Below are 72,089 nucleotides of genomic sequence, written 5' to 3' on the forward strand. Positions count from 1 at the left end.
TTGGGACTCTGTATACTAGTTAATTTATTTTCTTTCTGTATTTTTTTCTATACAATGTCTTTGGCTATTGCTGCATCATCAGTTTTATATTACAAGGTCATAATTTTATTATTTTGTTCAAATCCTGAATAATGGATTCATGAGAACCTTCTTTTGCCTGGGTGTAATATTTTCTGATATGTGTCCCTCATCTGACAATCTCTTTGACTTAGGATGTGTGGGAGGGTGATGATGTAGCTTTTGAAAGTGAATTACTCATATTAACTCCCTCTTATTTTATCTCAGATAGGCAGGAAGCTACTTTGACTCCTTTCATAATTTTTCATATGTTTCTTGTATTGACATTTTCTATCATTCCAGGCTTATCTGACTTAATTATGATGAATCCACTCTGAACTTTTCTGGGAATAGTTCATTTGGCTATCTTCTTTTCTCTTTGATGATTTCAGTGAAAGTCATCTAAACCTAAACTCTTACTGTAAAAATCGAAAATTTTGTCTAAGTTTGAAAAACTAGATTCAGATATCAAATGTTTGCAGCAAATATAAGATGATTGAGGCCACACATAACTTTTATTATTTGAGTTAGAAGCTGTAAACCATGTATGTCTTTTTTTTTTGTATTGGTGTGTAAGGTGCAAAATGATTAATGATAAACTCTTGATTTGTTTGATTCATTTTACAAATGACATTGTACCAAGATCACTGTAGTGACACTACTAATAATCAACATTTGCACTAAATGTTATCTAAAAAGAAAATTAATAAAACAATAAAAATTTAAGATCTACAGATTCAAAATTAAATTTATCAAAAATTGTCAAATGAAGATTACAGAGCATATATCTTTATTAAATATCCTCTACATTTATAACTACATGTTTAAATTTATGCATAATATAATATTCTATTTCAAATTCTTTTACTTAGAGAAATTACATTTTTAGATGCTGAAAAAAATAATTTGAATGCAGTAAATTTCTTCTTTGCTGATTTACTTAATGATTATCATCTTGGGCATTTTCTATAACTCAGACAATAACTTGACCATGAAGCACTGGAAATGAAAAATGACAAAATACAATAGCTTTTTTCTTCTAGTGAAGAAACAAAAATTAAAAAGTTAAGTTAGTTTTTGTGTATGTATGTGTGGTTAAGAACAAAAGATAACATCAAAAAACTTTTAGTTTTAAGTGTCAAGAAAATATAAATGCAAACCATGTATTTGGTAAACTACAGAAGCAAATGACTATTTTATAATGTTAAATGCTGTCCTTTGAGAGATGAACAAGCATATAAGAATTAGGAAAATTCCCCTATGAATTTTGACTATAATGTAACAATTTTTCTCCATGAAATTATTTCACTGTGTTTTCTATTGTCTCACCCATTACCCATAGTGTACCCCAGACTAGCTTGGATAACACCTAGAATGGCTTCAAACTTAAAGCCTTTCTTCTTCAGTATTCTAAGTTAGGGGATTTTGGTAATGAGTAATATCTCTTTTTGTATACATTTTTTATTGAAAGATTTGAGGAAAGGACCGTTAATGGTATTTTATGAGTAAACTTCCACAAAAAGGATTTATAATGTTCTAAATATTATGATTAATAGTATTTAAAAAGCATGTTATAAAAAGATAATATACTTTTTCTCTCAAAAAGTAAATTTGGGGTCATGGTAGATAAGAATTAGAGAGGGGGAAAAGAGAATGTAATAAAGTATGACATTAACAAGATCACTCAATATCTGTGGTGCTATGAAAAGAAGGTTGGGTGATAATGGAAGAGGTCAGTACCCTACTTAACAGGCCTTTCTAAGTGTCTTTTCAAGTACTGAAAAATGAAAATGTGATTTTTGCCATAGGATATGGGTGATAAAAAGTGGGCAAAGCTATTATATTTGAAGGAAGAAGAAAAAATATTTGAATACAATATAAACAAGTAATAGTGATTATCAAATTCATCAATTTAATATTTGTGAAAATTTGTGTAAGTGCTCACTGGTGGATTTCATTAGAGAAACTTCAAAAATGAGAACTATGAGATGCACAGTTTTAGTTTGGAATAATAGAAGAATACAACTAGATCCATGCTTCTCATACTGTAAAAGTTCAAGTCCAAATGGATCAAAGACCTCAACATAAAACCAAGTGAACTTATGCTGGCCAGTGGAGGGCACATCTTTAATCCCAGCACTTAGAAGGCAGAGGCAATCACATCTCTGGATTTTTGAAGTCAGCCTGGTCTACAAATCTAGTTCCAGTACATCTACTTCCAGAGGGAAACAATGACTTAAAAAAAATAAAAGGAAAACCAGAAAGCCAAATATACTTAACCTGATATAAGTAGTTTTAAAAACATTGGCACAGGATATGACTTTCTGTACAGAACACCAATAGCACAGTCACTAATATCAACAATTACTAAAGGGAGTCTCATGAAAAAGAAAAGCTTCTAGACACCATCAGTTGGAAAAACCAGCATCCTAGAAAATAGGAAAAGATTTTTACAAACTTCACATTCAATATTACTTACATCCAAAATACATAAGAACACAAGAATATACATATCAAAAAAGCAAACATATAATCCAATTAACAAATGGGTACAGTTCTAAGCAGATAATTCTCAATATAAGAAACTGAAATTCCTGGAAAACATTTAAAGTAATTTTTAACATCCTTAGCCATCAGTGAAATGAAAATCAAAATGACTGAGCTTCTATCTTATACATATCAAAATGGCTAATGTCAGTAACTTAAGTAACAGCTCATTGTGGTCTGGTTGTGGAGCAAAGGAAACACTCCTCAATTGCTAGTAAGATTACAAACTTTTTCAGTTATTATGGAAATAAATATAGTAGTTCCTCAAAAAATTGATCTATGTCAAAACATACTTGAGCATATATACAAAAGACATGACATCCCACCACAAGGACACTTTCTCAACTATGTTCATAGTGGCTTTATTCATAAAAGTCAGAAACTGGAAACAACTGAGATGTTTCTCAACTTAAGAAAGGATAATGCAAATGTGGTACATTTACACAATGAACTTTTACTCAGTTCTAAATATCTTGAGAGAAGCAACCCAGAACCAGAAAGACAAATGTGTCCTGTACTCACTTATTCATGGGTATTAACTGTTAAGTAAATGATTATCAAGCTACAGATTGCAGACTTGGAGGGATTAAAGAGGAGACTAGAGAGGGACGTATGAATCTGTTGAGGGAGAGAAATAGATTGGATTTTATGGATGGACAGAGGGATGGCAGTGAAAATACCAGGGCTGAAGGAATCAGGTTATGGGTGAGGATTGGTTGGAGGGAAAGAGTGAAGAGAGTATTGTCTGAAAATGCGGGGAATTTCATGATGATAGGGAAAATTCCTGAAATATATGAATATCATCCTAATGAAGACTCCAAATAATGGGGGATACAGATTCTGAACTGACCATTTCTTAAACCAAGTCAAGGGTACCAGCAGTAACTCTGTTTTACATTTGTTTGAGTTCTTGGCTTGGGGGGGTAGTGTTGTTCCATAGAGATCCATAACAAAATGGATAATGCTAGGATAGAAGTTTGTTCTCTGAAAACTGACAATGTGACATATTCATATGTGATTAATATTGCATTTCCATAATGTCAATGATACTTGACAGGCTAAATTACATAGCATTAAATTGAAGTTTACCTTGATATTTACAAGTGATGACATTAATAGCAAATAAAAGAAAATAAATTTTATATTGCTTTCTCATATATCATAAACATTAATAGAGACTCTCTACAAATATAATACTGGGAAATACAGAAATTTAGATGTTTCAAAGGCTAAACCAATATAGTATTCTTAAGGCTCTGTAATATTTATGTGACACACACTTATATAAACAAAAAATGTATCGATAAAAACACCCATCACACATGAACACATTATGGTGGACTTCATTACCTGGTTGTTTTTCATCCTAGAAAAATAAATCAACATCTTTAATAGGAGAAAAGAACTATGCACAAGAAACTCAGCATACTGAAGAGTAAATGTTATACCTATTTTCCTTTCTTTAAAGAACATGGTTAGCAACATAAAAAGCTAACTCATTAGTGTATCCTATTGGCGAATCAATTCCACACCAGTTATGTTTTAAGGGGTTATTTATTTTGGGGGGTAAAACTTATATACACCATAAACCATCAGGAAGGGAGCCTAGTCGCTGGAGCAGGAGCCGGGAGCAGGAGCTGGGACCAAGCACTGGAACCAAGAGGCCCAAGCCGAGATCTGTGGCTCTTTTTAAAAGAGAAATATACCACACCCCAGTGGGCTGGTATTTCAGCGGCTATTGGCTGATGGAGCAGAAGGCCCTCCCACAGCACCATGGGCTCGTGCTTCAGCAACTATTGGCTGAAGCAGCGGAAGATACTCCCGCAGCACCTCCCCCTTTTGTTTAAGTAAGAGAGTTCTAAGCCCAATACAAAATTATATACAGTAAGTACAAACCTACACAATTATATACAATAAGTACAAACATCCTATTCTAACTAGCTAAAGTCTTGTATAATAAATAACTTGGCCAAGTCATGAGAGGAAAGTAGCTTCATTTATCTAGTCTCAACCCCATAGAAGATCCGAGAAGGGAAATAATGTTACCTGAGTAATTAGGAAGTGCAATCAAAGAACTTCCAAAACATGCAACAAATCACAGAGACAACTGGCTACCTGGGCAATCACCAAAGACCTGTTTGCAGCGTTGAAGCAACCAACTTTGACTTAGGCCTAGAATAACTGACAGATTATTTTTAACAGGCAAGAGATTTTTCAAAACCATCTTATCCTGTCTTGGCAAGATTTAACAGTTCTGTTTATCCATTTCTGGATTTTAACAGGGAAGAGATTTTTCAAAACCGTCTTACCCTGGCTTGGCAAGATTTGACAGTTCTGTTTATCCATTTCCGGATACCGTGTATTTGTCAGTAGTTGAGGTATGAGCAGTTCCTTACCCAGAGGCCAGTTTTGTCAAGAAGACAAGCTCCAAGTGGAGTGTCTTTGGTGCTCAACAATCTCTCAAGAATAGGTCGGTGTTGCCAGGAGTGATTGTGTCTCACTACACAGAACTCTAAGATTAAATTACATGCCATTTTCTACAGCTCTTCGAAGAGGTTGAAGACTATTTATATATAATCTTTATGTATCTAAAGAACCTGATTAGTCTAACCATAAATATGACAGACATAGATGACTATTGATCTACAATTCTTAACATGTATCTAACTTAAAGACTAAGAGAATAAACAACTGTACAATAAATGAGGACAATGACCTCCAAATGTAAACAATAAATATCAATACATAAACAATATATGAGTATCTTAATCAGAGGTAGAAATTTACACTGCAATATGGTATACATATATCAATACAATATATATCAATACATAAAAAATGTTTTAAACAGGTAGAAGCATACATACATACAATATTCAATATATGCCGATGTAATTATCTATAAACAATAACTCACAAATACCATTATTATCTATCCAATTATCCCCCCTTTTTTCCCAAAAGATCCCTGAGCTTATAAAATTCCTTTCCCAACTCTCAACCGTATACTAATTATAATCAATCCCTAAATATTGTTCCTAAACCTGAGGACAAGCTTTGCTGAGAGAGGGGACATCGTCCCCTAGAATTACTTCCAGCTGTCATGGGGGTAAGGTTCTTTCTGGAGGATCCTGTGAAAGTAAAATGATGGTTAAATTTCAAGGTCAATGTCTTTTAAAATTGCAAACAGTCTCTGAGTATTTTGTGGAGGTCTGGCCAGAATATTGTTCAAGATGTGCACCATTTCAGCTAATCAAGTTGGAATCATCTGTGCAGCTGATACCCGAAACAGGACTTGTAGTAGCACTATCAGTATCATGACGTCATATCAACCGAGTGTAGTTGTTTTTATAGGGGTCCCATCTTCTTCCTGAAAACTTCAAATGTCAGTGCAGAAAGAACTCATAGTTCATTGTGGAAAACTTCAACATTAATTATATAGACATATACAAACATATATTCAATGAAAGGTATGATAGACATATTCAATGAAAAGTATGATAGATATGAAGAAAATCAAAGATGTTTTCTAAACTCATATTTCTTTCTGTCCCATATCATGGCTCTTGACATAAGACAGAAACTCTGGGTTTTTCTCCTAACAACAGGCTTGGAATTAGAGAGGGACCAAGCCAAGAGTCCAACTCCAAAACCAGCTCTATAAATTCAGAAATATGATTTAGTATATTCCAGAGCTTCATACTCACAGAACCTATTCAGTTTTCTTGATAATCCATATTGGGTAGTTATTTTTCCATCTGTCAGTATTCAAACATGCAGGGTACTTTGAATTTTTCAAAGACGAGTGTTTTCCTGTGGAGACAAGAACAGAAACCTGCCCCCATTTTATGCTTTTCTTACCACCTGTATGGTCATCATCATTGTAGATGCTGTCATTTCTCCGTTCCAAGAGGTTTCTTCTCTTCAGATCTAACCTTTATTAATTTTGATGGTATCCACAATTTTTCTGCTCCTGTGGAAACAAGACCAAAACCCCTTCCCCAATGCAGCACATCTCCTGGCTTCCACTGTGAGGTCAGCACATCCTTGAAATAAATTGGTTGATTTAATTCAGCAGACTTTTCCAATATCCAATGTCTTTCTGCAGCTGTTGTCACCTTCTCATTAGCATTGAGAAAATTCAAGGTTAATAGATCATTATGTAACCTATTCCTGGGGATATTTTCCACCCCTTTCTGTTTGTTCAACATATCTTTTATAGTTCGATTTGATCTTTCTATAACTGCTTGACCTGTAGGATTGTATGGTATACCTGTAACATGCTTAATATTATAATAAGCAAAAAATTGTTTCATTTTCCTAGAAACATAAGCTGGACCATTATCCATCTTTATCTGTATAGGTATACCCATGATGGCCATAACTTCTAATAAATGAGTGATTACTGAATCAGCTTTTTCTGAGCTTAAAACAGTTGCCCATTGGAAACCTGAGTACGTGTCAATGGTGTGATGTACATATTTTAATTTGCCAAATTCTGGAAAGTGAAACACATCCATCTGCCAAATTTCATTCCTTTTAATACCCTTTGGATTAGTCCCTGCAGGCAATGGTGTTTGGTTATAAAAAGAGCAAGAAGGGCATTTCTTTACAATCTCCTTAGCTTGTTGCCATGTAATAGAAAACTCTTTTTTCAAGCCTTTGCTATTGATATGATGTTTTTTATGAAATTCAGATGCCTGCAGCACACTACCAATCAATAATTGATCAATATCTGCATTACCTTGTGCTAGAGGACCTGGCAGACTCATATGGGATCGAATATGCATTATATACGTAGGGCAGAGCCTGTTTCTGATCATGTCTTGTACCTGGATAAACAATGAAGTCAGTTCTGTATCATCAGGTATAAATTAAGCAGTTTCGATATGCAAAATAACTCTTTCAGCATATTGTGAGTCAGTAATTATATTAAGAGGTTCTTTAAAATCTCTAAGCACCATAAGGATGGCATATATTTCTGCCTTCTGGACAGAATCATAAGGTCTTTGTTCCACTTTACTCAATTCTTCTGATTTGTAACCTGCTTTCCCTGAATTATTAGCATCAGTATAAAATGTATGGGCTCCAATTATTGGAGCATCACAGACAATTCGAGGGAGGATCCAAGAAGTTCTCTTTATAAAGTTAAGTCTCTTGCTTTTTGGGTAATTGTTATTGATTTCTCCCAAAAAAAATTAGCACAAGCTCTTTGCCATGGTTCATTGTCTTCCCACAACTTTTTTATCTCATCAGCAGTGAAAGGCACTATAATTTCTGCTGGGTCTATACCTGCTAATTGACAAAGTCTCAATTTTCCTTTTATAATCAATTCAGAGACTTTTTCCACATAAGTTTTTAATTTTTTACTAGGTTTGTGTGGTAAAAAGATCCATTCTAAAATAGTATCTTCCCTCTGCATTAAAATTCCTGTAGGAGAAATTCTGGAAGGCAATATGACTAGAATGCAACTAAGATTTGGATCCACCCTATCTACATGTGCCTCCTGTAATTTTTCCTCAACCATCGTCAGTTCCCTTTCTGCTTCAGCTGTTAACTCTCTGGGACTATTCAAATCTTTGTTACCATCTAAGGTTTTGTTTAAATGAATTATTAGATCAGGTGTTATCCCAACAGCTGGTCGTAGACTGGAAATGTCTCCTAATAATCTTTGAAAGTCATTAAGAGTTTGTAACTGGTCTCTCCTGATTTGTGTCTTTTGAGTCTTAATTCTTTGTAAACCTATTTTATAACCAAATAATTAACAGAATCGCCTCTCTGAATTTTTTCAGGAGCAATTTGCAATCCCCATTTAGGTAATACTATTTTTACTTCTTCAAACAGCCTTTCTAAGGTGTCTTTATTTTGATCAGATATCAGGATATCATCCATATAGTGGTATATTATGGACTTAGGAAATTGTTTGCATATAATTTTCAATGGTTGGCTTACAAAATATTGGCACAGGGTGGGAGAGTTTAACATTCCCTGTGGGAGGACGGTCCACTGGTACCTCCTTGCAGGCTGAGAGTTATTATAGGCAGGCACTGTGAAGGCAAACTTTTCTCTATCTTTTTCTTGTAATGGGATAGTGAAGAAACAATCTTTCAGATCAATAACTATAAGAGGCCATCCCTTTGGTAACAGGGAGGGCAGAGGAATTCCAGATTGCAGAGGGCCCATAGGTTGAATAACCTTGTTGATAGCTCTAAGATCTGTCACCATTCTCCATTTACCAGATTTTTTCTTAACAACAAATACAGAAGAGTTCCAAGGGCTGGTAGATTCTTCTATATGTCCAGCATCTAATTGCTCTTGTACCAGCTGTTCTTAAGCCTGCAACTTTTCCTCAGCTAAAGGCCACTGTTTAGTCCATATTGGTTTCTCAGTCAACCATTTTAAAGGCATGGCTGTTGGTATCTCTAAAGGGCCATCAATTGTGTTGTGTTCATGTATAGCTCTAATGGCTGGTTTCCACCATCTGTAATATCTTGTAGTATTGTCCTCAGAAATATAGGCTCTGGAAGCAGCAGGAATGTTAATTTGGGTATTCCATTGCTGCAATAGGTCACGGCCCCATAAATTCACTGCAATATTTGCTATATATGGCCTTAGTTTTCCTATTTGTCCATCTGGATCTGTACAATTGACCCATCTCATGCTTTGTCTTACTCGAGATAGGGTTCCAATTCCTAAGAACTGAATATCTACCTCCTGGAGAGTCCAATGTGGATGCCAAGATTCTGGAGTAATGATACTTACATCCGCACCTGTGTCCAGTAAGCCAGTAATAAATTTGCCATTTACACACACTCTTATCTGTGGTCTTTGTTCATTTATAGACGTCTGCCAGAATATTCGTTTACTTTGTCCTCTTAGATTTCTTGATTCATTCACCACATTTAACTCATCCTTCAGGCCATTATTGCTTTTAACAGTAGGCATGGGGCATTCTAATTTCCCTGAAGATGTATGTTCTCTGCAGTGATCGGAAATGACTGGACCACATTTGCCATGGGGGCCTTCGAGAGGCCCCCTATTGAGTTTCCCGATGGCAACGGGTTGCCCTGTTTATCTCCTGTTGACCTACACTCATTCGTCCAATGCCTGCCCTTTCCACATCTCCTACATAAACCTGAAGGCTGAGTTCTCCTATTCCTGTTATTCCTAGAAGAGGCATTATTCCTGGAATTCCATTGTCTGCAGTCCCTTTTCATGTGTCCCATTTTGCCACAATGAAAGCATTTTGTAATCTGATGTCTCCTTTTACCTTTGGAAATTGCTTCTTGCACCCATGTTTCATTGCCATAATCAAATGTATCAACATTCATTGTATGTAAAACCCATTCATCCAAAGGCACTGATCTGAGCTTTAAAGGCCCCAGGATCTTTTTGCATTCTACATTGGCATTCTCATAAGCCAAAGACTCAATTACTATATTTCTTGCTTCTGGATCAGGTATCCCTATTTGTACAGCCTTAGTTAGTCATTGTAAAAAGTCACTAAAGGGTTCTCTCTGACCCTGTTTGACCCTGACATACGATTCTACTCTCTGACCTGAGTCTTGAACCCTGTCCCAGGCTCTTAGAGCTGCTGTAGCATATATGGATAAAATGTTTTCATCATAAAGAGCTTGTTCCTGAGGATCAGAGTAAAGTCCTTCCCCTAGAATTTGATCTAGAGAAACCTCAATTCCTTTCGCTGATTCTTGTTGTTGTAAAAGTCTGGCCTCTTGTTTGAATAGGCATTTGAAATGCCATAAAGGTCCGTTCTCTAGGACAGCTGATGTGAGCTGGTTCCAATCTTGAGGGGTGGCCCTGCTGCTCAGAGCCCAGGATTTTAACATCTCCCTAACAAAGGATGAATGTAATCCATAATTCACAATTGCTTGTTTAAATTCTTTCAGATCATTCATACGTATAGGCTCCCATGTATGTTCTTTAATGACCTTAGGGTTTTTGGAGCCGGTTATCTTTTCTGATGTTATTACTGGAAAGGCAGGTATAACTATGTAGACTGAGAGTTTTTTGAGGTGAATGTTGCCTTTCTACCTTTTGCTCCTGTTCATCAGAGTCTATGATTTCCTCAATCTTAGTAAATCTGCTCACCATTGCCTTCTGTAAGTCCTGAATCTCCTGTACAGTATTATGCTCCAAAGCCTTCATTAACGATTCTAAGGCATGGAGCTTGTCTGTCAGAGACACCATTTCCTCCTTGGACACAATCCACATGGCATGTACTGTGCCTTCTTGTATGGAAATCCTGTCAATTAATCTATCATACCCTTTTGATAAAGTCTGATTTTCACATTCAATGGTTATAATCCTCTCAGCTAATGTTTCAGCACTTGCAGTCATGGACTGGAGGTTACGAGTCATTTTGGTTGTCCCCTCCTCCAGAGCAGTGTAACTCCCTTCTAAAGAAGCAATATCAGACTGTACCTTCTTGATATTTTGGTCAGTCGACCGAGTCATATCAGACAAAGATCTAGTCTCCTCCTTGAAATCTCCAAACTCTTTTTTGAGGAGGTTGGTATCAGTCTGAATTGTTCTTAAGGTTTTAATCTCTGCCCTCAGCATTGTAGATTCAGTCTGTAAGGACTGTATCTTTCTTATAAAATAGCCAAACACCAGAAAAGCAACAGATCCCAGGGATAACAAAGTAAGAGGAATATCAGAGACATCCTTCAGAATATCCTCCATAACGCAATTAAAAAAACCATTGAACTTTTGGATAGTAATATTTTCTGATATTTTCAATCAAAAGAAATTGTACTTGCATGTATGTATGTATGTATTTTCAACCGAAAAGAAAAATCTTACCTGTAATGACCGTTGCCTGCCAGTAGGAGGTGGGGCACACCTGAATCCACGTGGCAGTGGCATTGATTCAGGAAGTAAACTCTAGAATATATACACTCAAATCCAGAGGTTAATTTCACAGACCACAAAAGGTCAGAGAGCCTCTAGTGGCCAATAAACAAGGCAGCCTGGCCTATCCTGGCCGGGCTCTCCTGCCCTGCTGCTCTGTTCAACCTGATGCAGAGGGTCATGCCACAGCCACTGCGCTGTTGCTAAAGAGGCCTAGTGCTTTGGGCCCCGTGTCCCTGTGTTGGGATTAAGGGTCAAGCTGTTTGCAGCACTCCCAATCAGTTATGACAGATGGCAGGGGTTTCAAACAGCTTGCTGGAACTTCAAAGGGAGCTTGCGCTGTGAGCTCTTTGACTCACGTAGCAAGGAAAAATTTAAAAATCCGCTCAGAACAGGGCAAAGTAGGCAGGTAGAGACTATCCGGACCTGTGTATCCTGGGAGGCGTGGAGGTTATGGCTGAGGGAGGGCTCGTGCCAAGCCGATCTGGCTAAGCCGATCTGGCGGCAGGTAGCCAAGCCAGAGGCCGAGCTGGGGGTAGAGGGGTGGGGTGGTTCTTAAACCAAATGCTAGGCACCAAATAATGGCGAATCAATCCCACACCAGTTATGTTTTAAGGGGTTATTTATTTTGGGGGGTAAAACTTACATATGCCATAAACCATCAGGAAGGGAGCCTAGTTGCTGGAGCAGGAGCAGAAGCAGGAGCCCGGACCAAGCGCTGGAACCAAGAGGCCCAAGCCGAGATCTGTGGCTCTTTTTAAAAGAGAAATATACCACGTCCCAGTGGGCTGGTATTTCAGCGGCTATTGGCTGACGGAGCAGAAGGCCCTCCCACAGCACCGTGGGCTCGTGCTTCAGGAACTATTGGCTGAAGCAGCGGAAGATACTCCCGCAGCAGTATCCAGTATTGGAAACAGTTCCTTTTAAGCAGAATTATATTCATACTTTTCTTCCCTCTGTGTGTATTTATTCTATTATATTTTTGTTGTTAAACATTGTAATTCTTGTTGTGAATCATGATTTTTATAAACTCAGTTTAAGATTTCTTGTCTTATTTTCTCAAGTTCAAGCACCTTGATTTTCTGTAAATTTGAGTCCTTAATTACAAAACAAGCTGCTCATCTCATAGTAGTGAAAGGGACTTTTGGAATGAGTCTTCATGTACAGAAACTTGAGAAGACCTTTTAGAAACATGAAGAAGAAACATTTCACTTTATTTTATTCATGAATTATTTCCACTACTAAGTGGAAAATGAATAATCACTTTTCCAAAAAAAATCAAAGTTCTTTTTAATACATTTTACTGATGTCTTGTCCTCAGTCTAAGAATCGTACTTGAATAAGTTTATTTAATTTGATAAATAATACCAGGTACAATTTTATTTAAAACAAATTTGTGGTAAGTGCATGTATAGAAAGGGTACTTACATTTTATTTTTCAGTAAGAATTTAGTGCAATGGTATGGAAGCTTGCCAGAATGAATCGATCCTGTGAATTTGGAGAAGTTAATATGACAACATTTAATTCACAAAACCAGAACACAATGTAGGCTTTAAGAGGCTGATTTCTGAAACAGATCTGAATAGGCCTAATGTTCCCAAGATGCAATTTAGATCATAAAATGGCATTTTGAAACAAACTTGCCTTTATTCTCTGTGATCTTAGCCTTGGGATATGAATCTGTCTTCAAGGAGCCATTCAAAATAAGGGTAGTGTTCAATCACAAAATAGAAAATAAAATTCTCATAAAATAAAATGGCAAAATGGTGAATATAAAAACATTTGCTCATAAATATTTACTAAGGTTGTCCTTCTTCATTAGTGTAAAATGTAAATATCCATCTCATGCATTATTTCCAGAGAAAACATTGAAAATTCTATATCTCTGTAAGAGGAATAATCAAGAAAGACTGATGATAGATAGAGTGATAGATGGCTTATTTAAGGCAGAAGAAAAAGCATACACTACAGTGTGCTTGCGTCTTTTCCACAAATTCTTGATGTATGTTTAGTTTTACCCTGAGCATCATAGTCTCTGACATCCTGAAAGTTTTCATAGTTAAGGACACATATGTGGTGATAATGAAGAAAAAAAAAACTGGTAATAAAGATTAAAATCCAAATATGTCAAATAGGACATTTACAAGAACACAGAGATACAGTTTATTGTTAATTGTGGTTTCTTATCCAAGTATATCTCCTGCACATTAGATAAATTAAAAACAGAAGTTATAGAACTGTTTTTAATCAGATTTTGCTAACTGGCAATTACTCAGATTGCATAACTTCCATCAATCTCAAAATTAGTAAGCATATTTTTGAAATAATAGTTTTAGATAGTATTTAAGTAGAAATTTCAGTTTTAGATAACATTCTGTATGTAGTATGATTGTTAAAATTTTATAGATATTTTGAAAATTTTCTATATCCCCAGGAAAATATTATTTATTATTCCTCAAATAGTAAATGAATGGGAAAAGGCAGTAATGTTTGTTTTCTGTTTGTGTGCTGCTGAAAAGAAATAGATGGCATCTCCCTTATAATGCTCATGTTTTTGTTAATAAATGATTATTGGGCTTAAACAGAATAGGCAACTGACTGGAAATAAATATGCACAATGCCACATCTTTATGACTGTAAGATAATTTTATATTAAAATTCCAGATTTTCCATAATTATTTTCCTGGAAGTATCTTAAATTTAAATTAAATTTCAGATTTTTGTAGAAAATTAAAAAGTCTTCTAACATAATAAATGATAGTTTTAAAATTAAAAGTATAGGGAAACATAATAAAAAATTTAAAAATTAATTATATGCACATGATTTTAACATAATTATTATAAAAGAAAGAATTATGAAGTCAAATAACTAAAGTAAATGGCTTATTAAAAATAAGTAATAATACTAGTTATTAAAAAACTAGTATTGAATAAATACTTATATGCTGTTAAAATAATAAAATGATCAATTAATGTGACATAGATGCAAAAATAACAGATATATGATTAGAGTGAGAAAAGAAGTTCACTGTTTTATTGCAGGAATATAAACATTTAAATGCACATCAATTCTATTTTTTCTTGACAATAAGTAGTTTGATTGTTTTACATGTGGAAGAACTATGTTTGAATTTCCTAATCACAGAATGTTTAGAGTATATTTAGTCATATGAAATTTTGAACATAACACATAATGTAAATTTGTTGTATTTTGAAATACATGTATAAAACTCTTGACTGCATGTTCATTGGTTGTTCTCTATAAAAGAATATTCAAATTCTTCAAGTAAATAGGTTTAAAAACACTTGATACAAGAAAATAAAACTGAATATGATTAAAAAAAAGAATACAGGAGTTTCATCACAAACTCAGCAACTAGTGCCTTTCACAGATGTTAGCAGTAAGAACCATTATCAAAGACAATCCCATTAGATTTTCTGTATAAATTTCTGCTTTAACTATCAGTGGGAATCAATTATTTCCTTAGTTGTCTTTTCTATGGCTGTACTCCATCTATCACTCCTTGGTCCTTTTCAGTGTAGCTTTGATCTCTCAGTGAGACCTTTCTGTAACAACATCTGATTTGATCCTTATTGTGTTGTGATGTTATTTTTAACAGTACTATTATGAATTGGAAAACTAATCCTTCTTATCTCCTTAGTACTACAGCATTGCAAGGATGTATCAACCTTCATGTTTGTTTTAACAGTCGCTTTGATTTTCAATATTTCATGCCTTATAGTTACTTGTGCTGTGTATTCTCCTTATCTTTAATGCACAGAGACAAAGGCATATGTAGATAATATCCACAAACTTTTTTCTTTTAAATTAAGCCTCACATGTGTCTTATCATTTCAGATTGTTTTTATGCGCTGGAGCCTAATTTGTATTTCTACATTTAAAAGCTCATAGAGAAGTACTTTCACAAACAAAAATCTGAAGAATATGATAAACAACATTTATGAAACAGAATTTATCAATGACGGCATTTAGTCATGTCACAATGTGCCTAGTAATACAGAACATCGAAAGGCAGACTTAGGGCCATGTATTTTTTTTTATTTGAAATCCCTACTTCAGAATGAAATAACTTTCTAGTTTTATCTTATTGATTTTTTCAGATGGTCAGAGACCTATTGTAAAAGAGCTAAGAAATGCTGTATAGGCCTAGGATTTTTGAAAGAAATGGAAAGAGTTAGTTTTTTGGGAAACTATTAACAAATTATTACACGTAACTTAACTTTTTTATGATGTCAAATCATTAATCTGATGCCAAGAATTTGTCCTGAACAAGGAATTATTTGCCCTATCATCAAAAATAAAAATGTACACATATCTCTGTAATTCCCTAATTTTCTGGAATTCAAATGTAGGAAAAGGAATACAGGTAAACATACACACCTATATAAAATTGTATGTTTATACAGTTTTAAATTGCATAAGCTAGAATGACACATTACTCAGTGATAGTCACGTAGTCAAAACCCACTCATCATTACATCCTTGTTAGTCTTCTATAATCTTCTACTTTATTGCTGTCCTAGATTCTCTTTTTAATTTTAAGAAAGTATCTTTTCTCATTTTATACACCAATCCCAGTTTCCACTCCCTATCTTCCTCCTGTTTTCTCCACCTCACCCCCAACCCCTATCCGCACATCAAAGAGGATAAGGCTTCCCATAGAGTGTCAACAAAGTCTAGCACATTGTTATGAATAAGGACCAAGGCCCCCCCCCTACTTTATCTAGACTGAGCAAGGCATCCCTCTGGAGTAGGTGGGTTTTCTGTCTATGTGTTACTTTCATTGGTTAAGAAAGAATCTGTCTTGGCTTTTTGATAGGGCAGAATTCAGATGTGTAGAGTAGACTGAACAGAATGCTGGGAGAAAGAAAACAGAGTCAGGCAGCCACCATGATTCCCCTTCCCAGTATGGACGTTGGCTAGACTCATAATGGTAAGCCACGACCTCGTGGTGGCATACAGATTATTAGATATGGGTTAGTCAAGATGTAAGAGTTAGCCAATAAGAGGCTAGAACTAATGGGCCAGGCAGTGTTTAAACGAATACAGTTTCAGTGTATTTATTTTGGATGTAAACTAGCAAGGGAGCCAGGCAGCAGAACGCAGCCCGTTGCTCCTTTTACATCCCTCCAAAGAGAATGAGTAGCAAAAAGCCAGTACAAGTAGGAGAGATAAATTCTGGTTCCACTGCCAGTATGCCCAGTCATACAATTGATACCCATATTCAGAAGGCCTACTTTGTTCCTTTGGTAGTTTCTTCCCTGTCAGACTGAAGTTTCTGTGCTCCCATTAGCTCAGATAAGCTATTTCAGTGGTTATCCCCAGCATGGTCATAATATATTTGCTCATATTCTTAATGCTCCCAACCGTCAGTTGGACTTCCGGTGCTCAGGCCAGTGTTTCACTCTTGATCTCTGCCTCATCAAATACTAGTTCTATAGTGAAACTTAAGTCTAACTACAGGGCAAAATCAGTTCGGGAACCCTTTCCACTGTTTCTTAGGGTCTTAACTGGGGTCGTCTTGTGTATTCCTGAGAATTTCTCTAATACCAGGTTTCTTTCTAGTGCCATAATGGTTCCCTCAATGAAAATAACTCCTTCCGTTTTCTCTGTCTCTGTACTTTGCCTATTCCTACTGTCCTGTTCCCTCACACTCTACTTTCCCTCCCTTTCCCTTCCTCCTCTGCTTCTGCCCTCTCTCCTTCCTACCTCAGTCCCCATGCTCCCACTGTTCTTAGGAGATTTTGTCTATTCCCCCTTCTGAGAAGGTTTTATATGTTTTTTTTTAGGACTCTCCTTGTTACTTAGCTTCTATAGGGTCATATAATATAGGTTCATTATCCTTTGCTTTACAGTTAGTATTCACTTATGAGTGTGTACATACCATGCTCATTTTTGTAGATCTGGGTTACCACACTAAAGGGTTTTTTTTTCTAGTTTCAAACATTTGCACGCAAATTTCAAGAAATCTTTGTTTTTTAACACTGAGTAGTTCTCCATTATGTAAATGCAACACATTTTTTGCTCATACAGGTTTTTTTTTATTTTTCTTATTTATTTTTTTTTATTACTTAGAAAAATACCAATCCCAGTACACAAATTCTTTATTCATTCTTCAGTTGAGGTACATCTGGGGTTTTTCTAAGTGCTGGCTATTATAAGTAATGTTTCTATGAAGAAAGTTGATCAAATGTCCTTGTAGTATATGTGAGCATTCTTTGGGTATATACACAAGAGAGTTATTGCTGGGTCTTGAGGTAGGCTGATTCCCAATTTTCTGAGAAATTGTCATACTGATTTCCAGAGTAGCCATTCAAGCTTTCATTTTTACCAACAAGAGAGGAATGTTACCCTTACTCTGCATCCTCCTCAGCATAAGCTATAATTGTTTTTAATAATTATAAAAGATTATAATAATATAATAATTATATAATTATAATTATTATATTATTATAATTTATATAATATTTATATAATATTATTTATATATAATAATATAATATAATATAATAATATTATATATATATTATAATATATATAATATATATAATTATATATAATATAATATAATAATATTATAATAATATAATAATATAATATAATAATTTATATAATAATTATAAAAAGATAAGTTTTTGATCTTAACTATTCTGACCGGTGTCAGTATCATTTTGATTTACATTTCCCTGATGGCTAAGGATGTTAAACATTTCCTTAAATGTCTTTCTATCAAATGAGATTCTTGGGATAAGAATTATCTGTTTAGATCTGTACCCCATTTTATAATTAGATTATTTGGTATTTTGATGTGTACTTTTTTTGAGTTCTTTATATATTTTGTAGACCAGAATTCTGTTTGATGTGAGGTTGGTAAGATCTTTTCACTTTCAGTAGATTGCCTTTATGTCTTATTAACTGTGTTCTTTGCTTTAGAGAAACTTCTTAGTTTCAGGAGGTTTCATTTATTTATTGTTGTTCTCAGTATCTCTGCTTCTGGTATTGTATTTAGGAAGTATCCTCCTGTGCCCATGCATTGAAGGCTCCTTTCCTATTTCCCTTCTATCAGGTTCAGTGTGGTCAGATTTATATTGGGTCTTTAATCCATCTGGACTTGAGTTCTTTGCATGGGAATAGGTTTGGATCATTTTGCCTTTCTCAACACATTGACATCCAGTTGTACCAGTGCCATTTGTTGAAGCTTTCTTTTTAACTTTTTTTTTTTTTTTTTTGGTCAAAAATCAGGTGTTTATAGCTGTGTGAACTGGATCTTTGATTCAGTTCCATTTGACAACCTGTCTGTTTTTATGCCAATGCAAGGCTGTTTTCATTACCATAGCTCTATAATAGATCTTGATGTCAGGGATGGTGATGCCTTGGAAAGTTTCTTTATTGTAAAGAATTATTTGGTAATTCTTGATGCTTTGTTTTTACATATGAAGTTGAGTAATGTTCTTTCAATGTCTGTGAAGAATTGTGTTGGGATTTCAATAGGGATTTCATTGATTAAGTAGATAGCTTTTGATAGGATTGCCATTTTTACTATGTTGAGCCTTCCTATCCGAGAGTATGGGAGATCTTTTCATTTTCTAGAATCTCCTTCCATATCTTTCTTCAGAGAATTAAAGGTCTTGACAAGAAGGTCTTTCACTTCTTTGAATAGTATTATCCAAAGATATTTTATGTCATTTGGGGCTGTTGTGAAGAGAGATGATTCTCTGATTTCTTTGCAGATTCTTTATCATTTGTCCATAGGAAGGCTACTGATTTTTTTGAGTTGATCTTGTATCCTGCCATATCCTGCCACAATACTGAAGGTATTTATAGGCTGTAGTACTTCTCCAGTAGAGTTTCTGGGGTCACATATGTATAATATTATATCATTTGTAAATATATAAGTTTGACATCTTCCTGTGCAATTTGAATTCTCTTGATCTCCTTTAGTTGTTTAATTGCTCTAGCAAGAACTTCAAAAACTTTGTTGAATAGATATAGAAAGACTGGACCACCTTGTCTTGTTCCTGATTTTAGTAGGATCACTTTGAGTTTCTCTCCATTTAATTTGATGTTGACTGTTGGCTTGCTGTATATTGCTTTTATTATATTTAGATATGTTTCTTGTATCATTGATCCCTCAAGACCTTTATCATGAAGGGGTGTTGGATTTTATAGAATTCTTTCTCAGTATCCAATGAGATGATAGTATTTTTTTCTTTCAGTTAATTTATATGGTGGATTACCTTGAATGATTTTTGTATGTTGAAATATCCCTACATCAATACAAGGAAGCTAATTTCATCATGGTGGATGACTTTTTGATGTGTTCTTGGATTCAGTTTGTCGGTATTTTATTGAGTGTTTTTGCCTCAATGTTCATGACTGAGATTTGTCTCTATTTCTCTTTCTGGGTTGAATCATTTTGTGTTTCCAGAATCAGGGAAGCTGTAGAGTCATAGAAAGTTTTTAGAGATATAATTTTGTTTCTATTATGTGGAACAACTTGAGGAGTATGGGTGTGAGCCCTTCTTTGGAGTTCTGAGTTCTGATAGAATTCTTCACTGAAATCATGTGGCCTTGGGCTTTTATTTGAGGTGGAAGCTTTTGATTACTGCTACTATTTCTTCACAGATAATTGTACTATTTTTAATAGTTTACCTGTTCCAGATTTAATTTCAAATATATACCTATACAGAAAATTGTCTATTTCTTTAACATATTCCAATTTTATGAAGTGTAGGTAAATTTCTGGATTTCCTCTGTGTATGATTTTATGTCTTCTTTTTCATATCTGATTTTGTCAATTTGGATGATCTCTCTGACTTTGATAAGTTGGATTTGAGTCAGTGTATTTTGTTGATTTTCTCAAAGAATCAGCACTTTGTTTCATTGCCAAGGACAATGACACTGAGTTTTGATTGTACGGCATGGACTGGCCTTGTGGGAGCTTAGTCTGTTTGGATGATCACCTTCCTAGACCTGGATGGTGGGAGGAGGAGAGGACCTTGGACTTCCCACAGGGCAGGAAACCCTGACTGCTCTTAGGACTGGAGAGGGAGGGGGGAGGGGGAGAGGGAGTGGGGGAAGTGGGAGGGTATTGGGAGGAAGAGAGGAAGTGTAAATTTAATAAATAAATAAATAAATAAAGTAGGTTTTATTTACTTAATAGCTTCATATAATCATGTAGAATAGGAATTGGAAAATAACAATTTAAATATCTTAAATTGGTGTTTATAAACATACACATGTTCTTAAAGTTGCTATGAATGTGGCTGAAAAGCTTAGTAAATAATTTATGTTCTATAGTTTAAGAACTATGTGTCTTTCTTTTAAAATAATTTATTTTGAATTTTCTGAATTGTAATTTATATTTAAATGCTTATTTTGAGAAATTTTGCAAAAATATTGATCTAAATTCTCAAATTCTTCATGCACACATAGGTGTTTCTGGAGACTGTATAGAGCTTCAGAAATGATGGTGACAAAGCCATGCTTTCTTTAAAAATATCAAATATTGTGTTCTAGAATTATCTATTTTTCTTATTTGGGATGAAGGTGACAGCTGAATTTTCCTAATGACCCTTCTGAGAACACATATCCAGATTCCTGCCCAGGTCTTCAAAGATATGTCTTGTGGGTTTGCCCAAGTCTTCTCATAACACATGCTTCTCTGTTTGCCTTCTAGAGTTCAAATCTGAGTGTCAGCATGCTGAGTCACAGATCCTGGATAACAAAGAAGAATGGTCTCCAAAGTGTTCAGCTGTAATACAGACACATGCAGATGAGTGTACAACACCTGCTGATACTTTTGTGCTCAAATAGAGATGTCAGATCAACTGAGTCAAATAGCACTTTCATGAGCCCTTCAAAAAGTACCTCGTAAGCTCTGAATAAAGTGAGACCACAGTTTTCTGGAAAGAGTGCAAGAACAAAAATTTCACATCAAGAGCCTCACCCATTCAGGTCTTCATCCTTGTACTGTCACTCTTTCATTTGTTGAGATAACATAAGAGCAAAGCAACCTGACAGTGGAAGAGAAACCAAATTTATAGAGTTCAGGAAGAAGAAGCCCCACAAGGTGACTAACCTTACAGGAATGTTAGAACTCCAATTTTTGGCCTCTGTTAGATTAACAAGTGCTCTAATTCACTACGCCGTCTCACCAGGTCATACCTGGCGTATGAGATAAGCTATCTGATAATACATAGACTTTCTGATATCTGTGCTCTGGAAAGTCAGACAATGTCACATATCTGCTTAACTTGGCCTCCCCCACCCCATGATTACAATCAGGCATCACATATGATTATGTATATGGATCCTGGAGATTAAAAATCAGATCCTATACCTTCATAGCAAGAAGTTTACCAAGTAAGCTATTTTTACAGTTTCCTAAAATTATACTAATGTGAATAAATCAATGGACTATCATTATGAGTTTCTAAAGTATGACTTGCATGACAATGATAGAATAAGAGATTTATAAAGATGTATAAAATTTAAAGGTCTCCAATAAGTTTTCATGTTTCTGAATTAATAATTTAGATCATGTACTATTAAATAATGTTTCAGAATAGGATGATTGGGGATGGCTTGGGGGAATGAGATGGGGGAGAGGAAGGATGGATATGGGAGCAGGGAAGTACATATCTCAACTAGGGGAGCCATTTTAGGGTTTGCAAAAGACTTGATTCTGGAAGGGTTCTCAGACCCAAGGATAGGTCCCCAGATTGTTCCCTGGGCAGCAGAGGAGAGGGTGCCTGAACTGGCCTTGGTCCATAACCATACTGATGAATATTTTGCATATCACCATAGAACCTTCATCTGGTGATGGATGGAGGTAGAAACAGAGACACATATTGGAAAACTGGACTTAACTCCCTAGGTCCAAATGAGAAGCAGAAGGAGAGAAAACGTGAGCAAGATAGGCAGGACCAGAGGGAACCTTCATCCGATGATGGATGGCGATAGAGACAGAGACCCACATTGGAGCACTGGACTGAGCCTCCAAGGTCCAAATGAGGAGCAGAAGGAGGGAGAACATGAAAAAGGAAATCAGGACCGCGAGGGATGCATTCACCCACTGATAAGAGGGGACTGATCAAATGAGAGCTCACCAAGACCAGCTGGACTGGGACTGAACGAGCATGTAATCAAACCGGATTCTCTGAATGTGGCTGATATGGGGGCTGACTGAGAAGCCATTTACAATAGCACTGGGTCTTGTTTCATCTGCATGTACTGGCTTTTGGGATCCTAGTCTGTTTGGATGCTCACCTTCCTAGACCTAGAGGGAGTTGGGAGAAACTTGAACTTCCCACAGGGCAGGAAACCCTGATTGTTCTTAGGACTGGAGAGGGAGGAGGAGAGGGACTGGGGGGCAGAGGGAGTGGGGGGAATGGGAGAGTATGGGGAGGAGGGGAGGAAGTGGAAATTTTCATAAACAAATAAATAAATAAAAAAGAAAAAAAATAAATTAAAAAAAGAACAGAAAACAGAACTTTCTGTTTTCTGGTAAGAAAAAATTGGATCTGATCATATTATTACTGAAAAAAAATCTTGTATAGTTTGTAAGAAAGGATACTGACATTTATTCAATTAAAGAAAATCTAAAGTATTTATTGGATTTCCATAGCAAGGCAAGTTCTTCTGTGGCAAGAAACAATATAATAAAAAATAGAACTCTGAATCTAAGTGAAAATTACATGTGTGGCGTATATAACACATAAAATATTTGCAATTTCTTCTGCAGCAAAATTATTTTTAATTGATTATTGAAACTTAATTTAATGTGTAAAAAAATAAGACTTCCCAGGGCTGGAGAAATGGCTCAGAGGTTAAGAGCATTGCCTGCTCTTCCCATGGTCCCGAATTCAATTCCCAACAACCACATGGTGGCTCACAACCATCTGTATTGAGGTCTGGTGCCCTCTTATTGCCAGCAGGCATACACACAGACTGAGTATTGTATATATAATAAATAAATAAATATAAAAAATAAGACTTCCCAACTATCATATAAATAATGTTATATTTTCCAAATGAATTTTTTTTTCCTGGCGTTAATTGCCAGGAAGAATTTATTCAGTGGGTCTTTTTTTTTAATATTTATTTATTTATTATGGATACAATATTCTCTCAGTGTGTATGCCTGCAGGCCAGAAGAGGTCACCAGACCCCATTGCAGATTGTTGTGAGCCACCATGTGGTTTCTGGGAATTGAACTCAGGACCTTTGGAAGAGCAGGCAATGCTCTTAACCTCTGAGCCATCTCTCCAGCTCTCCAAATGAAAATTTACGGGAATTCTCTAATATCTATAATTTTTAGTTTGTGGTCATTAATGTTAGCCATTGCTACTGGAGTATAACTAAGTTACTGGTGGAGTATATGCCTAATGTGCAAGAAGCCCTAGTATAATGCCCACAACCTTTAAATAAAACCTACTTTCATGTTTTAACTTTATTTATATTCATGTTATTTCCTTTAGTTATAAGAATTCATTAGACATATATTGACATTCTCATACTCCTACCCTCGAGCTCTTATTTGATAAAAAACATGGAATGTGGCTGGGGAGATGACTCACAGCTAAGGAGACAAGAAAAAAGACAAAATAAAACATACTAAGCTGAAACAAAAACTACCATATTGATGTCAGAAATGAAAACCAAACAGAAAAAGAGGTCTCTATTCAGGCACAAGAGTTAGATACCCACTTGTTTTTATGTCAGGAGTTCCATAAAAATACTTAGGTAGTAGCTATATTATATATGTAGAGGACATGGTACAAACACATGTAGACCCTGTGCTTGCTGTTTCATTCTCTGTGATGTCTTATGTACCTTGCTTACATGGATCAGAGGGCCTTGTTCTCCTAGTTTCCTTTGTCACTTCTTGCTATTATTATTTCTCTGTCTCCTCTTTAACTAGAATCTGTGAGTGCTCAGATAGAGACCTCCTCTTTTGACACTCTATGCGTAGTATCAGGCTTTGGATATCTGTATCTGCTCCAATCTGACGGTGGAGAAGACTCTCTGAAATTTATTGTATAAGGCATGATTCTTTGAGTATGGAAAATTATAATTAGAAGTCATCTAATTGATACTTCTCTTTTTCAGTAGTATTTAGTTTAACCTTAGATATCTGGACCTTATAGTCTCTGGGATAATTAGTCTTTGATCACTTGTTAACCAAACAGTGTTAGGCATGGATTTCTTCTCATGATGGTGTGGACCTTAAGTTCAAGCAGACATTGTTTGGCTACTCCCCTAAGTTCTGTGCCACCATTGTTGTAGTAGATTTTACAAGCTGGACAGACTATAGGTCAAAGGTATTGTGGCTTGGTTGGTGTTTGTGTTTATCTTTTGTGGATTGCAAATAACATTCTCTCATTAAAGAGGTTAGACCATCTGGGGAAAGGCTCCATGTAGGCAACAGCGCTTGACTTCTCTGTGTTCAATGGGTTCTGTAGTTGTGGGTTTGCATTTCCTAAACCATATCCTGGATTATTTTGATGGGACCCGCTTGGACAAAAATCCAAGTGAGTGTCATCAATTCCTGCCACTGAAAGCTTCAGTGGATGAAAATAGAGGGCTAGTTCAGAATCTATATCCCTCATTACTGGGAGTCCACATTAGGATTACCTTCATACATTAAAGGAGGTTTCCACTGCATTAGACTTCCAAACCACACCCAAATGATTCCCATTTCCAGCTATCTCTTCCCACATTCTCTTCCTCCAATCCATCCCATCCCTATCTGCTCATAGTATATCCATAAAATCTCTTTCTCTCTCCTAAGGAGATAAATATGTTTCTCTTAGACTTTTCCTTCTTTATCTAGCCTTTCTGGGCCTATTAATTGTATCTTGGTCATCTATTTCTTAATAGTTTATATCTAATTATAAGTAAGATCATACCATGCTTATATTTTTGGGTCTGGGTTATGTCATTCAGGATGAATTTTTCTAGTTCCAGTCATATGCCTCTAAAGTTTATAATATCATGCTTTAAACAGCTGAGTAAAACTCCTCATATCACATTTCTAATCCATCTGTTAAGGGAAATTTTGATTGCTTGCAGTTTATGGATTTTATGAATATAGCCACAATGAGCATAATTTGGCCTATGCCTGAGAGTGGTATAGCTGGATCTTAAGGAAGATTCATTATCAACTTTCTAGGGAATCATCATATCATTTTCCATAGTTACTGTACAATTGTACAGTCCTATCATCAAGGGAAGACTGTTCCTGTTTTTGTACATCATTGCCAGTTGAGCTGTCACCTGTGTTATCAATCTTAGATATTTTTACAGGTGAAAGGACTAGTCTCAAGGAAGTTTTGATTTATATTTTCCTGATGGCTAAGTATGTTGAACAATTCTTTAAGTGTTTCTCAGACATCTGAATTTCATCTATTGAAAATACTATTTAGGCTTGTACTCTATTTAATAAATAGACGATATGTTGTTTTTCTTCTTTTTTGATATCTATTTTCCTGAGTTCTTAGAATATTTTGTATATTAATCCTCTTTGTTTTTATGGTTTGTGATTTTGATCAGTTTAGTACTTGCCTAGAAAGCACAAGACCCTGGGTTTGTTCTTCATTTCTGAGGAAAAAAAGACAAAATAACAAAAAATGGGAAGAAAGTGAAATAAATATAAATGGTAAATGGATATGGAGTTGACATTTTTCCCTAATTTTGTAGGTTGTCACTTTGACCAAATGATAGTGTCTTTTGCATTACAGAAGCTTTCCAAATCCATGAGTTCCCATTTATTAACTGTTGGTCTTAATACTTATGTTACTGAGGCTGCAGTCAGACAATTATCTCCTATGTCAGTATGTTCAACTGTATTTCCTACTTCATGTTCTATCAAGTACAATGTGTCTGGTTTCATGTAGACATATTTGACCACTTGGACTTGAGTTGTGTGCATGACTATAAATGTGGATAAATTGCATTACCTCTACATGAGCACATCACTGTGACTAGCACCATTTGTTGAATTTGCTTTTGTTGACTATACATTGTTTTTTTCCAGTGTTTATTTCTGTCTGCTTTATAAAAACTAGGTGTCCCTATGTTTATGGATTCATGTCTGAATGTTCAGTTCAATTTCATTCATCAATGTGTTTGTATGTGTGCCAATACCATGATGTATTTTTGTTTGTTTTTTTACATATTTCTCAGCTCATAATGTTTATCAGCTTTAGTGATTTATATGTCAATTTATGTATATTATCTATAAATAGCAATACTGTAATACATCCTTACATTAGGGATGGTGAGACCTCAATCAGTTTTTTAACAGTTCAGGTTTGTTTCAGCTACCCTGTGATTTTTGTTTCACCATAAGAACTTAAAAATTGTCCTGTCAAAGTCTTTAATGAATTGTATTGAAATTTTTGTGGGGATTGAATTGAATCTTTAGAATGCTTTTTACATTTTTAATCTTACAAATCCATGAATATCTTCCTATTTTCTTCAATTTATTTCTTCAAAAATTTGATTTTTTTAAAAAATAAATATCTCTCAATTGCTCGGTTAGAACAGCCCCAAGATATTTTATATTATTTGAGACTGCTGTGAAAGTCTTTCTTTTCCTGATTTCTTTCTCAGTCCATTTGCCATTTGTATATAGGAGGCCTAATGGCTGTTTTCAGTTAATTCATCTACTTTGTTAACAGTATTTATGAGCTATAGGAGTTCACTGGTGAAATTTAAAGGGTCACTTATGTATATTATCATATCATTTGCAAATAGTGACAGTTTTACTTCTTCTTTTCCAATATTTATTTCTTTTATCTCTTCAGGTGTCTCATTGCTCCAGCTCAGACTTCAACAACTGTTTTTGTTCCATTAAACTGATCTCACTGGAGCAATTCAGTCTCCTGGTTCAGAAATATAATTGATATTATTTTAAATAAAAATATTATTTGAATAAATAAAAATATTGATGTACAATATATTTTAGTCTTTACCATATGGGACCTACCACTATTTTTCTCCCAATTTTCTGATCTTTGTAAATATTATTATTATTCATGTCCACTAGAACATAAACATCATGACAGAGGCCATATAATCCAAGAAAAGAGCCAGACTATTTCTCAGAAGCAATCAACTATCAATATATTCTCAAGTAATGTGGGTGTTCTGGAGTCTCTTCTCTATCCATGCTTATTAGATGCTCTCTAGCTAAACATAATGTACATGTGAGCCATGTCAAATCTGAAAGACAGTGTTATTAATGTCCTAGTTGGAGACTTTCATAGGGATTAAAATGTCCCAATAATGTTATTTTCCACAGGAAATATGGGGGCAGAATGAAAGCAGTCTATACCTGCCTGACAGCAATTATTAAATCAATTATTTAAATTTCTTTTGGTCAACTTTCAAATATTTTGAGACTCTCCTCTTTTGAATCACACAGACAATCTTATAATAAAAATTGTCTCTTCAAGTAGCAAGGAATAATTTTTGATTCCTGGAAAAAGAAAAAAAATATAAACCTGGTGGTAATAATGGTATTTGATGTATAAGACAAGATAGTTAACTTCCTTTTGACTTCAATAGAAATAATCTTGGATCCTGATATTCTGGGCTGTTCTGGATAATGTTAGGGAATGTCTGGAGGAATGACTTATCCAGGAGTATGTTAGAGGTGAAATATGAGACTTTCATTTAGAAGACAGCTGAAAAAAAATCTGTCTGTAAGACTGTGAGATACAAGTATCATGATCATGTTTAGTTTTCCAATTTTGTACTGTGTGAACTTTACTGTTTTGTTTTCTAAGCACTGTATTGTAGCAAAAGTACTCTAATTGAAGACTACATTGCTTTAATTGTGCTTAAAATAGATCTTGACATTCCATAATTTTTTTGCATCTCAACCCACTTAAGAAAAATGTTTTATTAAAAGAAATCCTTTTATCATTTCCAAATTGAAATCTAATTCTGTTCCTTGCATTATATCAATAAAATATTCATGTTTAGCATATTAAAAATATTGAGTTCTTGGGGGGTGAGGAAGACATTAGTTTTCTTTCAGTGGAATTTGAAATGCTGTCTTTAACAATTGATTATAAATTGAAATATATGTACATTATTTTAATGAAGCATCAAGTTCTATTCCTATGTATTTACTGTGGACTGATATACTCAGAACATTTTCCAAAATGCCACAACTTTCTTCTCACCCCTTGGCCCATGACCTTGACAAATAAAAAAGAAAGCCATCTATTATGATGTTTATTCACAATTTATTTCCTTCATCATCATTGTTTAATTGATGCCCCAGCAATGCTTAAACATGCATGGGCAGGTCATTTATGAAGATTCTCCAGTTGTTTCTATTCTGGGAAGTTCTAGATGTTTTTGTTATAGTCATACACAGGGTTACAAAGTCTTCCTTTATGCTGGCTGTACAACCTTTTTTGGTTTTCCTTTTTGACTTATCCCATGCACTACTCCAAGGAGTGTTATCTTCTGGTATCTGCTCTCATTCATTCTCATGAAATTGCTGAAGTATCTCAAGTACTGTTGCTATATTCTGTAGTTTATTTCCTAATGTAGATGGAGATATTTTTTATGTCATTGTTGCGCAGCATATCTCTTCATGTTACACCAAGAATCCTCCTGAGACATACCATTTCAAATACATTTATCCACTGTTCTAAGGATTGTTTTATTGTCCAGGTTTCAGAGTTGAAAAAAAGGTAGCTCTAAACAAGTGTCTGATATACTTTTTTATTTTGTTGTCATTATGACTTTTGCTGACCAACCCTTTCTTAATGCCTGGAATACAGCCCTCACTATCCCCATATTCCTCTGAAATAGTTCTTTCCTTTGAAATTAGGTTTCTTCCCAGATAGACAAAGTCAACTGTTTGCTTGAGGGACTGATTCTTTATTATAATGTTAAAATCCTTGTGTACCCTTCTCGTGTGTTGCATCTCAGTCTTCTCAAAGTTTACTTTAATAATAATGTTTTTACTTATTTTGACCATTCTGTTTATTATGGTATGCAGCTCCTTTGGACTTTCAGTAAGTAGTGATACATCATCAGCAAAATGTAAGTTTTTTATTGGCAAACCACCTTCTCTGCACTCCTGTCTCATCCTCCAGAACTGTTACTATTATTAATTCCAAAAATGTATTAAAAATAGTGGTAAGAGGATGCATCCATTCAATACTCCAATGATTGTCTTAAAGTGATCACTTAGTTCTCCACGGATTTTGCCTTATGCAGTGGTATCTTTAAATTCATTTTCTATTATTCTTATGGTTTTCTCTGGGTATCTATAGAACTTCATTTTTTTCCCAAAGTCCTTTCCTCCAAATGATACTGATTGCTTTTCTGAAGTCAATGTAACAGACACGTAAGCCTTTTGCAAATTCTTCATATTTTTCTGCCAGTTGCTTCAAAGTGAAGATCTGATCAAGTGTGCTCCTGTTACCTCTGAATCTACATAGGGTCTCTTCTAGGATTTCCTCTTTTTTTTTGCCATTGATGCTTTGTGGGATAATGGAGGAGAAAATCTTGATGCTATGACACAGCAAACTAAGGCCCCTATTATTTGAGCAGTCCAGCTTGTCATTTTTGTGTATGGGTTTTATGACTAAGTTCTTCTATTCCATGGGGACCACTTCATGCTTCCATATCCCTTTGAAGAGACTGAGCAGCACCTCAATCCCTGAGCCTATTGTAGCCATCTCAGCTTGTCCACCATGATGTTATCCACTCCTTGGGCTTTCCTGTGTGTTGCTCTATTGAAACTTCCTCTATCTCATTCCTGTCAATATGTATTATTTCTTCATCATCTCTGGTGTTCAATTTGCTATCAAAGAGTTTCTAATAGTTGTCTATGTCAATAGCATTAGGAATATTACATAGGGTGTCAAAGATTTGTCTCCATCTTTACTTTACTTTTCCTGCTTCTATTAATAAATAACATTGCCTGCTTTAGTCACCTAAATCTGAGGAGCATATCTAGCAGTTATCCCTCTGATAGTTTCATAGACAAGATATGTTTTATTATGGAGTATAGCCTTTTAGAACTCTTTGCGTATAGCTTGTATATACTACTTTTTATTCTTCTTCACTCTTCTTTTGTCCTCCCTGGACAGATAGTTGTGGTTTTTTGCTGCCTGCAGATTACCTCTTTGTTTGTTCTTTACCTTTCTTTTTAATTCTATTAGGTTGTTTGTCTCTGCAGTAAGTGATTATACTGATGTTACCCTTTTTACATAAGCAAGCTTCTCATTTGCATCATCCTGTATACTTCTTTTGGTTTTCTCCCATTCACTTTCTGTCTTTGTAAAGCATTATTTAATGATTTTCCTTATCTTTTTTTAGTCGTTCTTGTATACTGTCTCAATATAGCTGGGTTTATCAGTTATTTACAATCAATCTTCCATTTCATCATACCTGGTGTGTCTCTCCTAACTTTCATTTGAATGCTGTTTATAACAAGTTGGTGACCTGAACCTAAATAAGCACTAGGAAATGAATGGGTGTTTTGGATGCATGATAAGAGCTTCCTGCTGACCAGAATATAGTCAATTTTACTGTATGTGTATTTGTTAGGGTATTTTCACATCCAGCATCTTGGTGCTATAACCTGCTTGAATTTTAATTGGATGGGTGCAAATCTTTTGAGTAGCAAATGTCAAGCAGCTATTCCTCTCTATTATGCCTTTGTCTGAATCCATACATTCCAATGACAATACTCCATTCGTTCTCCAGATATCAGTCTTTCATTGAAGTCACACATAAAGATTAGTATGTCATTCTTATGTGCACTGCATAAGATCTATATAGAAACTGTTTATGACATTCACTTATTTTTCCGCTCTCAGTGTGTATACATGAGTGATAGGAATTGGATGTGGCATTGTCTGAAATCCAGCTGATATAATTTGGGCATTGATAGATCTGAACCAGAGCATGCATTTTTTTGGCCAAACTGGATAGCACTAAAGCTACACCTATTGTATGTTTACTCTTTCCGTTTGAGTTTATATTCCTACATCTCTTTACTGCAGGCTTTTGTGTTCCTGTCCAATGTGTTTCTGCCAATTCAATGACATCCCACCTAAAGAGACTGAGTTCATATGAGCAAGTCAGTTCTCCCAAATGTGTTTAGTGTTATCACATTCCAGGTTCCTTTTGGTGTGACTGTTTTCTGAGTGAGGAAGTGCCTTTTCTGTCCATTTCTATAAGGTTCCCCTTTCCCTGTTTTGACTTTAAGAGGAAAACATCATCTGTCCTCCATTTGTGCCATGGAAGTACTGAAACACTGTCAGATTCTGAAACTTTAATCCAAGTGTTGAACTTGGCCATGTTGAGTTTTTTTGTCTGAGTTGATGAGGATGACTCATCATATCTCCCCTTCATGTGGTAGCCTTTTGTTGATCAATTGCACTTCTTTCACCCATGTACTGAGTTCCCCGTGTTTCCAGAGGACTTAACGGGTCATTTTCAATCTCAACATAAAGAATGTAGCTACGTATTTTCTTAGGTTTCCTAAATTCCATATGATGTTAGAATAAAACAAAATATATTACATAGACTAGTAACACTGATATGTTAATCATTATAAACTGAAAGATAAGCATTACATTCTTTTACCTGCTTGAATAACCTATCATTCTATTGTATTAGAAATCAATAAAGAATTTTGTTTTCAAGATGGCACATGCTGAAAAAGTACAATTTGTTATGATTGTTTCCTCTCTCTTCTTAAAACTATGCAAAATTATGGTGTAGCTTGAACTCACACCCATGTCTTCAAATTAGCAATCAAGGTGAATACAGGGTTTCCTAGGATTAAAATCATTTAATTCATTTAAAATTTCCTAAATTATATCTGCTACAGAAAAATCATGGAGAAACGTAATAACAACTTTACAAAATTTCTGAGGCTGTCAAATACAATTATACATTAATTCAAAAGACTTACAGGTAAAATCTCACTTCCTGCTTGTTATCATTGGACATGAAGATTTGGACCCTTATGAGGTATCCAACTGCTAGTTGTGCTGTCATGTTACCCTCCAAAACTCTCTGATGGTAATGGGAAAAAGAACACTCTTTAAGGATACATGGATTTTCTTATTTTCCAAGAAATTTGTATATTTATAATATCTTCTTAATAGAGGTGTTTCCAATGTATCATACTTTTGAGAAAAACCACAATTTTTCCTTTTTGTAAATTTAGGTGAACAATTTGAGTTTTTATCAACTTTCCAACCAGTTATTGCCAACACTTTTTATTTTTTGTCTTTTGTATTACAGTTATCAATCCCCCTCCTTCTCTTCTCTTACGGTATCACCATTTGTGTGTGTGTGTGTGTGTGTGTGTGTGTGTGTGTGTATGTAGTATATGTGTGTCACTACTTTTACTAGGATGCTTCCTTATATGTCATCAAAAATCAAACATTCCACAGAAATGGTACATTTTTCACTATAACAATTAGTCTTCCCAGATGAAGCAAAAGAAATTTTGGTTCTGTGTCCTTTTATTTTTTTCTTGTTCCTGTGTCATAGTACTGCAATAGAATGTGAATTAATTCCTTGAATTTGGCCTTCCTGTTGTAAATTTTCAGTGTTTGAGTGAGTCTCAATAGATGAAGCAGTTGTTTGAAAAAAATCTGTGAACTGTGTTCAGGGTCTCTGTCTCCCTAGGTAAGAGCATACCAAAGATGAGTAGAGATGAAAAAAAGACTCTCTGATTCAATTTTCCTGAGCATGTGTAGTTTGACACAAATATCCTGCAGTTCACTGAGATACGGCAATGCAGTAATTCTTTGTTCTTAATGACCTAATAGTGTTCCATAATGAATGTTCTTTTATTCAAAGTAAGACCAAAAAATATTTTGAAAGAATATTTAAACAAACAAATTTTCATTAGTTAAACTATTTCTGTGATTAACTATCTATACATCTTGGAAACCATCTTCCACAAACTCAAGAATATTTCCCATTTGTTTCACCCGAATCTGCGCCTCCCTCTCCCGGTACAGTTTGTGCACCTTCCGTACCTCCCATGAGCCTGGGCGAAGGCCTGGGGATTGAACAAAAGACTTACACAAAGAGACCTGGGTCATTCGTCAAGAGATAGTCGAATGCCAATTTTATTGAGCTTTTTGCAAGGTTAATATACTTTTGCTCCAGGAAAGGATATTCCCTCCCAGCCAGACGGGGAAGCCAGGTGCGAAGAACCTGGCACTGTGTGAGAAGTTCCTCCCAGGCAGGGGGTGGTGGGCGGAGGACAGCAACAGATAGTTGAGAGGGGATTAGACGCCATGGGAACTCTTCTGGGCAGGTGGGAAATTACCATTCCAAAGGTTTAACAAAGCCTATAGCTAGATCACTGGGCTAAAAGCGGAGCTAGCACAGTGCTAGCACAAGCTAGCAGGAAGCTTGGCTGGCTAACGTAAACAGTCCTTGCAATTTGCGCCTCAAGGAGCTGAGGGTGAAAGACCCCCGAAGAGAGTCTTCCTTCTGGAGAGACCCTTCCCAAGGATCAACGAGAACACCGTTGCGGATGCAAACAGCAAGAGGTTTATTTTCAGATACACAGGCGCCTGGGGCAGCAGAGTCTCTCAGAGGACTTGCGCGCCCTCAGGCTGTGGTAAGGGGTTTTTATAAGGGCAGAGAGCAAAAAGCGCGGTTACAGAAGCAGATGCCTTGGTTACAGGGATTTCATTGGACAGCTTAATTTAGCCAGGTTAAATTGGGGAGAAATTCCCCCTTGATACATGGACCCCCCGGTTAGGGCTGAGTTGGCCCTTTCATAACTGGCACTTCCCGTTCTTGCCTTGCCTTCATGGCTGACCACAGATATCCTGTTCTGCTACAGACAGTCTGTAATCCTGTTTTGCAATGTATGACTCTGTCTGAATTCCCCAAAAGTACAAGCCTTGCATAAAATGGCGTTATTTTTAGCTGCGGCAGCAATTTGAGCAATTTGGGTTGGGGTCCTTCATTCCCCCATATCTCTTGTTAATTGGGGAATGGAATCTTTCATTCCTTTGGAGGGGTTGCAATCAGAAGTCTGAATATATTGGTTCAGTTGGCTGAAATTGCAGGGTCAATATGAATGCCTGCATTACTGCCAGTCTGTCTTTTACAAACTGTACCAGCCGGTTTAAAATGCAAGGGCCAAACAAGAAAATTAAAAGAATGACAATCATGGGGCCCATAATTGTGGAGATCAGGGTGGTGAACCAGGGAGACCTGTTGTACCATCCCTCGAACCATCCCTGTTGGGATTCAACTATTTGCTGTCTATTTTTGAGTCTTTCTCTTAGCTTGGCCATACTGTCTCTTACTAATCCAGTATGGTCTGCATAAAAGCAACATTCCTCTTTAAGGGCCGCACATAACCCTCCTTCTTTTAAGAATAGGATATCCAGTCCCCTTCTGTTTTGTAAGACAACCTCCGAGAGGGACGTTAAGGATTTTTCAAGGGCACTTATGGACTCTTCCAAGGCCTGGATGTCCGTATTCATGGCTAGTTGTAGTTGTCTGAATTGTCTGGTCTCAGTTAAAGCTATTGCCCCCGTCCCTATTCCAGCAGCCATTCCCCCTACAGTAATTCCTCCTAGTAAAAGGGCCACAGTTATGGACACCGGTTCCCTACGATATCTGGGCCTCCTTTCGTAGTGGCTGTAAAAGTCTTCAGATGTATGATAAATTACCTTAGGCCATAATTCTATCAAAACACAGTAATCATTAAATTTGTCAAGTAATGCGGCTGAAATACATGGTGTTAGCCCGGTGCTACATGCCCAATATGTCCCAGTAGGGGCTACCAAATAATAAAATCCTGTGGAAGTTAATTTATCTATTTTTCTGCATAACCTTTGATGGCTGGGGGGAACAGCCCCTATACAATATCCTTCCCCTGAAACTTCTGATAAGGTCAGTCTATGCCGGGGTATAGAGGTACATTGGGAGGGGGCCTTGGTGTGGTTGGTATAGTTGCCCATGATAGCTATCCCTTCATAATATGGGGGCCCTGAGACCAAACAGAGCCAGCAATCTTGTGTCTTGTCAGGATTAGTGTAATTGAGGGCTAAGTAGGTTCCCTCCATTAGATTTAATAGGCGGTGTCCCGTCCCTTCCTGAATTAAGGCAGCTGTGGGGATGGGAGTTGAGCCATGAGTCCTAGGTGGACTGGGCATAACAGGTGGTGCATTGTGATCAATTGACAGTTCCTTATTTTCCTGTACAGATGGGAGCCATTGATTTGTCAAAACTTGATTAGGGCCGATAGGTATTATGGCCGCTGTCTTTACCTTAAGTTGTATTTTGAATATCACCCCTTTATCTGTCCCTGACATATGCCAGCGGAGCCCCCAGGTATAGCCTTTTTGCCATTCCAGGGCTTGTTTACCCTTGTCAGTAAATGTAATGTTAAGGGGCAGCGAAGTGGTTCCTGCCCTATTTTTAACCCAGCCTCTCTTGACAATAATTTTGTCCCAGGAGGAGGAGGGATTCCAGTAGGCATCCCCAGTGGTTTCGCATGTCCATTGAGCACAAAAATATTGTTCATACCCGCCACAAGCATATGCTTTGTCTCTGCTTCTATCATCCTTTGGACATACATAGAAATCCAATGAAGCTAGCCTGTCTTTAGCCCAATTGTCCCTGCATCCGGGGGAAGTTTGTATAGGCCCTCCTGATGAGCTGACCTCTGTGGCCGCACGCTTAGAGCGTGGCAGGTTGTCCTCAGAGTTGGTAGGGTCCTTGATGGGGACATCCCAGGTGTCTAAACCGGCTGCCAATTGACAAAAATCTGGGGTCAGGGGTGGCCACCAAATATTGGGGGCATATTGGCCAGTTTTTTTCCAGACCGTCTCGCCGGTCTGGGAGATGACCTGCCAGGTTAATGAGTAGACAGTGTGGGGGCCCTCTCCCTGTGTCCCCATAGGTCCTAGGATTAATAGGAAAAACCCGATCATCTTAAACATTAGTTACAAACCAGTCTTATCTTTAGGGGATTTTGGGTACGCTGGACCTTCCATTTCTTTTCCTGGTCTGGTGTCTGCTGTCCCGGACTGGCGGCTTTCACATGTGAAGCATGTATCCAGGCTGCTATCCCGTCGACTTTAAGCGCCGTAGGGGTGGTCAATAGTACGGTATAGGGTCCCTTCCAGCGGGGCTCGAGGTTCTTGGTTTGGTGTCTGTGAACCCAGACAGAGTCCCCAATCTGGAACGGGTGGGGGATCGCAGGTCTGTCCAGCTGTTCTTGGTAGGCAGCGGCCAGTGGTTTCCAAACCTCCTTCTGGACAAGCTGGAGTGCCTGTAAGTGGGCTTCAAGAGAAGGGCTGTTAGTATAATCAGCAATGGTATCATCAAAGAAATTAATCATTGGTGGTGGTGCCCCATAGATTATTTCAAATGGGGTTAATCCATGGGGGCCCGGAGTGTTCCGGACCCTGTATAAGGCCAGGGGCAGTAGGAGTACCCAGTCTCTAGAGCCAGTTGTGAGCGTCAATTTGGACAAAGTCTCCTTTATTGTTCTATTTGTACGTTCTACCTGACCTGAGCTCTGGGGTCTGTAAGCACAATGTAATTTCCAATTAATCCCCAATAGCTTAGCCACCAGCTGACTTACCTGGGAGACGAAAGCAGGCCCATTATCTGACCCCAAGACTTGGGGCATCCCATATCTGGGGAAGATCTCTTCCAGCAATTTCTTGGTGACTATTTTGGCTGTCTCATGTTTGGTGGGGAAAGCTTCCACCCATCCGGAAAAGGTATCTATGAATACTAGCAAGTATTTATAGCCATATAGTCCTGGCTTTATTTCTGTAAAGTCAATTTCCCAGTGAATACCTGGTCGGTGTCCTCGCATGCGGACTCCGATTCCAACCTTTGCCCTTCCGGCATTTACCTGTGCACAGGCCTTGCAAGAATCGGTTACTTGTTGTAAGATGGCATCCTTTCCGAGCAGGTGGTAAATGTTTTCTTCCCTATCCAAGAGAGCTTTCATTTTTCGGCGACTGAGGTGGGTCAATTTATGCAGGTAGGATATTAATTCAAAAGTTTGTCCGATGGGCATTACTGGCTTTCCTGCATAGACCCAGAGTCCTTTTGTGGAGTCAAAGGATGCCCCCAAGGTTTTTAGTAAATCAGTGTCCTCCTTAGTGTATCGGAACAAGCCATGGCTTGGAGTTTCAGGGGAGGCTTCTGCCTCTGGTTGGAGGGGAAAGGCTTGGGAGGCCATCGAGGTCAGGCCTTTTGCAGCCTCCCGGGCCACTGTATCCGCTAGTCTATTTCCCCTTGCCTCTGGGGCATCTCCTTTTTGATGCCCCGGGCAATGAATGATGCTCAGTTTTCGGGGCAAAAATAAGGCCTTAAGTAAGGCCAAAATCTCAGCTTTATTTTTAATTTCCCTCCCCTCTGAGGTGAGCAGTCCCCTTCTTCGATAGATTTCCCCATGAATATGGGCAGTGGCGAAAGCATATCGGCTGTCTGTATAGACATTTAGTCTCTTGTCTTTTGCCATCTGGAGTGCCTGGGTCAAAGCAATAAGTTCAGCCCTTTGAGCTGAGGTCCCTAGTGGGAGGGCCTCTGCCCAAATTACCTCGGTTTCGGTGGTCACCGCCGCCCCCGCCTTTCTGGCTCCATCCTCCATGAAGCTGCTCCCGTCTGTGTACCAGGTGAAGTCCGCATCTGAGAGGGGCTGGTCCATGAGGTCTGGCCTGGTTCCATGCGCTTCCGCCAGGATCTGCAGACAGTCGTGTTGGTCTGGTCCTTCTGGCAGTGGAAGCAGGGTGGCGGGGTTGAGTGCCAATGTTGGGCCGAACCGCACTCGGTCAGTGTCTAGGAGCATTGCCTGATAGTGGGTCATGCGTGCGTTGGACAGCCAGCGGTCCGGAGACTGTTTAATCAGAGCCTCTACCGCATGGGGTGCCAGGATAGTCAGTGGCTGTCCCAAGGTCAGTTTACCAGCGTCCTTCGTTAGGACCGCTATGGCTGCCACCATGCGGAGACAAGGGGGCCATCCTGAGGCCACAGGGTCCAACTTTTTGGAGAGGTATGCTATAGGCCGTCTCCAGGGTCCCAGTCTTTGGACTAGGACTCCTTTGGCATAGCCCCGACTCTCATCCACAAACAATTCGAACGGTTTGGTCAGGTCTGGGAGGCCCAAAGCCGGTGAGGCCAACAAAGTTTTCTTAATGTTCATATAGGCTTCTTGTTGGGCCTCCCCCCAGGTAAAGAGTGTCCCTTGTTTGGTAAGCGGGTAAAGGGGGGCTGCTAATTCTGCAAACCCGGGGATCCAAAGGCGACAGTATCCAGCGGTCCCCAGGAATTCCCGCAGCTGACGGGGTCCCTTGGGGACGGGGATGTTCAGGATGACCTGTTTATGTGCCTCAGTCAGCCATCTCTGTCCCTCCTGGAGTCGATACCCTAGGTATATGACTTGTTGTTGACAAATCTGGGCTTTCTTTGCAGAGGCCCGATAACCAAGAGTTCCTAAGGTTCTTAGTAGAGCAGAGGTCCCCTCCCTGCATTCAGCTTCTGTTTTTGCTGCCAACAATAAGTCATCAACATATTGTAGCAGGATCAAGTCCGGGTGCTGAATTCTGAAGTCAGCCAGATCCCTGTGTAGGGCCTCATCAAAGAGGGTGGGGCTGTTTTTAAACCCCTGTGGGAGCCTGGTCCATGTCAATTGCCCAGAAAGCCCCATTTCTGGGTCCTTCCATTCGAAGGCAAAGATGGGCTGGCTACCTGGGTGTAATCTTAAGTAGAAGAAAGCATCCTTGAGGTCCAGTACCATGTACCAGCTATGGGAGGGTGGAAGTCCACTCAGTAGATTGTAGGGGTTGGGGACCGTGGGGTGAATGTCTTCCACCCGCCTATTGACCTCTCTCAAGTCCTGCACCGGCCGATAATCGCCCGTGCCGGGTTTCTTGACAGGGAGGAGAGGGGTGTTCCATGGTGACCGGCAAGGAATCAGAACCCCTTGATCCAGGAGTCTCTTAATGTGTGGCCTAATTCCTTGGTAGGCTTCTTGGGACATGGGATATTGCTTAATTGACACGGGAGTAGCCTTGGTCTTTAAAGCGATGATCAAAGGGGGTTGCCGAATTGCCAAGCCCATGGCCCCGGTTTCGGCCCAAGCCTGGGGAAATTCTTTTAGCCAAAACGTGGTGGTCAATTTTTGGGGTTCCTCATGTTCTCCTGGCTCATATAGCTTGTATTCATCTTCCAAATTGAGGGTTAGAACATGGAGGGGCTCCCCTTGGGGGCCTGTAACGTGAGCCCCTGCTTCCTCAAAATGTATTTGTGCTCTCAATTTAGTGAGAAGATCTCTGCCCAATAGCGGGTAGGGGCAATCAGGCACATGCAAAAAGGAATGAGTCACCTTACCAGTAGCCAGTAGCACTTTCCGGTCCGTAGTCCATCGGTAACGTTTTCCTCCAGTGGCTCCCTGGACCCAAGCTGACCGGTCACTCAGTGGCCCCGTAGGCTGGGTCAACACTGAGTGTTGAGCGCCGGTGTCCACGAGGAAGGTGACTGGATGCCCCCCAACATCAAGGGTTATCCTGGGTTCGGGGGGGGCTCCTGACCCCGACTTCCCTAGTCTTCTTCCAGGGACAAGAGGGAGGCCTGAGGCCGGGGTTTGCGGGGTCCTTTAGGGCGCTTTGGGCAATCTCTGGCCCAATGGCCTTTTTCTTTGCAATATGCGCATTGATCGTGGTCCAATCTGGGCCCCTTTTTGTCTCCCTCCTGTCTATCCTGCCGCTGTCCTGAGACTACGGTGGCTAGCAACTTGCTCATTTCCTTATTCCTCTTACGGTCCCTAATATCTTCTCTTTTCTCTGCTTCCTTTCTAAGTCTCTCGTCTCTCTCTTCCTGAGTCTCCCTCTTGTTAAATATCCGCTCTGCTTCCTTAAGTAAATCCTGCAAGGTACTTTCCTTGAGGTTGTCCATCCTTTCTAATTTCTTTCTAATATCTGGTGCTGATTGCCAAATAAAAGACATGGCAAGGTTACATCCAGGATCCTCGGGATCATAGGGAGTATATATACGGTAAGCTTCCTTGAGTCGCTCTAGAAAGGCGGAGGGGGACTCCTCAAGACCCTGAATGACCTGCTTTACCTGAGCCAAATTGGTGGGTCGTCTGGCAGCCCCATGGAGACCCGCTATGAGCAACTGGCAATAGAGACGTAGGTGGTTCCTACCTTCAAGTGTGGTGAAATCCCAATTTGGGCGTTCCAAGGGGAAAGCAGCATCGATTTCATTTGGCAGCTGCGTGGGGCGGCCATTGTCATCCGGCACCCTCTTACGAGCCTCCAGAAAGACTCGCTGCTTTTCCTCGCTGGTTAATAAAGCCTGTAATAATTGCTGGCAATCACTTATTCAGGTGGGCTGGTGAGTAACCAAAATAGATTCAATAAGAGAGGTTAGCATGGTGGGGTCCTTGGAAAAAGGAGGGTTATTATGTTTCCAGTTATAAAGATCGGAGGCTGAGAATGGCCAGTATTGAGGTTGGCCATTTGGCCCTATCCGGAGGGGGAAAGCTTGTGAGGTGGAATCTGGGGGAGGTTCCCGGCGTCCGCGCAGTCGTCCAGCCATTGGGGACGTGGCTGGGGGTGCGGGGTCCGGGGACGTGGCTGGGGGTGCAGGGTCCGGGGCCGCCGCAGTCGGTGCAGCTTCCTCTGGTGGAGCGGGTCCTTGGTATGGCGGGGGTTGTTCGTCCAATAGGTCCATTAATAATTCATCTCCAGGAGGCAGGACCGTCCTTGCCATTGGGGTCCTTTTGTATTTCCCTCCAGGCTGCAAAGGCTTGGTGTGAACCGGGTAAAGAGAAGATTGAGTATGTGATTTAGCTGGGGTTGGGAGGAGGGGAGGAGGAAGGGTAGGGGCAGAAGGTTCTTTCAAGAATGGCTTAGGGAGAACAAAAGGTTTGACCCAAGGAGGTGGGTCGTAGGCCAAGGCTTCCCAGGTCATAATGTAGGCCACCTGATCGGGGCCTGGGTTCATCACCTTGGCTTTTACCTGTAAAATAACATCAAGGTTAAAGGTTCCATCTCGTGGCCAGCTGACGTTGAAAGTTGGCCATTCAGAGGAACAGAAAATGACCCATTTCTTTTTATGGACCTCCACGGACTGGTTATTAGCCATGTCCTGAACATCTCTCCAGTGCTGTAAGGTGAGACTCAAGGGGGTAGTTATGGATTGCCCCATAATTTCCAATGAAATTGCCGTAGACGTGAAACAGACAAAAAGGACGCAGAGACAAACACAGACAATTTTCGCAGCGTGGCTCCGGCACAAAACCGAAAGCAAAAACTCAGATGGAGACGTAGATGAGGGTCCGGATCCCTTGCCTCCCAGAAGGATCACGTACCCCTCAGACAAAGGTGGGGCTCCGAAGAGTCCGATCCGGGGTATGGATTCCGACAGATGGGCCCTGGAATATCGGGCCCCAGACACCCTTGGAACGTCTTCCAGGGTTGCGGGGGAGAAGTCCGAGTTCGTCAACTCCTTCTCTATCCCGCCAAATACAAGACACCCAGCTGAGGTATACAGAACGCAGCACAGTCGACAAACAGACAATCAGACTTGACAAAAATAAAAGGCTGGCCAGCTTACCTCCCGAAGGTGGGTCGGTGGTCCCTGGGTGGGGGTCTCCAGATCCCCGTACGGGCCACCAAATGAAAGACCCCCGAAGAGAGTCTTCCTTCTGGAGAGACCCTTCCCAAGGATCAACGAGAACACCGTTGCAGATGCAAACAGCAAGAGGTTTATTTTCAGATACACAGGCGCCTGGGGCAGCAGAGTCTCTCAGAGGACTTGCGCTCCCTCAGGCTGTGGTAAGGGGTTTTTATAAGGGCAGAGAGCAAAAAGCGCGGTTACAGAAGCAGATGCCTTGGTTACAGGGATTTCATTGGACAGCTTAATTTAGCCAGGTTAAATTGGGGAGAAATTCCCCCTTGATACATGGACCCCTCGGTTAGGGCTGAGTTGGCCCTTTCATAACTGGCACTTCCTGTTCTTGCCTTGCCTTCATGGCTGACCACAGATATCCTGTTCTGCTACAGACAGTCTGTAATCCTGTCTTGCAATGTATGACTGTCCTCTGTCTGAATTCCCCAAAAGTACAAGCCTTGCATAAAATGGCGTTATTTTTAGCTGCGGCAGCAATTTGAGCAATTTGGGTTGGGGTCCTTCAAGGGGAATCCCGGGATCCTACAGGTCCCCCTTTTATATAAATTCTATGAATAGGCTTGTCTTGAGTGGCAATGGACATCAGGCAAAACCCTTTACTCGTCATGGGAAAGGATCCAGATCCAAACACATTTTCTGTCTTAGGTTGGGGCAGCCCCCCAAAAACCTTACCCGCCCCTGGCTCACTAGTCATCACTAAGTTTAGCCAGATTTATGCTGAGAGATACTCCAGGGCAAATGCTAAAAGGACTTGCCATGTGGCAACATTGACCTGAGCTAGCCTTTGTATTTGGCCTCATGAAATCATGAAGATGATGCCCCAGTGCACACAAGCATTCCTAGAGAAGACTGTGCCTGCACAATCCTTAAAATGTCTGCTCAAAATGGAGCCTTTTAATTAAGGACTCAGCACTGGTGGAAGGACCCTAGTATAGCTAACTAGAATAACAATTAATAGCCAATTAGTAAATCTTGTACTTCAGGGTCCATGAATAACAACAAAAGTTATCCTGTCCAAGTAGAGGTCAAAAAGCCACAACCAATTGTAAAATTAACTGCAGTATTTAATTGTAAATTTAGCCCAATTTGAATGACCACAGCATTTGCAACCTGCCCTGAGAGGGTGTCCATAGTGCAGCAGAAGCAATTAACTGAATAGGGGGAAATCCAGCATCCACAGCAATGACTGACAGATCATGGGGAGGGAACTGGGGAAGGGAGGGTCCATGGCACTTGGGCTACCACTGTCAGCTTTAGGAATCCAGCAGCTCTTCAGTTGGCAGGTCAGCATCTGCTGGAACTCTTGGTTTTGTCCTGTCTTTAAACTTCTGGACAGGAGACTCCACGGCATGTACCATGCGCTCAGGTACCCAAATGGATTGTCAGAATTCTGCAGGAAGACACAGACAAAACTCCCCTGCGCCAAATTAATACATTACCTGGACCATACCATATTAGTACAGAATCTGGACCATATCAGGTGTCATGGACTAGATGTATAAAATAAAAGACAAACGGTCCCTGGGGGTGAAATAATAATCCCCTTTTTTTGTTTTATGTAAATAGGCTTTGAGCGTACGATGTATTTGTTTACTATAGCCTGTCCTTGGGGATAATAGGGTATTCCTGATTTAAGAGAAATAGAAAACTCAAAGCAAAATTTAGCAAAGCCAGCACCGGTGTAGGTGTAGGCTGGTCTTGAACTTACAGAGATCTGTAGGTCTCTGCCTTTAAAGAGTAAATTTTACCAGCGTGTGCCACCGCAGCCAGCTTTTATTTATTTATTTATTTTTTGACTGAATAACCAACCCTTAAATGAGAGGGCAGTTTTTTTTTTTGAAGTGTCCTGACCTTTATAATGAAAACGATTTTTAGATCTAGCTCCACCTTGAGCTCTCTAGGGGCAGAAACAATTACTTGACTCAGCATGTGAGTGCTATTATATAACCGGATAAAATTATTAAAATTGTCATTTTTATGGGGGCACAGAACCTCTCGACCAAAATTTACCAGCACCCTTACAGGTCAATATAGCAAAATTGACAATATTCTTGAAAGCAATCTATAAATTTAATGTAAACATCTATTAAACTCATAACGAAATTTTTAGACTTTTAAATAAAACAATCCTTGATATTATGAGAAAAGACAAAACTTAAAATCCTGTATAATCAAGGAACTTTTGAATCTATTACAATCTCTGACTTTAAATTTTATTACAGAGTTATAGTACTGAAATTAATTTATTTTGAATATGAATTTATCTGTCTATAAACAGCAGACTTTTGACAAAGAAGTAAAATTGTGAAATGGAAAAGAGGAATTTTTAACCTATTTATCTTAGAAGCTGTCTTAATTTAAACCTGCCTTTTTTCCTTTAGCTGAAGCCATGGTGCATGGCAGGGGGCAGGACATAGGCTCACTCTGTTAGGCTGTTTTTTGAACTCTGGCGGACAGATTTTTAACCATCCTTTTTATTTTAACTTGTAAATCATAAAATTAGGAGAATTTTTTGGATCCTCTTTTCTGTTTTATAGACTGTGTGAGGTTAAATTTATTTTTTACATTTACTCTTGTTCCTGTTTTTTTGTTAAGTAAGGACATCCTAAAAAAATGTGTAAACAACTTTTTTAGAAAGAAAGGGCACCAGACCTCATTACAGATGGTTGTGAGCCACCATGTGGTTTCTGGAAATTGAACTTAGGACCTTTGGAAGAGCAGTCAATGTTCTTAACCTCTGAGCCATTTGTCCAGCCCCTATGTTAGTTAAAATTTTTTAAGCTCTAACAGCCATGGCGCTGTGGGCCCTGCCTACGTCGGGCTCATAATCGGTCAGCATCATGGTCGCACTTTTCCCGCTGGCCCTAGCCGCTTGCCGTACGCTGTCCCCAGGCCTGCGCTCTGCCATGTGAGCTCCCTGGTCCTGCGCTCCGGGGGTTTCACATTCCTCGGCCACGCCGTCGCCCAGCCCGCACCGCGCCCAGAGCCCATTTATAGCCCTGCTGCCTCCAGCCCGGCATGCTTAGCCCTGCAGCCTTCCTAGCCGCCCCCACGCCCGGCCCGCCAGCCACTTGCTTGTTGCTAGCTGTCCCCGGGCCCCGTCGCCATGGATACGGACTTCTGCAGGGCACTAGCCTGTTTTCGTCAGAGATAAAAAGGCTCCCTGCATGTAGAAGCCAGGGGCTAAACTCTCTCAAAAAAAATTAGGCAACTAACTACCTACATAAAAAAAAAAAACTGTCTTAAGGAAATCTTGTGCTGTCTATACTTAAATACCAGTGCCTACTTTCCTTGCTTTTCTACAAGCATTATCAAATGGCCTGTAACTGGCCCCCACACCCATTGAGCCAATACACCCTCACTCTCACTAAAATTGCTGGCCAGCCTTCGGAGGGTGACCCCCAGCTTCTTACCTCCCAAAAATTCACAGATGGGTCCTGCAAACGAGTAGAACGTAGCTGCTTTCTATCCCAGTGGGACCTACAATTGTTTCACCCAAATCTGTGCCTCTCTCTTCCGGTATGGTTTGTGCGCCTTCTGTACCTCCCACGAGCTTGGGCGAAGGCCTGGGGATTGAACAAAAGACATACACAAAGAAACCTGGGTCATTTGTCAAGAGATAGCCGAATGTCAATTTTATTGAGCTTTGTGCAAGATTAATATACTTTTGCCTTAGTAGAGGATATCCCCTCCCAGCCAGATGGGGAAGCCAGGTGCGAAGAACCTGGCACTGTGTGAGAAGTTCCTCCCAGGTAGGGGGTGGTGGGCGGAGGGCAGCAACAGACAGTTGAGAGGGGATTAGGCGCTGTGGAAACTCTTCTGGGCAAGTGGGAAATTACCATTCCAAAGGTTTAACAAAGCCTATAGCTAGATCACTGGGCTAAAAGCGGAGCTAGCACAGTGCTAGCACAAGCTAGCAGGAAGCTTGGCTGGCTAACATAAACAGTCCTTGCAATTTGCACCTCAAAGAACGGGGGGGGGGGCGTGATCCTACACCCATTTCTTTCATGGATCATTTCAATAAAAATTGATGAATTAGTAGAATATCACATTTTCTGTTTATAACATGTGCACATTTCAAACAGTAATATTTCCACATAAAAGTCAGATACACTGCTCAAAAAATCAAAATCTTTATGCATGTCTTTTGTTCACCCATCTGGGATAGACAGAAAGACACAGGAAGTTGTAGGGTAGGTTTTATTTTTCTGGTTTGACAAAGCTTAATCATGAGCCTTTCAAGACACCAGCAAAGGGGACGAACTAGTTAGCTATTTACAACACAGCCTCTTTGAGCTAGGATACTTTTATGCCTGCATTTGAATCTCGCGTCTTATTCATAAATAGAATGATAGAGATTTAGTTAAAGCTACCTTTAGCTGCAAGAAGATTCATTGCCAGTTGGAACAAAATTTTAACAAAGCTTAAGACTCAGAAACCAGGCCACTTGCAGAGAAAAGACTCTTGTGGAGCCAGGAATTGTGAAGTTGCAATTACTGCCTTAAAAAGCAGTGAATTAAGGTAAAGGTAAAGTCACTGTGCCAAAGTTAAAACAAAACAAATTTATCTACATTATATTACAGTTGCATTTAAATTGATGAGAAACTTTGAGATATAAATAAACTCATAATTATTTTCTTTGTAAACACCATATCCTGAAATAAAATGAATTGTCAACTTTGATAATTTCAATAACTCTTAAGTGTCTTTAAAATGATAATTAAACATTCATAGATGCACAATAAAATAATAAATAATATGACATATCAAATGATGTGATTTGGTACTACTCTCAAAAACAAATGATGGAATAATCTGAGAATCTGACTTGTCAGTGGTGGCATATAGCCTTTAATCACAGCATTCATGAGGCTGAGAAAGGTGGATCTCTGTGCAATCAATCCCAGCATGGTCTACAGAGCGTGTTCCATGTTAACAAGAGTGTTACACAGAGAAATCCTGTCTTGAAAAGTAAAACAAAACAAAACAAAAAATATAAGCTAACATTTTTGGGTTAGTCATCTTTTTCAAAAAAGAAAAAATAAATATCCAATTTCTCTAAGTTAAATCTGAGTGATATTTTTAAAAAGACTTAAAATTCATTTAGAAACATCATTCATAAATCCTGATGAAAATAAAATAAAAATTAATATTACTGAGATTTTATGGGTTTATCTTCTGATATGTCAAGGAGACACAATCTTGTATCATATTTATTGAAACTCTGAATTTGCAGTCTTTCATCCCACTTTTCCATAACGTTCCCTGAGACTTGTGTGTTGGAGTGCTTTCTGTATGTATCCATTGGCATGGGGCTCCACAAGTCTCAAGTTTTATTAGTTTTATTTCTTTGCAGTGGCCAACATGTGTTATAAAAGACAGTTTCTGTTATGAGGGGTAAAGACTACATTTATCTGTGTATATATAGATTATTTTTAATGATTATTCTAGTTTGGTGTTAATATGGTTCCTAAGCTGTCATTATGAGGTCAGTGACATTCCAGTAGTTCAAATCAACTATTACTGTAGGTATCCCCATTATTGTCTTGACCCCTTTGCTGGTCTCTCCATCTGTCTTTTATCCATCTCTTCCTTCTCAGTCCCTTGTATTCTCCTTCCCATCCCCCTTTTCCCCTACTCAATCCCCTACCATTCCCTCCCCCTTGCTGCCTGTTTACTAAGCAAAATTTTTCTACTTTCCATTCCCATTTGTTAATTAGTGTCTGTGTTGTTAAGGAAGTTGTCTTCTGTGTCAATGCATTCAGAACTAGTTCTCATGTTCTCTTCTATGAAACTTAGGGTGGCTGGATTTTTTTTTTTGAGGTGTTTTTTTTTCCACAAGGACTTGAGTTTTATGTTTTTTATAACATGGGGATAAATACTGATGTATTTCAATTGTTCTACATTTAGACATTCAGTTATGCCAGCACCATTTATTGAAGATGCTATTTTTCCAGTTGTATAATTTTAGCTTCTTTGATGAAAATTAGGTGTTCATAGGCATGTAGATTAGTATTAGTATACAATTCCATTGATCCACGAGTCTATTTGTGCCAATACCAAGCTGCTTTCATTGGTATAATTCTGTACTAAAGCTTGAAGTGAGGAATGGTGATTCCTCCAAAATATCTTTCTTGTGCATGACTGGTTTTGTTATTCTGTGCCTTTTGCTTTTCTATTTGAAATTGAGAATTATTCTTTAAGTTCTGTGAAAAATTATGCTGAGGTTTTAATGGGGATTGAATTGAATTTGTAGATTGCTTTTTGTATAATTGCCATTTTTATGATGTTGATAATACCTAAGAGCTTGGAAAATCATTCTATTTCCCGACGTCATCTTTGGTTTCTTTCTTTAGAGACTTAAACAAAAAAAATTATGTACAACTATTTCCCTCACTAGGTTAGAGTTACTATAAGTTATTTTATGTTGTTTGTGGCTACTGTGAAGGGTGATGAATCTTTGATTTTTTTTCTCAACCCTTTTAGTATCTTTATATAGGAGGACTACTGATTTTTATCCTTTGAGTTTATCTTGTATCCTGCCACGTTACTAAACGTGTTTATCAGCATTAGGGGTTCCATTGTAGAAATTTTGAGTAACTTCTGTAAACTCTATCATCTGCAAATAATGAAAGTTTGACTTCTTTCTTTTCCTTTTTTTTGGGGGGGGATTTTTCGAGACAGGATTTCTCTGTAGTTTTTGGTGCCTGTCCTGGAACTAGCTCTTGTAGACCAGGCTGGCCTCGAACTCACAGGGATTCGCCTGCCCCTGCCTCCCGAGTGCTGTGATTAAAGGCGTGCGCCACCACCGCCCGGCTTTTCTTTTCCTTTTTTTATCCTCTTGATCTCCTTTTGTTGTCTATTGCTTAGCTTAAACTTTGAGTACTATATTAAATATTGTGCACAGCCTTGTCTTGTTCCTGATTTTATTGAAAACATATTTAGTTTGACATTCACTGTTGCCTTGCTGTATATTTTCTTTTTGTATTTACGTATGGTCCTTATATTCCTGATCTCTCCAAGACCTTTATCATGAAGGGTTGTTGAATTTTATCAAAGGTGTTTGTCTAATGAGATGATCGTGTTTCTTTTTTTCTTTCGGTTTGTTTATATGGTGGATTATATTGACAGATTTTTGTATGTTTCCATATTACTAAATCTCTGGCATGAGGCTTAATTCATAATAATGAATTATTTTTCTCATGTGTTTTTGGATTTGGTTTGCCAGAATTTTATTTTGCTAGTATTTTCTTGAAAACTCATATTGATTTCATGAGTATGTTTTTTTTTCATCAAAATTCATGAGAAAGATTGCTTTTTAATCCTCTTTCTTAGTTTCATCTTTGTGTGAATTGGGTACCAAAGTAAATGTAGCATCATAAAAAGAGTTGGCAATTTCCCATCTCTTTTGATTATGTGGAATGATATTAGGAGTATTGGTATTAGTTTTCTTTGAAATTCTGGGGGAATTCTAATCTAAACCCATTTGAGCTTGGTCTTTTTTTTGAAGGGAAGACTTTTGATGACTGCTTCTATTTCCTTATGGGTTATAGGTTTATGTAAATCTGTTCTTGATTAATTATGGTAAGTAGTATGTATCCAGAAATTTTTCATTTCCTTTAAACTTTCTAATTTGGTGGGGTACAGATTTTTGAAGTATAACTTGGTGATTCTCAGTATTTCCTAAGAGTCTGTTGGTATATCCCACTTCTCATTTCTGTTTTTTGTTAATTTACATATTATCTCCCTGACTTTTGGTTAGTTTGGATAAAGGTTTGTCTATCTTGTTGATTTTCTCAAAGATCCAACTTTTTTATCTCATTGATTCTATGTATTGCTTTCTTTGTTTCCATTTTATTTATTTTAGCCCTTAATTTCCTGGTGTCTACTAATCATGCAGGATTTTCTTTCTTTCTGGAGTTTTCAGGTGTACCATTAACTTGCTAGTGTAAGTTTTCACCAAGTTCTTTATTTATACACTTAGTGCTATGATCTTTTCTTTTAGAACCGCTTTCATAAGTTTGGGTATTTTTTAATTCATTTTCATTGAATTCTAGTAAGTTTTCAAATTATTTTTTCTATAACACTGGAGTTTCTCAGTTGAGCATTGTTCAATTTCCATGAGTTTGTGGGCTTTTTTGCAATTTGTGCTTTTAGGATTTTGATTTTAAGCCCTGGTGATCCAATAAAACATAGAGGAGTATTATAATTTTTCTTTATTGTTGATGTTTGCTATGCTACTGAGTATGTAGTCAGTTTTAGAGAATGTTTCATGAGGTGCTGAAAAGAAGGAATATTCTTTTTTGTTGTATGACATGTTAAATCCATTTGAGTCATAATTTCTCTTAGTTCCTTTATTTCCCTGTTCAGTTTCTGTGTGGAAGTCCTGTCCAGTGACATGAGTGGGTGTTGAACTCTCCCACTAGTGTATGTGTTCTCATGTGTGATTTACACTTTAGTAATATTTCTTTTACAAAAGTAGGTGCCTTTTTATTTGGAGCATAGGTATTCAGAATTATGACTTCATTTCTCTGGATTTTTTCCTGTGATGAATAGGAAATGTCCTTTATATTTGACTAATTTTAGTTTGAAGTCTATTTTGTTAGATACTGGAATAGCTACACCACCTTGTTTTTTAAGTCCATTTGATTGGAAAATCTTTTTTAAACCTTTTACTCTGAGATAATGTTTGTCCTTGAAGTTGAGGTGTATATCTTGTGTGCAGCAGAAGGGTGGACCCTGTTTTAGTATCAATCTGTTAACCTGTGTTGTTTCATAGATGAATTGAGTCCATTGATATTAAAAAAGTTAATGACCTGTGATTGTTACTAGCTATTATTTTTGGTTTTGTTTTTGGTGGTAGTGTGAATGAGTTTTCCTACTTTGGGATATGCTATTGTGCTATTTCCTTTGCTTTTGTGGATATAGATAGTTTCCTTTGCCTGGAGGTTTCTTTACTTCCCTTTCTTTAGTGCTGGTTTTATAGATAAGTATTGTTTAAAACTGATTTGTCATGGAATACCTTGTTTACTCTGTGCATGGTGATTGAAAGATTTGCTGGTTATAGTAGTCTGGACTGACATTCATGGACTCTTCATGTCTGCATAATGTCTATCAATGACCTTCTGACTTTTATAATTTTCACTGAAAAGTCAAGTGTAGGTTTGCCTTTATATGTTACTTAGCCTTTTTTCTTTGCAGTTCTTAGTATTCTTTCTTTACTCTGTATCTTTAATGTTTTGATTATTATGTTAGAAAAGGACATTTTTCCCAATCTATTTGGTGTTCTATAAGTTTATTTTTATCTTCATAGGTATGTCCTTCTTTAAGTTGGGAATGTTTTCTCCTAGGATTTTGGTGAATACATTTTCTCTTCCTTTAAGCTGGCCTTCTTCTATCCCTATATTTTAGGTTTGTTTTTTTAATAGTATCCCAGATTTTTTCGATATTTTGTGTTAAGATTGTGTTAGATTTAACATTTTCTTTGACCAATGAGTCTATTTTCTCCATCGTTTCTTTAACACCTGAGATTCTCTTTTCTATATCTTATATTCTATTGGTTATGCCCACATCAGTAGTTCCAAATCATTTACCTAAATATTCCAATTCCAAAATTTTCTATTTGTTTTCTATAGTGCCTCTGTCAGTTTTCAAGTCTTGAACTGATTGAACTGTTTTCTTCTCCTGCTTGATCATGTTTTCTTGGATTTCTTTAATAGATTTATTGATTTCATCCAAATTTGTGTTTGTCCTTCCCTTTCTTTAGAAAATTTCTTCAAGGAAAATCTTCATTTCCTCTTTAAGAGTCTCTTTCAACTTCATATAGTTATATTTAAGGCTGGTTTCTTCTGTGATAGGATGTTTAGGTCTTAGTCATGTAGAAACATTTGTTTCTAGTGGTGACATACTGTTTTTTATGTTGTTGAATATTTTCTTACCCTGCCATCTGCCCTTCTCTTCCTTCAGCGGTTGACTGGGTTCTGTGCTTCAGTTTGTCCCTTCTTCTTCAATTTGCTCAGGTGGGACCTGTGACTTAGGTCATTTCTCTTCTTCCAGGTGCAGAGAGATCTGTACCTCTAATGTACACTGGGAAGTCTCAGAAGCTCATCTGGGTGTAAGCAGGGTTAAGGTTCTGGTGGTTGCAGATGTTAGGCGGTATGTTTGGGGTGGGGGGAGGTTGTTCCCACGTCTTCTGGTATCGAGTTGGTGATGGAGAGGCATTGGATAAGCCCTTCCTGTCGGCAAGCCAGATACTCAAGTCTCAATGGAGGGGTGTTTGGGGATGTAAAGAAGGTTTTCTCAGGTCACTGTGGCTCCAACAGCTTGGTGTGTGACACAGTGTAGGTAGATAAGGCCTACCAGGCCAAAAGAAGTAAACTGGGGGTCTGCAGGACCTGTCAAATGTCCTGACTATGCTTAGCCAGTAATGAGTGGCCAAACAATGTTCCCTGAGTGCCTAGCAAAAAGCACTGTCAGAGGTCCCAATGGTGCCAAGCCAATGAGGAATGAACATGAGATGTCAACTGTCAATGTATCAGAATGCCTGAGTGCTGTGAGGGCTTACAAATTTTTCCCCATTGTTAAATAAACAAGGCTGCTTTAAATCTTCTACCTGACTACCAATGTCTGAGACATTGACCCTGCACCATTTCACCTCATCCTCCAAAGAAGACATTAGGACCCAGCAACATCTGGCACTCAGAACAGGAATAACTACCATTGCTTCGAGCTGTCTCCCTCTTCTCACTTGTGATTCTTTACAGCACCCCAAAAATGTTGTATTTTTTATGAAATGGCACTTGTATCTCCTTGGAAGGTAAGAACTGAGAACCCCATCCTTCTTTTCCTTTAAATTGTCTGTTATGTTTTGTTAGGAAGGCAGATTATTTTTTTGTTTGTTTCAGTTTGTCCAGTGTCTCCATATAGTAGCTAATCCCGCAGGAAGCAGAATCAAGGCTTGTCTCCCTAATGCCATCCCTTATTTGGAGACACAATGTGATCATAAGGCTGTGGCCTAAAGAAGAAATGAAGTTCCCCAATAATCACAAGACATAAAGGTTGGATACATTTTCCCACCCCTGTTGACCGTTGATCTGCTGTCCACCTCAGGAGGGTGCTGAAATGTGGAGTAGAATTACCTTTCATCAGCAGGAATGCTGCCATTGCCTCAGCAGGGAGAAGTGTTCTGCATGACAGCACAGGAGACTAGGGCACCAATGTTGGGCTGCCCAGGCCTGAGGTCTGGGAACTGTGACTGGTGTGAATGTTAAGCTTTACTGAGGTCTCAGGGGTGCTGTCTAAACCTCGGGTGTAGATGACACTCTGAGGCATGGGCTCTGAGGTAATAGACTTCTGTATCCCTGTGTGCAAATTCTGATTCATGGTTCCCTTCATGTGGGAAGCACAGACATCCACTCCGCTGCAGGACACAGTACACAGGCTGCAGTGACGGCTCCGGGCCCCTCTTGGACCTTCACTGTATTGTGTGCTTGTCATTTAAGTCGCCTGCTTCTACAGGCGCTTCTGTCCTTCCAGGTGATACCAATAGGTCTGTAGCCCTGTGCAGCTGACCCTGCCAACTTCACAGTAGTGCATTGAGGGCGCCCTGGGGCCTGCCTTGGGCTTTAGCAGTCTCTCCAAACACAGCAGCACATCGCTAGTAAATCTATGGTCCCAGTGCCTAGGCCTGGGAAATCCCTGGTGTCTGAGACCATGAAAGCCATTTGGGAAAGCTACTGTTTCGGTTGGGCTGCTGTTATTTAGGTGGGTGGTCCAAGGAGAAAGAGATCGGGTCTGGCCTGCAAAGAAAGGCTGCAACTGGCTGCTTTGCTGTGTTCTCACAATTCTTGATCCCATTTGACTCTCCGCAGCTGGTAAGTGGGTGCAACGGTGGTCCCAGCTTCGTGCTACCTTTGTCAGTGTATGCCCTTGGGTACCTGGGCACTTATCCATAGTTGAGCACTGTTGGTGCTTGGGCTTTTCACTTGGTGCCACTGGAGCCTCAGTCACAAGGGCAGCTGACTGTTATGTGTACTGGTACTATTGAAGGACAAGGAATGAACTGTGTACCTGGAGGTTCACACCTCCAATCTGCCCACCTGTGTTTATTTTCCAGATACCCAAAGAGTAAAATGGCTAAATAAGATGGTAAAGCACATGAGACACTTTATTTGTCAATTTATAGAGAAACTCTTTTAAAAAACTATAGAACTAGCTTTGCGGGAACAAATGACTACCTTAGTATCTTCAACTTCACAAAAGTGAACATAGATCAACAGTCCCATAGAGTCAATGATGTTATAAAACTAATTGAAAATTACTTGCCCAAAATCAAGATCTTAGCTGGGCTCCCTATACTTCTAATAAAGATACAGGTTCAAGCAGTCCCTTCCTTCATTCCCGTCCTTCACATCAAACTGGCCTTTTCAGATTCCAATGGAACCTCAGAAGACTGAGCCCTGGTACCTACCACATATTAAATATCCCTGCCCAAATACATCACTTTACTTCTCAGAAAAATTATAATCTTGACTCAACTAAAAATCAAAGCTGGCTTTGGAGTTGGAGTGTGACTCTGTCCTTCTCTAAACCCAAGCATGTTGCTAGAATAAAAATGCAGTTTCTGTGTCATAGCAGAAGAGCCACATTGTGTGGAACATAAAAAACTAAAAATATAGGTGTTAGCTTCCGCACTTTTCTGTGGATACTCAGGCCTAATCCAGGAGCGCGCTTTCCTGAACCAGGGCCACGAGAATGGACGATTGTGCTAAGGGTTTAAGCAGACAAAGACACAAGAGACCTGCTTGCTTGCCAGAGAGTAAAAAAGCCGCTGTTTATTAACTCAGGTTGGGTATATATACCAGGAGGCAAGAGGGTTCAAAAGGGCATGGCCCCCTCCCATCAGGAGCAGTAGAATAGATTGATACGTTCCCAGAGCCTCAGGCAGGATCAGCTATGGGGGAGGCAGGCTTGGGAGGCATGTAGGGCCCGCAGCTGCAACCTTGTTTACAGGTTAAATTACCATCACAAAACAGCCAAATTCTTTCTAAGCTACCCTCAAGCAAGTGCTAGTGTAGAATCTCCAGGGGCCAGAGGTCAAACAGCCCTGCGAAATGCCAAGGAAAAAAAGGGAAAAAGACTTGGGTACCTACAATGGGGACTATTGTTGCCAAACTTCTGTTATCTCCCCAGAATTCTATTTCTCTTTTTTCACTCTTATTATCTTTCAGTGACTAAGCAATTTAAGCATTGACAGATTGATAGGTGTAATAAATGAGTTAAAGATAGATAGATAGATAGATAGATAGATAGATAGATAGATAGACAGACAGACAGATAGATAGGATGATATATAGATGATAGATAGATTGATAGATAGAGATCGATAAATGGTAGGTAGAAGATAGATGATAGGTAGCTAGATAAATAGATGATATATTCCGTGGAATAGTATTACATTTTAACATATTTATCTTATATTTAATTATTTCAAATATATGTGTGTCTACATGTCTGCATATATGATCCTGCCTATTCCTCTCATCAATTCAATAACTTTTCAGTGTCCTGGATTATTTCCTATACCACTGGTGTCACTTACAATCTACAGGGACAAGTCATTCTGGAGAGGACAAACGGAGTTCTTAAGAAGCTGTTGGACAGATGATCATGCCAGAGGCTAGGAGATATCCTCATCTGCCTTAATAGAACTCCTTTTCCCTATGAACTTTCTCAGTTTTGATGACAAGGGGCTCAGCCCAGGCTACAAGCACTGGAAATCTTCGCAAAGGAACATACCAATACCCCTAGAAACATACAGAGATCTTGTCTGCCTCCAATGGCAGTTGCCAACACCCCTGATAACTCATGGTGGAGGGTATGCTTGTGTTTTTTTTCTTTTTTTTTCTTTCTTTTTCCTTTTTTCTTTCTTTTTATTTATTTGTTTATAAAAATTTCCACTTCCTCCCCTCCTCCCCATACCCTCCCATTCCCCCCACTTCCCCCCCCCCACTCCCTCTCCTCCTCCCTCTCCAGTCCTAAGAGCAGTCAGGGTTTCCTGCCCTGTGGGAAATCCAAGTTCCTCCCCCCTCCCTCCAGGAACAGGAAGGTGAGCATCCAAACAGACTAGAATCCCAAAAAGCCAGTACATGCAGACAAAACAAGACCCAGTGCCATTGTAAATGGATTCTCGGTCGGCCCCCATGTCAGCCACATTCAGAGAATCCAGTTTGATCACATGCTCGTTCAGTCCCAGTCCAGCTGGCCTTGGTGAGCTCTCATTCGATCAGTCCCCTTGTATCTGTGGGTGAACGCACCCCTCGCGGTCCTGATTTCCTTTTTCATGTTCTCCCTCCTTCTGCTCCTCATTTGGACCTTGGAGGTTCAGTCCGGTGCTCCAATGTGGGTCTCCGTCTCTATCGCCATCCATCATCGGATGAAGGTTCCCTCTGGTCTTGCCTATCTTGCTCACGTTTTCTCTCCTTCTGCTTCTCATTTGGACCTAGGGAGTTAAGTCCAGTGTTCCAATATGTGTCTCTGTCTCTATCTCCATCCATCACCAGATGAAAGTTCTATGTTGATATGCAAAATATTCATCAGTATGGTTATGGGCCAAGGCCAGTTCAGGCACCCTCTCCTCTGCTGCCCAGGGAACAATCTGGGGACCTCTCCTTGGGTCTGAGAACCCCTCCAGAATCAAGTCTCTTGCAAACCCTAAAATGACTCCCCTAGTTGAGATATATACTTCCCTGCTCCCATATACATCTTTCCCCCCATCTCATTTCCCCAAGCCATCTCCAATCCTCCCCATCTCCCTTCTCCCTAACCATCTCCCCTACTTCCACCCCTCCACCCCTCCCCACCCCCCCCCCCCCCCCCCCCGTGCACCCAAGTTTGCCTGGCAATCTTATCTACTTCCAATATCCGCGAGGGTAACTATATAATTTTCTTCAGGTTCACCTTCTTATTTAGCTTCTCTAGGATCACAAATAATAGGCTTAAAGACCTTTAACTATGGCTAGAATCCACTTATGAGTGAGTACATACCATATTCTTCTTTTTGGGTCTGGGTTACCTCACTCAGTAAAGCGTTTTCAATTTCCATCCATTTGCATGCAAAATTCAAGATGTCATTGTTTTTTACCGCTGAGTAAAACTCTAATGTGTATATGTTCCACACCTTTTTTAGCCATTCTTCTATTGAGGGGTACCTAGGTTGTTTCCATCATACATGGATTCTTATTTCTGAGAATATGCATTGGGGTGAGCGAGTGCTCAGTATGTGAAAAGCAATAGTATGTTTTTTGGTAAGAGATGTATGCCCAACCATGGATCAACATGCTTACACCAAGGTTATGCTTGCCTGGTTAATAGTAAACCAAGAGGCTACTGCTTACACATCCAATCCCAGCAGCTTTCAAGAAATGGATGCTCTTCAAGGGCTGATAGTCAATGAAGAGCTTGTTTGGCAGGACAACCTAATTCAGGCACAAACCAGTTACTGAGCCCTCCTGAGTCAGGGTCAACAAGAACTGAGAAAAGAGCACTGGTCCCCACTGAGCACCCTATATAATAAATAAAAATTTATTTATAATATGGCATAGAGAGTAGAATCCTCCAAGCTGTGAGACCCATACTCACTTTGGCTAGTGCATTTTAATGTTTAAATATGATTATTAAATTTTATATGGATTACATTTTTAGCTTATATTTCACATTACATATCTTATTACTATTAAAAGTTTAAATTATGTGATGCTTTTTTATTAAATATTTTTCCATTTTATATTATTTATGTACATTTCTAGAATATTTGACTTGATGATATACACATACACATAGATAATGTCAAGTTTATACTTACATAGTGATACAATAAAGTAATATAGTTACATTCTAGTTCAATATGAATAGTTAATTACCCCAATTAATTTTATGATGTACATACTAGTATTTAGTTTAGTAGCAGCAGAAGATAAATTTTAGCTAAAATTTGGGAAAGTCTATAAATTAAACTGATTGTATGAAAGAATTTGAAATATTGGTACAAATATTTGAAATTATTTATGCAAATTAAAGATAAATTTGATATCCAAATCATGATTCATTTTTATTCTAGAAGTTCATTGTCATTTTATTTGAAGATTACATAGATACACTGCAAAATATATAAGAAAAAATTTTAATGTTTTGAGAGTTTTATATAATCAAGTGCTGCATTTATATTATTCCCACTCCTATCTCATATCAAATACACCTTGTGCTCTCATTCCCTTTTCTGTTCATGACCCTGTTATCTTTATTATTATTGTTATTATTTACAGAAAGTAATAATACAATATTATGTAATATAGTATTTTAACATTATATTAAGCAGCACAGACCAACAAATATTAATCGCAGCACTCAGGAGACAAAGGCATGGGTGTCTTCGTGAGTTCGAGGCCAGTCCGCTGTACTTGAACTAGATCCAGGACAGCCTCCAAAACTACAGAGAAATCCTGTCTCAAGAAATCAAAAAGACAAAAATAAAGAAAAATAAAGGAAGGTGTTTCATTGATTATTTTTCTCAGTCTGTTTATTATTTTTAGACAGGAAGTCCATGGGTATAGTGTATTTTTTATGTTTTGCTAATTGAGAAATTTGTTTACCATCTGTAGGAGTGTTTTGGTGTAATTTTGAGGGCCGTTTATATGTACAATCCTATAATCTGCAAATAAAGAAACTTTATTCTGTTGTCTTATTTCTCTGATAAGACTTCATGTAATATATTGAATGTGTATGGACAGAGTTGGTAACCTTGTTTGTGTTTTCTTCTTAGGTCATTGTTTGCTATGAGCATTCTGTGAACTACCTTGTTTATAATCAAGTATATTATAATCTCCAGTATCCATGCTCTCCCTGATTTTTAATGTGAAGAAGTGCTTGTCTTTTGTCGATTTAACTTTGGTGGATTGTATATATCAAGAAAATTATTTATTTTGCTAAATTTTCCAATTAGGTAGCATGTAGGCTTTTAATATTTGTCCTTTTGATTCTCTGACTTTCTTTGGTGTCTGTTTATCTAATTTTGCCTCTATTTTTGATAGTTTCATCTTCTCCCATTGCCTTTTGGTTAATATGGCTAAATGTTTGTCAATCTTTTTGATTTTCTCAAGAAATAATTTGTTGCTTCATTGAATCTTTATGTTGAATTTTATTTGTTTGCTTCTATTTTATTGATTTCAGTCTTAAGGCCAGGAGACATGTACACCAGTCAACATAAAATACATTCAAGCAAATATGTCTAAAAGGTGTTTTTGTCTCATCATGTTTTGTCTGGCATTTTTTCTTATGCTAGAGATAATTGACTTATATCATAGGGTTTCTAATCTTATTATTTTAGGGTATTTCTGAGTTCTAATGTTTGTGTCTTACGTTTTTTCTTTGGCTCTTTTTTTTTTGTTGATTTTGTTTTTTTTTTTTCTTTTGGAATTTGTTTTTATTTTATCTTTTTCTACTACATTTTTTTCCTTTTTAAAAGCTTGTGGTTTCTAATGAGAGAGCAAGAATGTGGATCTTGGTAGAAGGGGATGATCTGAGATGAATGAGGAGATGGAAAATCAGATAAGAATGTATAGTCTGAAAAAACATCTATTTTTAATAGAAAAATACCAATTAACCAAATGGAATATAAAAATAAATAAAAATCAGGAACCTATATATGAAGGTGAGTTAATAAATGAAATGATAATTTTTAAAATGCTGTATATTCATTAAAGCATTCTAGGAGAAGGGATAAATTGGCACAAACAAAATTATTCTTTGTTCTGAAAAATCAAAATAAAGCCATGTCTATATATGTAATGGTTGAATTTTGATGGTTAGATACCACAGAACCCTTGAGTTTCCTACTATAAATGAATTTAATTGGAGACTCAAGAGAACAGTTACTCTCCAATAGAATAAATGTTACTGATCCACAATTATCAGAGATTTTTTGTTTGCAGATTTGACACAGATATTTTTTATGGTATCTTTGTTTTGAACCTTAGTTTTTGTGTTCACATTGATGACTTAGCTACCTGAGAATAGGAAGTTCTCATTCCCATTCACTGGTTGGAACTGCTGTAAATTGTTCTGGTAAAAAGCACCGGAGGTCAGAGTATAAAAGGAAGGCTAGATCAGGCAAAAAGTTTGCCATTCAACCTTCCATTAAATTTTACTGCTATCACCCTACTTTTGTATTCTGTGTAAATCAGATATTCACAAACATGCTCAGTGAAGTAGGAAAAGCCTATTCCTTACTGTGCCTGTTCTCACAGTGAAGGAGAAATGGTGGCTTGGCAGTCCCTGAAAGGGTATCTTTTGAATGTTTTGTCTACACTGTCATGAAGTTGGTACTGAGGGAGGAGAGAATAAGAGCCAGTTAATTCTCTTTCCATAATATCATCTTATAATGAACCAAACTCTTTACACTTATATATGACAAAGCAGACCTCTTGTTGCTCACTGTAGAAAAAGTGGAAAATACATCAAACATCATTCTTCCTTCTATTTGCTTTTTGTGTTTCTATGTGTGTGAGTTGTAATTATATGTACATTTCATATCTAATTTATTGCATTTAACACTCCACTTGTCTTGGAAAAATATATAAAGATCTTTAGAAGTGTACAAGGTGAAAATCAAAGTGAATATTATCAGATGTCTGCTGCTGTAGATAAGAATTATATACTGTTGATAAAGTCAGAAAGCTGACACAGGATTTACATGTCTGATCATTTAAATCTCATTTTAATTAAGTAATTTCCTGTAGTGTCTGAGGGTTCCAGAAATTCTTTTGTGTTTGAAATGAAGTCTCTGTTACAAACATTTAAAATGATTATAACTTCTTTATATAAAGAGTGAATTTCTTATTCAAGTATTGCCACAATAACAGGCATATTATTTTCTTTGTAAAGTTGTAGTTTAATTTTAAAAAGGTAATGTTTGCTGAGGAAATTATATATTTAATTCTTCCAGAAAAATTAGGAAATTTTATAACTAAAGAAAGTAAATTAAATATATATCCATACGATATGGAATAAAATTTAAAAAATAAATAAAGTTTTAATATTTACAAAGACAACCTTGAATCATTTTAAATTACTAGCAATATCCATAATTATCAAAGTTAATGACAGGAGGAAACTTGAATTTTGTTATTATTCTTTATTTTCAACTTGCATAACCTAAGATCACTTGAGAACTTCAAAGAACAGGTTGAACTTTGCATACTTGAGAAATAGTGTCTGATTTACTGATATGGGAAGTTCCAACCCATTTTGAACACCACCTCTGTTAGGTTTTAGTACTGAGCTGTATAAGAGAAGAGAAGATGAGATGAGCAGTAAGGAAGCAAGCACTCATTTCTTCTTGCATTTGACTATGGGTGTTTCACTGCTTCAAGATCCTGCTTATACTTCCCCCCAGTGATGGACTGCAACATAATGTAAGACAAAGAAGTACTTTCTTGTTTTAGGTTAGTTCTGTAAGCAGAAACACAGAAATGAGTGAAATCCAGACAATGTATTTTTTTTCAGCACAGCTATGTTGAGAATTTATGTTTCTATCTAATTAGGTGAATTACTTGATCTGTGTGTTTGGGGTGCTTTTTTTAAATTCTACATTGCTTTGAAAATCAGGCATTATTTAAAATGAAGTTTTATGTTTACATTAAGATCAAGTATAAAGCACCAAATTCTCCCATGTTCTCACATTTACAAATATAGACCAATTCTCCCAGTGTTAAAAATGTCCCTAACATTGAACTGATGTGTGAAATTGACAGGCTGCTCTCCCTCTTCATATGTATTGCATAGGTTTTATCCAATGTACAAGGTTTATCCAAGTAAACAGTGGTTTCACTGCTTGTGTTAGTTTGTTTCCCTGTTCTTGTAATGAAATACTTTGACAAAAGCAATTTCAGGGATGAAAGATTTATTTTAGTTCACAGTTTATGGGATAGTCTACAATAGGGATGAAGTCAAGACAACAAGAATGAGGCAGCTGGTCATTTTTTAGCCCCAGTCAGAAAGGAGCAAGAAATGTGTTTTAGTATCCATCACATTTTTCCTTATTTTATATAGTTCAGAAAGGCCTTGAGGGATGATCCCTTCCACAGTCAAAATGGGCCTATCCACAGCAACTATTGCAATCTATATAATACATGACAGGCTTTAACTCACAGACAATTCTACATTGTTTCATGGTGACAGTTACTATTAATAGTTAAGCTGCCCTAAAAATTCTTTGTCTATCATTTATATTCCTACTTGTCTTTATCAGCTGATTTTTTATTGTTGATAGCATGGTTTCTGGACAAAACAGGGAATCAGCAAATATGCAGACATAGCAGTGGTAATAGCATTTACATAACCTTTGTAGGCTCAAACCAAAAATAATCCCAGAATTGTGGAGAGAAGTTGAGTATAAAAATTGTACTACTAGATAAATATCTGTATATACTTGAAAATTTCTGGGAATGGGAAAGTCATTTTTTTCTTTAATGATATGGCCCCTGTACCTCAATCACACTATAGATTAGTTCCCATTTCCAAGAGTAGTTGCCCAACCTAAATTCTATCCAATTGAGAAAAAGAGAGGAAAATGCAAATGTGGGTGAGTATGGAGTAGAAATGAAGAAAGTGGGCATGGCGATAATTGGAAGGGTGTGAATAATACTAAATGCATTAAAATCAATTATTAAAAATTAGTAACATTTTATTTTAAAAAATTGCAAAGGGAAAAATGTCAAAACAACCCCAGAATTCTCCTCTTCCTTCTCCTCTTCCTCCTCCTCCTCCTCCTCCTTCTCCTCCTTCTTCTTCTTCTTCTTCTTCCTCTTCTTCTTCCTCTTCTTCCTGGAGACCTCATAGACCAATATATCCTGTTGTCACAACTTCACAAACAAGTATATTCATTTCAGCTGCCTGGTGGTTAAAATAATCTCTTCTTTCCCTAATTAGAGTTTTGTCAAGTATTTACAAGCAAGTTGTAGTGACTGATTAGTGTGTCAATTGACACAAGTTAGAGTCATCAGAAGAAAGAGCCTCAGTGGGTGAAATTCCTCTTTGTGATTCAGCAATAAAGTATTTTCAAATTTGGTGATAAATGAGTGAGTTCCCATTTCATGGTGGGTGGTGTCCTAGGCAGGTAGTTCTGTGTTCTCTGAATAAGTGGACTAAAACATCCATGGGACGGAAACTAGTAAGTAGCACTCTTACATGGCCTCTGACTCAGTTTCTGTCTCTGGTATCTTCCCCTCTTTGAGTATTTGTCTTGACTTTCTTCAGTAATGAAACAGTTCTGTGGAAATGTAAGCCTAATAAACCCTTTCTTCCCAAACTTGAGATTTGGTGTGGGAGAATTATCTGTATTCTGTCAATCATGTTTTAAATAAATGCTGATTGGCCAGGCAGGAGGTGTATGTGGGAAAACCAGACAGAAAGTGGAAATGTTGCAAGGAGAGCAGGAGAATTCTGGGGAGGAGGAAGTTGATTCCTCCCACTCCTGCCCAGATCACAGAAGCAGCAGGATATGATCTGCCCCACTAAAAAAGGTACTAAGCCATATGGCAAAAATAGATCAGAAAAATGGGTTAATCAAGATGTGAGAGTTAGTTAATAAGTAGCCTGACCTAATGGGCTAATCAGCTTTATAACTCATAAAGGCCTGTGTGTGATTTTTGTTGGGGCTAAACAGTTGTGGGAACCGGGCAGGACAGAAAACCCCAACAAAACAGGCCCACATCATGTTACAGAGATTTGATAATAGTGTTTCTTCCCAACAATAGAAACCCTGAGACATAAGTTACAAAAAATAACTAATTAAAGAGTATATTTTGATAGTAGTACTAAGAGAATAAAGATGCTGCCAAAGGATGCCAAGGAATAAGTTCAGGAAAGAAAAGTAAACCCACTGGGATGAAACTGAATGCACATACAAAATAAATGATGTCTCTGTGTGTTCCTGATGCCTCAACACTTCATCAAAACTCCAAATGTCCACAAAAATCATGACACATGTATCTTTGAAAGAACTCTATTAAAAAAGGGTTCTTACTATAAAAGAAATTCAAGAATTGTTGACTGAGGCTCCTATTAAGTTTTCTGGCCACCATGAACCAAAATAATCTCAAAAATATTGTATTATCACAACACTGCTTTGTTTATTAATTCAACATTCTTATTTGCTAGCTTTTATATCTTAAATTAGCCCATTTATGTTATCATGTATGTGTATTACCACTTGGTTTTGGTCTACCAGTAAGGCTCCTTCCAGCATCCAGAGTCTGTCTCCTGTGGCAGTTACATTGCTTCTCTTTGACTCTGCCTACTCTTTTTTTTGTCATTATTTCAGAATTACTTCTTTATAGTTAGAAATAATATCCATTTGTTTATATAGCTAAAATGCTGAATTTCAATAAACAAAGAAATATTATATTAGTAACCAAGGAAGTGAAAGATCTATTCGACAAGAACTTCAAGGACTTGAAGAAAGAAATTGAAGAGGACAACAGAAAATGGAAGGATCTCCCATGCTCTTGGATGGGTAGGATCAACATAGTAAAAATGGCAATTCTACCAAAGGCAATCTATAAATTCAATGCAATCCTCATCAAAATACCAAGAAAATTCTTCACAGAACTTAAGAGAACAAAAATCAACTTTATATGGAAAAACAAAAAACCCAGGCTAGCCAAAATAATCCTATACAATAAAGGAACTTCTGGAGGCATTACCATCCCTGACTTCAAACTCTATTACAGAGCTACAGTAATGAAAACAGCTTGGTATTGGCATAAAAACAGAGACGTTGACCAATGGAATCGAATCCAAGACATGGACATTAACCCACAAACCTATGAACAACCGATTTTCGACAAAGGAGCTAAAAGTATACAATGGAAGAAAGAAAGCGTCTTCAGCAAATGGTACTGACATAACTGGATGTCAATCTGTAGAAGAATGAAAATAGATCCATATCTATCACCACACAGAAAACTCAGGTCCAAATGGATTAAATACATCAATATAAATCTGACCACACTGAACCTGAAAGTGGGAAGTAGACTGCAACACATGGGCACAGGAGACCACTTCCTACATATAACCCCAGTAGCACAGTCAATAAGAGCAACAATGAATAAATGGGACCTCCTGAAACTGAGAAGCTTCTGTAAAGCAAATGACACTGTCATTCAGACAAAAAGGCATCCTACTGAATGGGAGATGATCTTCTCCAACCCCGCATCAGACAAATATCTGTAATTCTAATTTTTATAATTGACATTTGTTCCTATTGTATATAGTTTTTATTATGCTGAGAATTCTCTTATTTAAACAGAAGGGGAAGATACTGGAGGAACTTTTTTAGCCGGTAACCTTTAAGGTATCAGCCCACTTTGGCTACAAATGCTGATGTAAAGCTGAGTTTCAAATTGGCTGTGCACTATATTGTGTGCCCACTCTGGCAGAAAGAGCAGGGACAGAGCCATACCTTTTCCTGGGGCTGAGCAGGATGGTGACTGTTAAATGACTCAGCTTTCTTACCTGGCCACCACGGAGAAACATACACACTGAGTTTGGAGTCTGTTGAAGCAGGATCTCATTTAATCGTATCAGGAAGGAACTTATATAGGGTTTGTGATGGTGTGAAGAAGGTTTTGATGGGTTGAGGTGGAGAAAGGACCAAGGGCCAATAATATTCTCCATGCTAGTGGTCGCTGGGCAGAGGCAGGCCAAGGCCAGGTAGCCAGATACAGGTCTCCAAACTCAAGCTAGGTTCAGGAAGCTACACTAGGTCTCACCAAACTCAAGTTAGGCTTAGGAAGTTACAATAGGCCTCACCAAACTCAAATTAGTCTCAGGTAGTTACATCCAGGCCTCATGAGGCCCAACAATTGTGCTGATATGTTTACACATAAAAGAAATATCTTAAAATTTTTCTTCCTTTAAAAGGTGAGTTTAATTGTTCAGTGAAAGATCTAAGTTTCAAGTGCCACAAAGAAAGAAAAATAGAAGATAATACATGAAACAATCCCACACCAGTTTGAATTTAAAGGGGTATTTATTTTAGGGGAAAAACTTACAGAACATTGACAACCAGGAAAGGAGTCTAGTCACTGAAACAAGAGCCTAAGCCAAGAGAGCAAGTAGAGGAATGCTGCTCTTTTTTAAGTAGAAATAGACCATGCCCTGTGTGCTGGTATCATGGTGGCTATTGGCTGAAAGAGCAGAAGGTGCTCCCACAGCACCTCCCCCCTTTTGTTTAAGTAAGAGAGTTCTAAACCTAATACATAATTATATAAAATAAGAGCAAATATCCTATCCTAACTAGCTTAAGACTTGCAAAATAAAAAACTCGGCCAAGTCATGAGAGAAAAATAGCTACAATTATCTAGTCTTCAACCCTATAGAAGATCTGAGAAGGGAAATAGTGTTACCTGAGTAATTAGGAAGTACATTCAAACAACTTTCAAAACGTGCAACAAATCACAGAGATAATTGGTCAATCACCCAAAGTCACGTTTGCAGAGTTGAAGCAAACAACTTTGGCTAAGGCCTAAAATAACTGACAGATTAGTTTTAACAGGCAAGATCCTGTCTTGGAAAGATTTGACAGTTCTGCTTATCCATTTCTGGATACTATGTATTTTGTCAGTAGTTGAGGTATGGACAGTTCCTTGTTCAGAGGCCAGTTTTGCCAAGAAGAAGACAAGCTCCAAAGACAAGTGTAGTGTCTTTGGTGCTCAACAATCTCTTGAGAATAGATCAGTGTTGCAAGGAGTGATTGTGTCTCACTACCACAGTACTCTAAGATTAAATTAAATGCCATTTTCTAAAGCTCTCTGATGAGGTTGAAGATTATTTATACAGAATATAATCTCTATGTATCTAAAGAACCCAATTAGTCCAACTATAAATATGACAGACATAGATGACTATTTATCTCCTATTCTTAATACCCATTTAAATTAAAGATTAAGAGAATAAACAACTGTGCAATAAATGGGGACAGTGACCTACAAATGTAAACAATGAATATCAATACATAAAAATATATAAGTATCTTAATCAGAGGTAGAAATGTATACTGCAATATGGTAAATAGATATATAAATACAATATATATATCAATACAAAAAATTGTTTTAAACAAAGGTAGAAGCATGCATGCATACAATATTCAATATTATTTTACTTTGTATCCATATAAAAAAACTATGCCAATGTAATTATCTAAAAACAATAACTCACAATTACCAATCTATTATTCTATTATCCAATTTTCCCCCTTTTTTCCCGAAAGATTCCTGAGCTTTTAAAATTTCTCCCCCAACCCTAAACCATATACTAATTATAATAAACTCCTAAATAATGTCCCTAAATCCGAGGACAAACTTTACTGGGAGAGGGGACTTTGTATTGTAGAATTACTTCCAGCTGCCATGGGGGCTACATTCTTTCTGGTGGATCCTGTGAAAGTAAAATGATGGTTAAATTTCAAGATCAATGTATTTTAAAATTGTAAATAGTCTCTAGGTATTTTGTGGAAGTCTGGCCAGAATGTTGTCCAAGATGTGCACCATTTCAGCAATTCAAGTTGGAACTGTCTGTGCAGCTGATACTTGAAACAAGACTTGTAGTAGCGTTATCAGTATCATGACATCATATCAACCAGTGGAGTTGTTGTTATGGGGCCCCATCTTCTTCTTAGAAAGTTCAAATGTCACTGCAGAAAAAACTCACTCTTCATTGTAGAAAATTTAAACATTAATTATATAGACATATACAGACATACATATATTCAATGAAAGGTATAATAAATATATTCAATGAAAGGTATGATAGATAAGAAGAAAAGCAAATATGTTTTCTAAACTCACATTTCTTTCTGTCCCATATCATGGTTCTTGACATGAGACAGAAACTCCAGAAACTCTGGATTTTTCTCTTAACAACAGGCTTGGAATTAGAGAGGCACTGAGCAAGAGTCCATATCCAAAACCAGCTCTATAAATTTATAAATATGATTTAGTATATTTTACTTACAGAACCTACTCAGTGTTCTTGATAGTTGGGTAGTTATTTTTCCATCTGTCAGTATTCAAACATCCAGGGTCCCTTAAATTTTTTCAAAGATGGGTGTTGTCTTGCAGAGATAAGAACAAAACCCTGCCCCCATTCTATATGTTTTCTTACCACCTGTATGATTATTATCATTGTGGATGAGCTGTCATTTCCCCTTTTCAAGAGGATTCTCCTCTTCAAATCTAACCTTTATTAATTTTGATGGTATCCACAATTTTTCTTCTCCTGTGGAAACAAGAGTAAAACCCCTTCCCCAACATAGCACTTCTCCTGGCTTCCATTGAGAGGTCAGCACATCCTTGAATTAAATCGGTTGTTTTAGTTCAGCAGACTTTTCCATTATCCAATGTCTTTCTGCCACTGTTATTCCTTTCTCATTAGAGTTAAGAAAATTCAAGGTTAATAAGGCATTATGTAATCTGTTTTTGGGGACATTTTTCCCACTTTCTGTTTATTTAGCATATTCTTTATAGTTCGATTTGATCTTGACCTGTAGGATTGTATAGTATACCTGTAACATGCGTAATATTATAATAAGCAAGAAATGTATCATTTTCCTAGAGACATAAGCTGGACCATTATCTGTTTTTATTTGTGCAGGTAAACACATGATGGCCATAACTTCTAATAAATGTGTGATTACTGAGTCAGCTTTTCCTGAGCTTAAAGCAGTTGCCCCTGAAAGCCTGAATAAGTATCAATGGTGTGATGTACATATTTTCATTTTCCAAATTTTGCAAAGTGGAACACATCCATCTGCCATACATAATTTCTTTGAGTACCCTTCAGGTTAGTCCCTGAAGGTAGTGGTGTTTGTTTATATAAAGAATAAGTAGGGTATCTTTTTTATAATCTCCTTAGCTTGTTCCCATGTAATGGAAAACTCTTTCTTTAAACCTTTGCTATTGATGTGATGTTTTTTATGGAATTCTGAGGCCTGCAACACATTTCCAATAATAATTGATCAATGTCTGCATTACCTTGTGCTAGAGGACCTGACAGACCCATATGGGACTGGGTGTGTGTTATGCACATTGGACAAATCCTATTCCTGATTATGTCTTGTACCTGGATAAACAATGAAGTCAACACGGTGTCATCTCATATAAATTCAGTGGTTTCAATATGCAAAATAACTCTTTCTGCATATTGTGACTCTATAACTATATTAAGAGGTTCTTTAAAATCCCTTAGTACCATAAGAATGACATATAATTCTACCTTCTGGACAGAAGCATAAGGGCTTTGTTCTTTCTCCCTTACTCAATTTGACTGATTTGTATCCAGCCTTTCCTTATTTATTACCATCAGTATAAAATGTAAAGGCTCCACTTATTGGAGAATCATGGACAATTCGAGGAAGAACCCAAGAAGTTCTTTCTAAAAGGTTAAGTCTACCACTTTCGGGATAGTTGCTATTAATTTCTCTCAAAAAAAAAAAAAAAAAAAGCCCAAGCCCTTTGCCATGGTTCATTGTCTTCCTATAACTTTTTTTTATTTCATCAGTAGTGAAAGGCACTATTATTACTGCTGGGTCTATACCTGTTAGTTGACAAAATCTCAGTTTACCTTTTATAATTAATTAAGAGACCTTTTCTACTTAAATTTTCAATTTTTTTACTTGGTTTGTGTGGTAAAAAGATTCATTCTAAAATAGTATTTTCTTTCTGCATTAAAATTCCTGTAGGAAAAATTTTGGAACGCAATATGACTAGAATACAACTAAGATTTGGAACCACCCTATCCACATGTGCCCCTTGTAATTTTTCCTCAAGAATCTTCAGTTCCTTTTCTGTTTTCACTGTTAATATTCTGGGACTATTCAAATCTTTGTCACCATCAAAGGTTTTATTTAAATGAATTTTTAGATCAGGTGTTATCCCAACAGTCAGTCATAGACTGGAAATGTCTCCTAACAATCTTTGAAAGTTATTAAATGTCTGTAACTGGTCTCTCCTAGTTTGTGCCTTTTGTGTCCTAATTTTTTGTAAACCTATTCTGTAACCTAGGTTACAGAATCTCCTCTTTGAACCTTTTCAGGAGCAATTTATAATGCCCATTTAGGCAAAATTAACTTTACTTCCTCAAACATTTTTTCTAAAGTATCTATGTTTGAATCAGATAGCAAAACGTCATCCATGTAATGGTAAATTATAGACTTAGGGAAGTGCTTACGTATTATATCCAATAGCTAACCTACAAAGTATTGACACAGGCTGGGGCTATTGAGCATTCCCTGTGGAAGGATAGTCCACAGGTATCTCCTAGTAGGTTAATAGTTATTATAAGTAGGCACTGTGAAGACAAATTTTTCTCTATTTTTTTCTTGTAATGATATAGTGAAGAAGCAATCCTTCAAGTCAAAACTATTAGAGGACATCCTTTGAGTAACAGAGAAGGCAGAGAAATTTCAGACTGTAGAGGGCCCATAGGTTTAATTACCTTGTTGATAGCCCTTAGATCTGTCACCATTCTCCATTTGCCAGATTTCTCTTTTACAACAAACAAAGGAGAATGCCAAGGGCTAGTTGACTCCTCAATATGATGAACATCTAATTGTTCCTGTACCAATTGTTCTAAAGTCTGCAATTTATCCTCAGTTAAAGGCCATTGTTTAACCAATATTGGCTTTTCAGTTAGCCATTTTAAAGGTAGGGCTGTTGGTACCTCTAAAGATTTGTTGGTTGCTTTATGTTCTTGTACAGCCTGAATGGCTGGTGATTTTTGTGCATAGTACCTTAATACATCCTTCCAGGAAATATGAGTTCCTGGGATTACAGGAATGTTAATCTGAGTATTCCATTGTTGTAGCAGGTCACAACCCCATAAATTTATTGCAATATCAGCTACATATGGCCTTAGCTTTCCTTTTTGATCTTCTGGCCCAATACAATCAACCCATCTCATGTTTGTTTAACTGGAGATATGGTTCTAATTCCTAGCAATTGAACATCTGCCTCTTGAAGAGACCAATTTTCATGCCAAGATTCTGGAGTGATGATACTCACATCCGCTCCTGTGTCTCTCAAACCAACAATCACAATTCCATTTATACGTACTTTCAGCTTTGGTCTCTGATCATTTATAAAAGTTTGCCCAAATATACGCTTCTCATTTCCTAATTGAAGTTTTGACTTATCCTCCATATTTGAGTCATCATTTAGAACCTTATGATTTTGTAATGCAGATTCTAGAGTACTTAGTTTTCCTGTAGAGGCATGTTCTCCACAGTTACTGGGAATGACTGGGCCACTTTTGGCTTGGGAGCCTGCGAGAGGCCCCTCAGGGAATTTCCCAATAATCTTTTTGCAGTCTAAGTTTGCATTTTCAAAAGCCAGCAATTCAAGAATTAGTCGTCTAGCTTCTGTGTCTATTATTCCTGTGTTCAGAGCCTTAATTATTCTTTGCAAAAAGTCAGCATAGGGTTCTCCCTGTCCCTGGCTAACCCTAGTATATGACTCTATCTTTTTTCTTGGCCCTGGGAACCTATCCCAAGCATTCAAGGCTATTTTGTGTCATAAGGACAATATTTCATCATCATAAAAAACTTGGACCTTTGGATCAGCCTAAGCTTCTACAACAAGAATTTGATCCTATGAAACCTCCACACCTTTTGCTCTTCCTTGCTTTTCTATATGTTTGGATTCTTCCCTGAAATAAACTTCAAACATCAAGGAAGGTCCATCTTCGAGCACCACTGAAACCAACTGAAAAATCATGGTGGAAAGCCCTGACATTAGAAGTCCAAGTCCTTATCATCTCCTTAAAAAATGTAGAGTGCAAGCC

General features: G+C 37.9%; 1 protein-coding gene across 1 annotated transcript; it reads right to left on the reverse strand.

The window, feature by feature from the left end:
* Positions 1 to 37,147: 37,147 nt before the first annotated feature.
* LOC148122182 (uncharacterized) lies at positions 37,148 to 45,099 on the reverse strand. The gene is given in 6 exon segments (XM_087906661.1): positions 37,148 to 37,203; positions 37,206 to 40,100; positions 40,103 to 42,040; positions 42,117 to 42,290; positions 43,383 to 43,581; positions 45,007 to 45,099. Coding segments are annotated over 6 exon segments (5,355 nt in total).
* Between the last annotated feature and the right edge of the window lie 26,990 nt (positions 45,100 to 72,089).

Source organism: Myodes glareolus, chromosome 5, assembly GCF_982192425.1.
Source record: "Myodes glareolus chromosome 5, mMyoGla1.1, whole genome shotgun sequence".
NCBI classification, from domain to species: Eukaryota; Metazoa; Chordata; class Mammalia; order Rodentia; family Cricetidae; genus Myodes; species Myodes glareolus.